This window comes from Somniosus microcephalus, unplaced genomic scaffold (assembly GCF_052327205.1).
Source record: "Somniosus microcephalus isolate GS21.2 unplaced genomic scaffold, FLI_Smic_1.0 unresolved_chr2, whole genome shotgun sequence".
Classification (NCBI taxonomy): Eukaryota; Metazoa; Chordata; class Chondrichthyes; order Squaliformes; family Somniosidae; genus Somniosus; species Somniosus microcephalus.
Window position 1 is genome coordinate 41,791,896 of NW_028225180.1, and position 72,089 is coordinate 41,863,984.

The window sequence follows — 72,089 nt, forward strand, 5'->3', positions numbered from 1 at the left end:
CGGTCGGCTTACTCACGCTTCTGGCCGTTGGAAATGCCGGCATGAACAGCGCATGCGGGGAACACCGGCATTTCCAGACCTCGAGCGCATGCGACTGCACAGGCAGCACTTGTGCAGTGAACTTCGTGGATTTCATTCATGAAATCCGTGAGGGTAAGTCCTTAGAAGTTACACGTGAAAAAAGCAAGTGTAAAGATGTTCATTGGCTGCGGAGGAAGATATATTTTATCGTGGAGCTTTTGAAATGCAATATTTTTGTTTGGGAAAGGGAGGGAAGTTATTTGAAGAAATTTTAAGTAAGTTTTAAAGTTTAAATTTTTTTTTAAAAGGGTTTTCAGAACGGTAGGTAGAAGGAGCAATTGTGGCTGTGTGAATGGAATGTGAGAATGAGTTATGTATGTATGTCCACATATATTCCTTTACGTATATGTATGTATGTTTTATATTCCTTTACTAATGTGTATGAATGTATGTTTTTAATTATGATTTTCCAATAAGTTACTTTCTCTGAAAGTCATAATTAAATAATACATTCATACACATAAATAAAGGAATATATACATAACATGCAAAGGCATATATACAGACATACATACTTTCAGAAGCTCAACGATAAGAAATATCTTCCTCCGCAGCCTGTGGAGCAACTGTACCCATGCTTTTTTCATGTGTAAGTTGTAATGACTGGACCTCACTGAAAGCATTAATGAAAGCGGCGAATTATACTGCGCACGCGCTGCCTGTGCAGTCACACGCGTTCTGCCTCTGAACCCCTTCGTTCAGAGGACAGGAAATGCCGGTTTTCCCCACATGCACTGTGAATGCTGAAAACCGGCATTTCATCCGGCCAGATGCGTAAGTAACCCGACCGTACTAGCGCATTTGGAAGGGAATTACTGGGCCAACATTTTACATGTCAATAAAATAAAAAATTTAACAATTGCACGACTTGACCCCTCGCATCTGAGACTGAGGGCCCAAGGAGGTGCATTGCACAAGAGGTCATCATCGTACGTATCCTCACACTGTTCCCTTTGGGGAACTGTATGAAGTGGTGGAAGGATTTATGGCCATGATTAACGCTCATTCCGTGACCGTAACCATCTTTGAACCAGCCATTAGGGTGGTTAGTCCTATGGCGGGAGGGTTTTATGGGCTCCCACAACCCATCTGAGGGGGGGGGCCACCAAAACCCATGGACGCAAGTATCCCGCTGGATGTCCACCCAGAATTTAAAGTTGGAGCTCCGACTCCACTTGCCGGGACTGTCTGGAGTGGGGTTCAAAACCTTACTCCTTCTGGCCCAGCAGCGGGGATGCTTACTGCTATGCAAAAGGCCCACTCTGCACAAAAGGTGACACCCATACGTTTCCTGCACCTTTTCCCTCCCCGTGACTGGAGCCCTATGCTGCCATTTCATGTTGCTAATTGGATTGGGCCTTTGTCATAGCGGTAGGATCCCCGCCGCTGGGCCAGATCAGGGTAGGGTTTCGAACCCCGCTCCAGACAGTCCCGGCAAGTGGAGTCGGAGCTTCGGCTCTAAATTCTGGGTTGACATCTGGTGGGATATTTGTGTCCGTGGGTGTGGGTGGCCCCCCTCCTTGTATAGCTTGTGGGAGCCCATAAAACCCTCCCGCCATAGGACTAGCCGCACTAATGGCTGGTTCAAAGATGGTTACGGTCACGGAATGAGCGTTAATCATGGCCATAAATCCTTCCACCACTTCATACAGTTCCCCAAAGGGAACAGTGTGAAGACACGTATGACGACGACATTGCTAAATAAATAAATGGAATTAAAAAAATTCTTTTAGGGCTTTTAAAAGTCTTCAAATTGTTTTAATTCTCTTTAAAACTACTTCAGATTACTCAAAATAATGTAAACATTTTAAAAAGTTTATAAAAGTTACCAAAATCTTCAAAAAACTTCCAAAAACCTCTTTAAACTGCTGCTTTGCATGTAAAAATCCTTCGCAGCTTGACAGAAACATTGGGGGCGTGTCCAGTGAAACTGAGACCTCAAGGGGCGTGTCTCACTTACACTGCACGCTCCTGGCTTCGCGCTGGCTGCACTCCTGGGCGGCGTGACGTCATACACTGCCCGGGAATGTGCTTTCTATTTCTGCAAGTTCAGGCGTCCCAGAAGCTGATCGGCACGAGCGCGGGGTAAGTGCAAATATGGGGCGTGCACGCGCTGCAAACCCCGTTCTGGAATTTCTGGGCCAATATACAGGCTTATAAAGCCCGAGTGGCCATTACCAGCATTACAGTACACAGGGGGCTCTTAAAGGCATATACACGACAACAACCACATCAGTGTTCTAAAACCAGTTTGTTCCCTAAAAACGAGAATGGGCGTCAGTGCCAGACTGTAGGGGTTATCGTGCCTCTCAACGAGTGGGGCCATATGAGCAATAATTGGAGGGGAAATTATGGGCAATAATAGATTAAGCTGCGTCTACACTATCCCATCAAGCATACGCAGTTCAGGCACAGCACGAGATACATGCAGAGTAAAACTACCTGCAATGTCCCATCAAAAACTCTCAGGTTAGGTACAGCATGTGTTACATACAGTGTACAACACATTCATACAGCCGATCAAAGGCGCCTATGTCAGGTCCAGCACAGGGTAGATACAGAGTAAATCTCCCTCCAAACGGTCCCATCAAAGACTCCCAGGTCAGGAACAGTATGTGTCACATACAAAGTAAGGCTCCCTCGAGAGTGTTCCATCCAACGTGCACAGGGCAGTTACAACATGGGTTAAAATAAGAGTAAAGCCCTCTCAATAATGTCACATCATACACTCCCAGGACAGGTAGACAGGAGTTGGATACATTGCAAATCTCAGTGTATTATCGATCATCAAGCACAGTGGACTCAGAAACAGCATGAGGCCAATGCAGCGTACAGCTCCTGTGACTCTGTCCAATGAAGCTCACCATCACACGTACAGCATGGTATGAATACAGGACAGAAGCCTCCGAACTTGTAATCATCACGCACTCCCAGGTGAGGTATGGACTAGATTTACATACCAGTGAATCCACCATCAAATTACTGCATCAGAGGCCGAGCCTCCTGCCAGAAATTAAGCGGCTCCCTAAAGCTTGTCAGTTTCTCACGTTGAAAAAATCCTGTACTGGTGGGATTCTCAGCCTTTCTAATCATCGATGAAACTTCCTGTTTTATGCCGTCTTATTCAATGGGAGTCTGGGTCACACCAGGTCTGTTCTGTGAAACTAATTCCAGTTAGTTCATAAAATCAGCGTCATTTCTTTTTATTATGGGCCCGCACCACAGAAAATACTCCTGACCACGCAGAAGGGCATGAGATCCCCGTTGGAGAGACCACAATGGGTCTGGTGTGGGGAATGAAACCACGTTGTACTGGGAGTCTCTCTGAATCTGTTGCTGAGGCCGATGTGCTTCCTTTGGCCGATACTACAATGGAACTAGTCTGGGGAATGAAACCATGTTGTACTGGAAGTCTCACTGAGCCTGTTGCCGAGGCCCATCTGCTGCCTTTTGCCGATACTACAATGCCATTCCAGCACAGTGTTCCAATTTGAAAATGACACCCCGGGAGATGCTGGGTAGATTCAGATTATTGCAGAATGACTGGAACCAAGTGAACTCAGAAAGTCCACCAGTGGGTGAAAGCCCTTTGCTCCGGGCTGCGAAAGCCAAACATTCCCCTGTTGGAATCACTGGCCATGGCAGGAGTGGCTCGGCTTTGCTCAGAGTGGCCACAGATCATTGAATTCAGCAAAGATGGTCTGAGACCCATTGATGCTGGGGCTGAATTTCCATCAATCGACACTGGACCTCAAGATCGCATTCAGTTGTGGACAGACTCCAAGAGTGGTGCCCATGGGTCGGGGATTTCTGGGACCATCCCTTTGTATCCAGAATGGTCTGTTGGGAATGTTTCCTCTCTTTAAAGAGCTGTGAAAGAATCCTTCAGTACCTTGAATTCAATACATGGTCTGTGGGATCTAAAGCCCGATCCCCTGCTGGGATTCAAAGCATCGTCCCATAGCAGCAGTCGCAACCATCAAGGCCTTACTCACAGTTTTATTCCTGAGCCCTTAGCCCCATAGGTTTAACTCTATGAACAATAATTTTTAATGAGTAGTATTTCTCTATTTGGAGTTCTAGCTTCTACTCACTCCCCTAGTTTACCGGGAGTTCATGATCAGATGTCCCCACATTTCTTTGCAATGTTAGTTATTTTCCCCATCCGGTGATCCCCTGGCCTGCAGCAGCGGTCGTGGTCTGTGATTATCAAGCTTTGTGTTCCAGCTGAGTGTAATGTTTGAATTCATATCTTTCGAGAAATTGATTGTAAATTATATTTAACACAGCTAACATCTGATGCCGCTCCCGAGATCCAACTCGCCAATAAACCAATGAGATTAAATGTAACATTTCATCAATTGCTCCCTGGGGCCGCTGTCGAATATCATCAAATTGGCTCGGTGCATCATCTGGTCCCAGCCTTATGGCGGGATACTTTCATCGCTCCACACTGCAATAAAATGTGTGTTTGGATGTATGTAAGGGAATGCGCTTCATTATTGACTATCAAAATGCACAAGTTAGAGAACCATCCAAGATTTCGCTTTAAGTGTCTTTTATCTGTAACTGCACCTTCCTTGCGAGGTACTCCGGCTTGACCCAGACCGCGCAGTTAGAGTGTGAATGCAGGCTCAGTCTAGCGTCAGGGGTGATAGCGATTGAACTGACAACCGGGAGAGATGTATGATGGTCGGCTGATCCAATGTCGCCGGTTTTACATTATCGCACAAAGTTAATATCATCCTATATCAGTGCCTGGATGTCTGTATTGGTGGGGATCGCTCTCCGTGTCCATTCCCGACACTGACACGGAGCGAACCTCCTCCCCCCCACCTTGACAACAACTGACAGAAATATGCTGGAAGGATAGTGATTCTCAATCCCTCTATACTGAGTGTAGAATGATGCATTTCTTTTGAACAAAATGTCGACAACGCTCTCCTTTATAAAAATAATAGGAAGACATCAGAACATTTCCCCACAATAAGCTGAGATATTTACATGAGTGTCCCCGTTACTGACCGCTTGTCCCCTTTTCTCACAGCGAACCCACTGACAATGGTTATTTAGTCCTCCTCATGACTATGATTCGACAGACAGCTAAACCCACATCACCAAACAGGAGGCGTTGATACTTTTTTATCCAGTTAAATGACGCAGGGTGAAACAACAGAGAGAACAAGAAATTACAACATCAAATAAGACTGATTGGTATCACAATCACAATCTGAATACACAAAATATACCTAGGATAGTAGAATGAAACGTTACTACCATAACTCAACGGTTCTATTACAATTTGAGGTAAGTATGATACAACAATCAAAAGTCAAACAAATGAATGCCAGGGGAAAGAGTAGTAGATAGCTACCACGGATCTCCACAAAGTGCAATCTATTAACTCATCTGGCCACAAATATGAAAAAATGGTGACATAGATCAAACGTAAAGCACATCTGATAAAAGGCTACTTACAGACAATGCCAACCAAGGGGGAAACTGAGAAGGATGGCGTTAGATACTGTAGACATCACCAGCCATGAATTCTGGCTCCCTCGTGGTTCTGTTTTACATTCACTTTCTAATAATGTCACCTGACATAAATCAACAATAAGGAGGAAAGTAGCAACAAACAATACCAAAATCTCATAGGAGACATAACACTCCCCGTCTGGTATCTCTAAGACGCCACATAATAAAGAAAATACAACTTATCAGGGAGCAACTGTCTGGTCTTCCTTGGAGAGAAGAAGCAGAATCTCTGTGATTGGCCTGTAGAAGAGCTTTTTCCCATCACCGCTTGGGATCTTGACCTCTGCCTTTCAAAATCTACCACCTTTGCTGGGGAAAACCTTTGAGATGATCCCCATCGGCCATTCACTTCTTTTGTTCTGACTGTCCATCATTAATACTATGTTCCCCGTCTGGACATTGGTCTTTGATGATTGCCATTTGCTACGTGCTTGGAGAGTTGACAGGTACTCGCGTCGCCAACGGCTCCAGAAGGTGTTGGCCAGACTCTGTACCTGCTTCCACTGACGTCTGTAGAGGTCCTTGCTGCCAAACTCTCCTGGAGGTGTAGGAATGGCTTCTTCTTTCTGAGTGAGGAGGGTGGCAGGCGTCAGGATGAATGAGAACTCTGCATCTGATGATGGAGGGAATGAGTGGTCCTGCATTGATGATGGCTACCACTTCAGCCATGAATGTTGTGAGGACTTCATGAGTGAGTCTGGACGATCCATGTCCAGAAGCACTGCATCCAATATGCGGCGTGTGATGCCGATCATTCGTTCCCATGAACACCCCATACGTGAGGAATGTGGCGGATTTAAGATCCAGGTGCAACCTTGATCTGCGAGGTATCTCTTAACTGTGTTGTCATCGTTAGAAGAAGGAATGTCGAGCTCCTTGCAGGCTCCGATGAAGTTGGTACCACAGTCAGATCTAAGCTGCTTGGCAGGTCCACGTATGTAGAAGAATGACACTTCTGTGAATTTCTGCTGGGGACGACACAGGAATTCAGGTTCTATAAGCCATGTGGTATCCCTTAAGCGAGCTGCAGTGACAGATCTGGTGGTTTGATCGGCTGGATTCAGGAGAGTAGGCACGTAATGCCATTGTTCAGGTTGTGTTGACCTTCTGATGCATTGGACTCTGTTATTGACGTACACATAAAAACTTCTAGTCTGGTTGCATATGTAGCCCAGCACCAGCTTACTGTTTGTGTAGTACTGGATAGAGTCAGGTTTGAGATCAATCTCGGAGCTGATCAGTTCTGCCATCTCTAAAGCCAGAACGGCAGCACAGAGCTCCAGTCGTGGAATGCTGTGTTCGGGACGTGGTGTTAACCTTACCTTGCCGAGGATGAAGCCTACTTCACAATCTCCATTGGGGTTTGTGAGCTTGAGGTAGGCAACTGCAGCTATGGCATCATTTGAAGCATCAGAACAGACACTTATTTATTTGTATAGAGCTTCAGAGGGAGAGACGAGAGTATAGGGTCTTGGAATTTGAAGCTTTCTGAGGTCTTGGAGAGAGTTTCTCCATGTGTGCCAAGATCCCCCCTTTTCTCGAGGTAGTGGTGAATCCCAATCGGTCGTGTCTGCCGTGAGGTCTCTAAGCAGAGCTCTTCCTTGGATGATTACTGGTGCCACAAAACCAAGATGGTCGAACAGGCCATTCACCGTAGGAAGGACACCATGACGAGTGAAGGGCTTTTCGCTGTCTTCAACTTGGAAGGTAAAGGTATCCGTATTCAGCTCCCAACTGAGTCCAAGGCTGCGCTGTAGAGGCGGTAAGTCAACTCCAAGGTCCAGGTACTTTAGGTCATTGGCGTGGTCTTCTGAGGCAAAGGCTTTCTGCATGAATGAAATGAAGTGGTCCGTTGTGTCCGGCTTTCTTTCCAGCATGCAGCGGAGAGAGATGAGTCGATTGAGTGCTTCTCCTCGATTGCTGGAAGCCGTCGTCTTGGAGTTCTGAACGGTAGAGGAGCGACCCAGCTATTGCTACTATCCATGAAGACCTCTTCATCCATGTTCTTTATAAAGAGTTTGTCCTGAATGGAAGGAGCTAACTTGTCATCGTCACTCGTCCCTTTGAAGACTGCCTGACCAAGATGATCCTCTTGCTTTCCGTGTTCTGGTTGCTCAGTAGGATCATCAGAGAGAGAGCTGGGAACCTGTAAGCCGTAGCTTTCTTTCACTTGAAAGCTGTTGGGGCACGGATCAAAGAGTGAGAGGCGACCATCCTCCAGCACATTTGTAAGGAATGTGTTCACCTTGGCAGGTTTTTGGGGGTTTCCCAGAAAAACATCACCGATGATGACCCACCCTAGGTCAAGTCTCTGAGCATAAGGTGAGTCGTGTGGACCATTTATCTGTTCACGTACCTTGTGGATTTTCAATGTCTCTGCCTGGAAGAAGCAGGATGGGAACTTGAGGGTCCAACGGTGGAATCTGGTAAGCCACAGGTTTGAGATGAGCATGATGAAGAGCTGCTTCAGGTGTAGGCATCTCTGACCTGTTATTAGGCACCTGGTTACACTCGATTAGTTTGGGCAGAGGCAGACTCGTCTTTCCATCAAGAGTCTCCACTACAAAACCACCCGCCCTCCTTCCTGATTTCTCCACTAGGCCGGCACAAGTTTTCAGTGAATATGGGGAGCTGTTTCCTTCTATGTTAAAGTGGTCAAAAAACTGAGACTTGGCGAGTGATCTGTTACTCTGATCATCCAGCATGGCGTATATCTTTATGGCTTTCTCTTGCTGTCCTTCAGGGTAGACCGTCACAAGACAGATTTTGGAACAGGATTTGCTGCCGATGTGTGCTCCGCAGACCTTGGTGCAATGTGAGGCTACTTCAGGTGTCAGAATGTCTTCCTCTTCCTCCCCGCCATGCTCTGCTGTGGCGGTAGAGGCCGTTGAGACCCAGGGGACTGGACCTGGGTGGAGTGATGTGTTGTGCCTTTGCTATTGCATTCTGCACATTTGACGGCCGTGTTACAGACCCGTGCCAGGTGAGTTGAAGAAGAGCAGCATTTGTAACAGATGGCACGTTCCTTTAAGAACGATTTGCGATCCTCCAAATCCCGTTCTCTGAAGCTCCAACAGCTTCTGAGCGGGTGCGGCTTGTTGCAAATGGGGCATTGCTTGACGGGGTCGTCCGTTTTCCCATCAGCGTCATCGCTGGAGGAGGTGGTGGACAGTGACATTTCAGTTTTATGAACTGACATTGGAGTTCTCTGGCTGGACCTTGTAGCAGGCTGTGCTGTCTTCGGGCTTTGAGTGGAGAAGAAGAAGCTTGGGTCGTTTCTTGTTTTAGCCTGCTGGCAGATAAACTTGGCAAAAAAGGAGAAAAGTGGGAAGGGAACGTTGTGATCTTCCTTATACTTTGATCCCTGAGTTATCCATTTTTCCTGCAAGTTGAATGGTAACTTTTCAACAATGGGATTTATCCCACGTGCCGTGTCAAGGTACAGAAGACCTGGCAGACTTCCTTCAGTTTTCGCTGAGTCAATTTCCATTAGGACGTCACCTAACTCTCTGACCTTCAGGTTGTCTCGATTGAGGATCTTGGGAAAGTTCTCCAGCTTCTTAAACAGTGCATTCTCAACCACCTCCGGGGAGCCATAGCTCTCGTCCTGACGATCCCATGTCATCTTGAACCCCCTTTCCGGGTGATTAATGTGCACAGCTCGAAGTCTCCTGGCGTGCTCACAGGATTCCTTACCCAGCCATTTAGCAGGTAGGTCGATTTCTTCGCTTGCTGACAGGTCTAATCCTCTTATGTTGTTCCGAAAGGTGGACCTCCATGCTCTGTAGTCTTCAGGTTGGCCTTTGAACTGTAGCAGCCCGGTGATGACGAGTTCACGACGTGCGAAGAACCTCACGAAATCTGACATGCCTCGGGTCTGTTCGTAGTGAGGTAGAGCAGCTGGACTGTGATAGGTCTGCAGATGTTGTGAACGATAATGATGGGTTAGCCTTTGGTCTTCTGGTTGGAACTTGTGTTCGCCCTCTTCCACAGTGTTTTTGTTGAGCTCACAACGGCACTGAGATGCATGGCCAGGCTCTTCCTGTTCGTGTATTAACTCTGGAACAGGCTCCATGTCGGGCATTGAAGAGTTAACAGCTTGTGACCTAGAGTGGCTTTGTATGTATTCTGATTTGCGTTGCACTGGACCTTGATGAGGGAGATGAAGGTTAAGTTTTCTGCCTGTTGCTTCACCTTCAACAGCTGCTTCAAGGGCTTCTGCCTCCGCTAGAGCTGCTGCTGCCTCTTTTTCCATATCCAATACGGCTAATCTTGCTTCAATACGTGCCTTTTCCATTTTTTTGTCCATTTCCTTTGGAGCAAAGGACATCTTTGCTTTGGCTGCTTCGGCCTTGGTTCTGGCCATCGCTGCTGCTGCACCAGTAACACACCTACTTAAATGCCTGGAGGAGCCAGAACAGTGAGATCTGGTCTCCTCTGCTTGTTTCAATGGTGACTGTTCCTCCATTCCAGCTTGTGGGACTGGTGTCTGGAATGTGTGGCTCGGGAGATGCATTGACTCATGTTGGTGTTATGTATGTACCCAGGATGATAACGTAGAGTATCTGTACCTTTAGTAGGTTCGCCCATGGGAAAGGTGTATTTTCACTATTCTGTCCTCCTCATGCCTATGATTCGACAGACAGCTAAACCCTCATCACCAAACAGGAGGCGTTGATAATTTTTTATCCAGTTTAATGAAACAGGGTGAAACTACAGAGAGAACAAGAAATTTCTACATCAAATAAGGCTGATTGGTATCACAATCACAATCTGAATGCAGAAATAAACCTAGGATAGTAGAATGAAACGTTACTGCTATAACTCAACGGTTCTATTACAATGTGAGGTAAGTATGATACAACAATCAAAAGTCTAACACTTGAATGCCAGGGGAAAGAGTAGTAGCTAGCTACCACGGAGCTCCACAAAGTGCAATATATTAACTCATCTGGCCACAAATATCAAAAAATGGTGACATAGATCAAACGTAAAGCACATCTGATAAAAAGCTACATACAGACAATGCCAACCATGGGGGGAAACTGAGAAGGATGGCGTTAGATACTGTAGACATCACCAGCCATGAATTCTGGCTCACTCGTGGTTCTGTTTTACTTTGACTTTCTAATAATGTCACCTGACATAAATCAACAATAAGGAGGTAAGTAGTAAAACACTAGGGGGAGATAAAAACACAATAGCAATGTCTCAGAGGAGACATAACAATGGTGATTCTCTCCAGATGACCCTGCGACCTTTCCAAATGTATCTCTGTCTACATGGTGACCATGGCAACAGCTGATCTACTGGTAATGATCCTCAATGTAATTGTTTATCACATTTGCACAAGTCACTTACCACGTTCCTTCCTGTCCTACACTGCCATATTTAAGATCATTATTTACATCAATTCTACCAGCCTGGATATGTCGGTGTGGTTTAAAATCTGGTTCATATTTGGCCGATTTCTAGCCTAATGTTGTCAGACGTTCAAAACAAGTTATTGCAGAACGAAAATTGTGTCTGTCGGCATAACAATTGTCTCTGTCCTGATAAATTTACAAAGCATTCCACATTTAATTGTCTATAAACCTGTTCGAATATTCCACAATATTCATTGGGGTTTTTACCCCGGACTGGACTATTTTCCATCGCCTGCAGGTGTCGTGTTCTCCTGGCTACAAGTTATTTTAACGATTTGGATTCCTTTAGTTTTGATATTACTCTTTAATTGTTTGACAATCAGACATATTTTACTGGCCAGTAGAGACCGCAGATGCCTCAAGAGTCACAGCAGTGAGAATCAGAGGGCTCCAGAGATGGAGAGCCAGAGCAAGTCCATCAATTTACTGTTCAGTGTATCAGGCAGTTTAATGTTGCTGCGGCTGATTCTGCCGGAAGTTTTTAACTGACAAACCCCGCTCATCGGCCACCCGATTATGCATCTCCTGCTCACATAGCCAAAGAATGCGGGGTTATGCTCATGTATTAGAGTTCCTGTACAAACACGTGTATTTATGCAGCTACACAAACTAAATTCATGGAAGAGCTGAAGAAGATGGTGAAATCTCCTTGAACATTTATTCTGATTTTGGTTAAATTAATGTAACATTAAAGCTTAGCTTCCTTTCCTAACTAGAGTTATATTACAACCCGTGTTCCATTTTGGAATGACCGTCTTTCTGTTAGGCCGAAGGACAATTTTTGTTGTCAAAATGAGCAGGAATCAGTGTGCATTTCTTTCAATTTATGCCGGGTGTTTGATGTCTGCTGCTTTCTCAGTGTGAACATTATCGATTCCCGCTTAAAATGCGCCCATCCCCCTCAAAATTCAAACTGATTTCATATAAATGCAAGTTGTTTTTGTAGTCTAATTGATAAGAGATTGTTTGCAGAGGTCAGTCAATAAAATCATTATCAACAATAACATAACTCACAAATGAGGCTGGTTAATATTGCCATAAAAAAGCTAACAAAGCTGTAGTGCTTATTTCTGGAGGAATAGAGTTGCAAAGTAGTTACATTGGCCCAGTAATTCGGGTCCCAATGCGTGAGTACGGTCGGGGTACTCAGGCGTGGGCCCTATGGAAGTGCCGGTTTTCAGGATGCACAGCGCATGCACTGCAAACCGGTATTTCCTGTCCTCTTAACCAAGGGGTTAAGAGGCAGAACGTGTGCGAAGTTTCAGGCAGTGCGTGCGCACTGAATTTCGGCATTTTAATGAATGGATTTAGTGAGTGTAAGTCCCAACATTTTACACATAAAAAAAGGATGAGTGAAGCCACCAAAAAGCTTCGGAGGAAGAACTATTTCATCAGTGGAGCTTCTGAATGGCACATTTTTGTTTGGGAAACGGAGGGAAGTTATTTTAAGAAAGGCTGAGGAAAGTTTTAAACTTTATTTTTTTTTTAAACGGTTTTTCAGTACTGTAGGTAGAAGGAGCGATTGTGGCTGTGTGCAAGCCGTAATTGAATTTGTTGAGTTTATTAATTGTGAAAATGACAGTTTAAAAAAGAATAAAATGGTTACAAAATGAACTTGTCATCAGTAATATATCTTATTTTTAGTAAGTATGTATGCATGATTGCATGTATGTCTGTATATATTCCTTGAAGGATGTGCATTTATGTATGTATTCCTTCAAGTACGTGGATGAATGTATTTATGTAATCTTGACTTTCTGCAAATGTAAGTTATTGGAAAAGGATCTCGGCCTGTGATATTCATCAGGCGGGTCGGATGTGTTCGCAAGCCATTAAAGCATGCTTCCTGGCATAGGCTGAGTTGATGTTATAGGCACTCAGTTTATTAAAATAACTGTAACAACTATTTCCATTTACTCCGTACAGGTACGTCTGTGTAAAGAGGAGTCTTTTGAGCGAGGAACATGCCCTCTTATAGAAATGTTGCCGTGTTGCTCTGTGTGGATTTGCTTCAAAGAAATCGGAATGCCAGGGAGCAACGTAGAAGATTGAGGAACCATAACCGTTTCGTGATCAGATGGAAGAAATACCCACCACACAGAATTTACAGGGAGTGGCGATCATTTGAAATGCTGTCCGAGGAGTTGTGTATCAGGAGGCTGCGCTTCAGTAAAGAGGCAATTGGCCGACTATGTGACATGTTGAAGGCAGACCTGGAACCACGCTCGAAGAACCGTACTGCCTTGTCAGTGATCATGAAGGTAACCAATGCATTGAACTTTTTTGCAAGTGGATCATTTCAAGCAGGCACCGGTGACATAAGCAACATCTCCAAGAATGCTGCGAGGGTCTGCATTCACCAGGTCACAGAAGCCATTTGCCGTAGGATTTCAGATTGCATTAAGGGTGACTTGTCCACTTGACATCAAAAGGAGATGGCCTTAGCATTTCATCGCATTTCTTGATTCCCCAAAGTGATTGGGGCCGTCGATGGAACCCATATTGCATTGAAGGCACCAATGGATGCACCTGTGACATACATAAACAGGAAGGGGTATCATTCATCGAATGTAATGATATTATGTGATGCGCAACTCAGGATCCTAAACGTGAATGCAGGGCACCGGGGAAGTAATCATGATTCCTTCATCCTCCGTAACTCTAAATTGTATGATTCGCGCAGCAATTTGCCTACAGGTTCCGCAAGGATGTTGGGCGACAAGGGCTACCCGCTAAGAACATGGTTGATGACCCCCTACCGCAATACCAATAATCAGTCTCAGGAGAGATACAACCATGCAAATGTGTCCACACGTCAAGTGGCGGAGAGGACAATAGGACTTCTGAAATCATGCTTCCGGTGCCTGGATAGGTCAGGGGTTGTTGTATCCGTGTGTTAATAGAGACACGGAAGGCAGGAGTTGGTTTCACAGGCGTTTACTGAACAACGTCTGGAGGTGAACTAACAGATACAAGACAATATACAGGATTATATAACCCGAGTGGCCACTAGCGGCATAACAGTACACAGGGGGCTCTTAAAGGCACATACACCACAATTCCTCCCCTTTTAGACAACCAGTACAAAATATTTTAAGTAATCATTAATTAACATGATACAAGAACAATAATCTACACATTTGCTGCAGTTAATCAATTATAAGTCAGTCTCTCTGGAGGCTTCCTGACTCGGTCCAGATAACGCCTCCATGGTGTAGTAGTTTCTAGTGGTGTAGTAGGTTCTTTTGGCAAGGCTGATTTGGCTTGAATGCCAGTGTCGGGTTCATCTGGTTCCAGTATCACCGGATCAGAGGTAGGTACTATGGGTATCTCTACTTCATCATTAGGTGTATAGAGTGGTGGTGTAGGTTGTCCCTTTTCGGATGACTCTATGATCTGGTCAGCATGGCGCCTGATTATGCTTTCTCCAATGTCCACGGTATACATCAGTGGTCCTAGTCGTGTGCAAATAGTCCCAGGCTGCCATTTCTCGGTACGGTAGTCCCGGGCCAAAATTTGTTGTCCTTTCTGGAAGGTTCTAGTTGGCCTTTCATTCATGCCTTGAAATTGCCGGTTCTCCACGTCCCTTCTGATGTTTGGCTTGATCAAATCCAGCTTGCATCTTAGGCTTCTATTGAAGAACATCATGGCCGGTGTTTGGTTTGTAACCACATGTGTTGCATTCCTGTATGGAAACAAGAAGTTATCTACCTTATGCTGAAGTTTTATGTCTTCATTACCCATGGCCTTTATGGCCTTCTTGAAGGTCTGGACAAACCTTTCAGCCAATCCATTGGGGGTGGGATGGTATGGGGCAGACGTGAAGTGTTTAACCCCACTGTTATTTAAGAACTTCCGGAATTCTTCGGACACAAATTGCGGTCCATTATCGGAACAGATCTGTTCAGGCAGCCCATTCCTGGCAAATATGGTCCTTTATACTGTGATGGTTTATTCCGTGGTGGTGGAGGACATCTTTATTACCTCTGGTCACTTGGAGTGTGCATCAACCGCGATTAAGGACTTTGAGTCCATAAATGGACCAGCAAAGTCGATGTGTACCCTTTGCCATGGAGATGAGGGCCACACCCACGGATGTAGAGGAGCTTGTGGTGGGGTGTTTTGGACCTTCTCGCATCCTAGGCAGCTCTTGGTCATTTCTTCGATTTCTCCTACGATACCTGGCCACCAAACAAACGCTCTGGCTAGGTTCTTCATTTTCACTCCACCCTGATGCCCCTCGTGAAGCTCCTTTAGCACTTTATCCTGGAGATTGGGTGGAATCACCACTCTGGATCCACACATCAAGGTTCCTCGCCACACTGACAGATGTTCTCTTCTTTGCGAGAATGCTGGCAACAGTGGTTCACCATCCCTTCACCATTAAATCGTGCACTCGTGAAAGAGTCGGGTCATTTCTCGTTTCCTTTTCAAAGGCAGAATTTGTTACTGGTAGACATTCCACTATGGTTGAGTGGAACATCTCCACTGGGTCTACTGTAGGTGCCTCTTCTACCGTTGGCAACGGTAGGCACGATAAACCGTCAGCATTCCCATGCTGTTTTGATCCTTTGTATTCGATGTCATATTGGTGTGCCCGTAGGAATAGGGACCACCTCTGTAGCCTTTGTGCTGTCATAATGGGAACACACTTTTTAGGGTTGAATATGGAGACGAGGGGTTGATGGTCAGTCACCAAGGTACATTTTTGTCCGTGTAGGTAATGGTTGAATTTCTTCACTCCCCATACCAGGCTGAGTGCGTCCCTGTCGATCTGGGCATAGTTACGCTCAGCTGAGTTCAATGAGCGTGACGCAAAAGCTATCGGCCGCTCCGAGCCATCAGGGAATCTATGCGATAATACCGCTCCTATGTCATAAGGGGATGCATCGCACGCCAGTCTGATTGACAGTGATGGGTTGTAATGAGCCAAATCTTCCTTGGACGTGATCAAGCCTTTGCATTTATGAAAGGCACGTTTACAGTCTTCGCTCCATTTCCAAATTACTCCCGTTTGTAGCAGTTCGTTAAGAGGGTGCAGAAGATTTGACAAGTTCAGTAAAAATTTATGATAGTAATTTATCAATCCCAGGAACGACCTTAATTTTGAGACATTTTCAGGTGCTGGGGCTTTTATGACCGCTTCAATTTTTTCAGGTGACTTATGCAACCCTTCTTCGTTAATTATGTGGCTACAATATGATATTTGTATCTGGAAAAATTCGCACTTGGGGCGATTTGCTCGTAGGCCCCGTTCTCTCAGCCTAGTGAGCACCTGTTCCAAATTGGCAAGGTGCTCGTTGTCGTTTTCTCCTGTTACAAGGATGTCGTCCAGGTAGCATTGAGTCCCCGGAATCCCTTGGAGGACTTGCTCCATAGCTCTTTGCCAGATAGCTGGAGCTGATGCTACTCCGAAAACCAGTCGATTGTACTGGTACAGGCCTTTGTGTGCATTTATCGTGAGTTAATTTTTGGAGGCCTTTCAACCTCCATCTGTAGATATGCCTGTGCCAAGTCAATTTTGGTGAAACGTTTCCCTCCGGATAGTGAGGCGAAAATACCTTCTATCCTCGGAAGAGGATACTGTACCGTGTGAAGGACCGGGCTTACAGTCACCTTGAAGTCCGCACAGATGCAAATTTTTCTCTGTTCTTCAGATTTATCATTATTCAACATTTTCTTCATGACCGGGACGATGGGTGTTGCCCACTCGCTCCAATCTATCTTGGATAATACGCCTGCCTTCTCCAAATTCTCCAGCTCTGCCTCGACTGCAGGACGAATTGCGTATGGCACTGGCCTTGCCTTTAAAAAACTTGGGAATTTCCGCATCTTCCACTTTTATTGAGGCGGTGATGCCTTTCAAGTTTCCTAGTTTCTGTTGAAAAACTTCTTTGGCGTTGGCCAAGATGTCTTTTAATCGTTCAGGTATGACGTCATCATCATTTGTTTTCTTACAGGTCACCATCAGTGCCTGAATGGCGTGCCAGTCTAAACGTATTTTCCTGATCCATTCACGTCCCAACAGCGGTGGACCACCATCTTGCAGAACGTATAAATACAACTTTTATTTCCTTGCCGTTGCATACAACAGGCACCCTTATTTTCCCTTTTGGGTATACTTTCTGCTCCGTATATGTTTTCAAGATAATGGATGTGTCTTTCAAAGGTATATGCGGAAATAGCCGTTCGTAATCCCGTCGACTTATGACGGTCAGAGCTGCTCCTGCATCTTGCTCCATTTTAACTAGGGACACCACAATCTTGATGGTAACCCTAATGGTCTGGTAACCTTCTTTGGCAATTACATTATTTAATTTGAGACAGCTTAGTCTCTTGTTTCCGGAGTCGCTATCACTCCTCTGGTCTTCGGAGCTACTGTCCATCATCATTTGTACCTTTCTGTACTTTTCCTTATTGATATATTTCCTGTCCGTGGATTTTTTGTGTCCAGATCGGCATACACGTGCAATTTGTCCAATCTTTCCACATTGCCTACAGGCTTTGTCCTTGAACCAGCGGTCCCTTCTGGTCATGGGTGGATCTGCCGCAGCGATATCATCTCTCGAAACCCTGTGTCATTTCATGGGTGCCGAAGTCCTGTGTCTTTTGCTGTATCTCTGCAGCTCCTCTTGCTGCTGCTTCGTATGATACAGCCATACTGAAAGCCTTGTCCAGTGTTAAATCTTTCTCAGAAAGTAGCCTTTTCTGTGTTCCTTCATTTAGGAGACCGCAGACGAATTTGTCTCGAAGAGAATCTGCCAGTCCTGCCCCGAATTGGCAGTGCTTTGATAGCTTCCTTAATTCGGTGAGGTAATCAGCGTTACATTCATTCTTGTGCTGATTCCTCTTGAAGAATTTGAATCATTCCGCTATCAGCAGCGGTGTTGGGTTTAAGTGTTCCTGTAGGGTATCAACAATCTCCTTAAAATTCTTGTCCTTTGCTTTGGCTGGAGTGATTAAGTTTCGTAACAGCCCGTATGTCCTTGCGCCCATTAGATTTAGAAGTACTGATGCCTTTTTATCATTTTCTCTTCCATTTGCTGTGCAATATACCTCCACTCTTTCCACATATGTGGTCCAATCCTCTATATCATTATCGAAAGCATTAATATTGCCAGTCTTAGGCATCCTGAAAAAAAATGGCGTCTTCTGCGCTTTCCTTTCTTCCCTGCAGAAAAAAAATGGCGCTTCCCGCGCTTTCCCGCTGCTGCTGCTGCTGACAACGCTGTTTTCCGCGATTTTTATTTAGAGGTGGAGACTCGTTCCCACCGGATTCTCTGGGACTATTCCCTCCCTCTGCTTGGTCCGAACGCCGATCTGCTTTGCAGCACCAGCCATCTCCCGAGTGCTCCCCCCCTCTGTCTCTGTTTGCCTCCGCCTTCGCTGCTCGGCCCCGCTGCAGAGCCAGCTGATGGAGCCCCAGCCCGCCGCCCAGGAAGGATTATTGCAGTACCTGCCACCAGCTCGGCTAGCTGGTGAAACCACAGTTTTTTTTCTTGTTTCTTTTTTCTTGCTTTTCTTCGACTTTCGCCTGAGGAATTGATCTCCTTGAGGTGCTGCCGAATTGCAGGTAAGTCCGTTTCCAATTCGTCGCCACTGTTGTATCCGTGTGTTAAAAGAGACACAGAAGGCAGGAGTTGGTTTCACAAGTGTTTACTGACCAAAGTCTAGAGGTGAACTAACAGATACAAGACAATATACAGGCTTATATAGCCCTCGTGGCCACTACCGGCATTACAGTACACAGGGGACTTTTACAGGCACATACACCACAGGGGGTACCTTGCAGTACTCTCACCAGAAAGTGGCAAAGATTGTGCTGGTCTGTTGTGCTTTGCACAACCTTGCCCTGCAGGAAGGACTGACCCTTAACACTGAAGAGCAGCTGCCTGTTGAAATTGAGGATGAAGGCGATGGCAATGTGCATGTTGTCAGGCCTCATGGGGAGGAGCCAACTGCCGCAGAAAATAAGGCTGCTCGGGAACTGCTGGTAGCCACCACCTTCATGCGGTAGTTACGCCCTGTACCTACCCCTCCCCCCGCTAAGCAAACACAGAAGCAGACACATATTAGAGTGAAACAGTGACCTTTTATTGCATCATCAAACAATTCTCAGCTTCAGTTTCGATGTATAAAGTGAATAACTTGTAAATGTTAAGTAGCGCTCCACTACTTTTAAAACATGTGTGAACAGGAACAGTGCAGAAAAAATATTGGAAACAGATCGTATTTACTTATCTTTCTTTCTTCGTGCAAGTACGTTAACAGTTTTGAAATTACTTTTTAAACAGGTTTAAGTCATTTGTTCTGTAAACAGGTTTAAGTCATTTGTTCTGGTTTTTTAGTGAAATTACAAAATTGAAGATGGTAACAACCTATTTTAACGTTTTCAAACATGTGCAAAATGTAAAATGTAAAAAAAAATGTGTAAACATTTTACAGTAATTATTTTTACTTTCTTACTGCAACACAGACATTCAAGGTGGAAACTAACTATTTTCTACTTTTGTAACAGTTGTCAAAATGTTTGAAATAAAATAAATGTTGAAATTGTTTTAACATTGATTACTGGGTGTACTGCTGAAACGACAAGGTTACATATCCTTTCATTCAGAAATAAACATTTGAATTTAAATATGTAAGAAAACATTTAACATTTCAATAAAATGAAAAATATAACAATATAACTGTTTGGCCACTGGCCTCTGTGAGCTCGGGTTGAAGGAGGCGGAGTGAGCTGAAGGTGACACCCTAACGTTTCATGCACCTTTTCAATCCCCGTGACTGGAGCCCTCCGGAGCTACTTGCTAGGCCCCTGTGAGACTTTTCCTGCTCTTCAGCAGCTGCCTCATGAAAGGGTTGTTGCTGGTGCAAGTCTACGTTTCCCTGCATCATGACTGGCGCAGCTGCTGGCTCCTGGGACCAAAGTGGCTCTGCACTGTGACCTGGGAAGGGCCCTTCTGCTGGAGTCAGCGTAATGGCAGTAGTTACAGGTTCATGTGAATTAGCTAGGGAAACCATATTCTCATTAGCGCCGCCAACTGCAATGTCACCTGATTAAGTGAATTCTCATTAAGCGCCACCAACTGCAATCTCACCTGATTAAGTGAATTCTCATTAAGCACCACCAACTGAGATGATATCTGATTTAGTGTAATGCCAAGATTATCGATTCCCTGCCTGATAGAGTCTCTAGAGTCTACATCCTTCTCAGTAAGAGAGCTCAGCAATTGACTGAAACCTGCAATATGTTGCTCCTCATCTTGTAGGTGCTGTTGCACTGAATGTCTTTCTGCTCCTCCCACCTGCACTGAAGTGTCAATATGGTGTCTGTCTGTGGAGCTACAGTCAGCAGTGACTGGCACAGAGCCACAGGGGCCAGGAGATGGTGAGATAATGGGCAGCGACACAGGGTCCATACACTCCTGCTGCACTTGCTGACATAGGACAGGTTCCTCCTGTTCCTCAACCACCTCAGTAACTGCTGCCACTGCATCAGAAACAACTTCCCCAATGCCCTCTGTGGCCGCTGACTCCACGCACTGCTCATCCCGTGTGTGAGAGGTACTCTGTCCAGCTGTGGGAAGGAAGCAGAAAACATTTGCAAAGGTAAAACACGATATGCCGAATCACAGATATTCAGCACACACCTAACCTTGTTTAACATATAGCTGGCCAGGCCAAATCACGTTGAGGGTCAGCAATGTCTGTTTGAGATTCTTCTGCGGGGCGATTGCTAGCAAATCCGTACATCTGCTGGACCCGTTCCTCATGTTCCATCAAAACACTCAGCATGGCAACACCACCGCCTGTGCGTGTGAGTTCCCTGGAGTTGTGAGCACTTTTACTCTGAAATTGCAGCAGAAAAAAGAGAATCACACAGCTGCATTTCTGACATGGACAGCAAAGGCTTTGAAGACTGGGTTGGGTGTTTCTTTAAATCTTTGATTGAAGTTTTACAGCTCAAAGCACGGGAATCAAGATAAGAGAACAGTAGGTAACCCTGAGCTGGCCCCAAAGCCAGAAAGTTTTATTGTTACCTCAGGTGACTTTACCAAGAAGTAACTTGACTGAAGTGAATGCATTGAAAGCCTTTTGAAACCTGGTTAACTTAAATTCTAAGCAATGTTACAGTACACTTTAGTAATAACTGTACAAACCCTGACAGATCACAACAAGTCACTGAATTTCTTGAGACATTGTTCCGCTGTACATGGAATGGTGTTGGTCACGCTGACAGCTTGTGCAACTTCCGACCACGCTGTCATCTGACATTTTCGCGGTGCCCTCGACTGCTCATTCCCCATGATGTGCAGGTGCTTTGCCTGCACCTCGTTGAGGAGATTCCTGAGGTCATCCTCAGTGAAGTTCTGAGATCTTTTAATCACGTGAAATGTGCTCATTCAACCAATTAACTGAAAAGAATGAAAAAAATGTTTTCAAGTCTTTATAAACTGCTTGAATAGCTTCAATTCTCTTTAAAACTATCTCAGAGTCATCAAAATCATTTAAACGTTTTTTAAATGTTATAAAAGTTAACAAAACATTCATAAAAATACAGATAACCTAATTGCACTGCTGCTCTGTAAGTACAAGTCCTCTCCAGCTGCTTGGAAAGATTGGGGGCGTGTTCTATGGAAATTAGACCTTAAGGGGCGTGTCTCAGTTGCACTCCCGGCTCGAGGCTTCGCGTTGGCTGCACTCCTGGTTGGCGTGATGCAAGACACTGCCGGGGAGCCATCATCTGAGAAAAGGAAATCCACGCGTCCCGGGAGCTGAAAGGCAGGCGCGCCGGGCAAGTGCACATCGGGGGCTTGCACGCGCGGCAAGTCCCTGATCCTAATTTCTGGCCCTTTATGCTAAACTCGTATCGAACCTTGTTTTGACCACACTTGGAGTTTTGTGCACATTTCTGGTCCCCATATTAAAAACAAGGACATAAAGACAATGGAAGATGTGTAAGTAACGATTTCCTTGGATGATACGAGAACTGAGAGAGTATACATATCAGGAATGTTTGGACAGGCTAGGGGGCTTTTCCCTAGGAGTGAAAAGGCTGAGGTGTGAACTGATAGTGTTCTTTAAGGTTATGAAAGGGCTTAATTCGTAGACGTAGGGAAAATGTTTCCACTTGCAGAGGAGAACAGATCTATCGCCCATAAATAGAAGAGTCACTAATAAATCCTGCAGGGAGTTCAGGAGAAACTTCTTTACCCGGTGAGTGGTGAGAACTTGGAACTCGCTGCCACATGAAATAGTTGAAGCAAATAACATAGATGTCCAAAGGGGAAACTGGATAGGCACAGATGGGAGAAAGGGGTAGAAGGAAATGTTGATGTGGTTAGAAGAAGAGGGGTGGAAGTAGGCTCGTGGGGAGCATAAACACCAGCATGGACTTGTTGGGCCTAATGTCCCATTTCTGTGCTGTAAATACTACGTAATAATCTGAGAGAACAGTCATGACTGAGCGTCAGCAGTGGAGTAGACCATGTGGGTGTCAGCATTAACTGCCTCACACCGCGGGTACTGGAATGAGATGCTCAGTTTAATTTACAGATATAGTTTCTTTTAATGTAGAAACCATGTGTTACAATGGTGGTTATTTGTAATTCTGTAATCTCAGTGTGAATGTTACAGGCGCTGGTCTCCCCATCAGACTCCGCCCCCCATTGTCTCCGGGGCCAATAGAACGGGGCCCTGTCTCCTGAGCAGTATCGATTGATGGAGACAATAGGAACTTGACTCGTCAATGTGTCATTAGACGTCTTTGTTCACAGATATTAATTGAAAATCTCAACCGGCCAACACAATTGTATACTACAACAGGAGAAAACCAAACAGTCGCAGGTTGCGTTTACAATCTACCTTAACATTTAATTCAAATCAATACACCTCCCCCGGTCTCAAGATCACTTCAGTCTATTTTTATTCATCCATCTATCGTTATTGATAAATAATAAGTAAAATAATTCTCTTCATAGGAAGTTGAATAGTAACTTTAATATAATGATATAATAAAGAATTGTATGAATTCCCACGTAGCGGGAGAGAGAGCAATGTATAAAACGAGCTGTTTGTAATGAGTATGACATTTTTAAAAGCCTAAGCTAATGAGCTCAGAACCGTAAACTTTTGAGCTGATGAACTCTATTTAAGGCATGAGTCAGACAGCAGTCCGGGATTTTAATTCCATTTGTCAGCGATGCATCTGAACCCAGCTCCAATCCGGGGAAGGCGATGTGTCATCAACCACAACATCTAATTTCAACAAGTAAAATAGACAGCAAATGCATGAACAAGTTAACCATTGGTGTTCAGGAAAGACAGCGAAGGAAAGTAATGAGGTGGGGTGGTGGTATTGATTAAGGAGAATATTAAAGTGCTGGAGAGAGGATGTCCTGGAAGGGTCAACGACAGGCTCTATTTGGTTAGAGTTAAGAAACAGTAGAGGTGCCATTACAGTACTAGGTGTATTCTATAGGCCATCAACCAGTAGGAACGATATAGAGGGGCACATTTGCAGGAAAATTACAGAGAGCTACAACAACTATATAATAGTGCTAATGGGGACTTCAATTATCCTAACATAGACTGCGATAGTAATATTGTAAAGAGGGTGAGGGATTTCGGAAGTGTGCTCTTTCTTAATCAGCACGCTTCTGGCTCAATGAACAAGGAGGCATTGCTACATCTGGTTCTGGGGAATGAGGTGGGTCAGGTGGAGCAATTGTCATTAGGAGCATATATAGGGAAAAGTGGTCATAGTATCATAAGGTTTAGATTAGATATGGAAAAGGACAGGGAGCAATCTAGAGTGAAAATGCTTAATTGGTGGAAGACCAGTTTCATTGGGTTGAGAATGGCTCTGGTAAATTGGAATCAAAGATTGGCAGGCCAAACTGTAATTGAACAATGGGCTGCATTTAAATAAAAGATGGTTCGGATATAGTCGAGGAACAGTCCCACGAGAGGGAGATGTAGGGTAATTAAATCAGACCTCCATGGATGATGAAAGAGATAGTGAGTAAGATGAAGTGGAGAAAGTGTGCGCATGTGAGATGTTAGGTGAAGATTACAAGTGATAATCAGGCTGAATGTAGAAAGTTCAGAGGGAAAGTTAAAAAGTAAATCAGAACGGACAAGAGAGAGTGTGAGAAAGACTGGCGGCTAACATTAGAAGGAATAAAAATTCTTCTATATGCATATAAATAGTAAAGGGGTCGTATGTTGAGCGGTGGGGGCGATGAGAGACCAAAAACTAGATCTACGCATGGAGACAGAGGGCGTGGCTGATGTATTAAATGAGTACTTTGCATCTGTCTTTACCAAGGAAGAAGTAGCTGCCAAAGTAATCGTGAAAGAGGAGGTAGTTGAGATACTGGATGGGATAAAACAAAATTGTTCAAGTGAAGGTGCTAGAATGGCTGGCTGTACTTAAAGTAGATATGTCTCCATGACCGGATGGGATGCATCCTAGGATGCTGAGAGAAATAATGGTGGAAATTGCGGAGCTACTGGCCATAATCTTCCAATCCTCCATAGATACGGGGGTGGTGCCAGAGGACTGGAGAATTCAAATGTTACACCTTTGTTCAAGGAAGGGTGTAAGGATAAATCAAGCAACTACAGCCCAGTCAGTTTAACCTCGGTAGTGGGGAAGATTTAGGAAACGATAATCTGGGACAAACTCAACGGGACAAGTGTGGATTAATTAAGTAAAGCCAGCACGGATTTGTTAAAAGCAAATCGTGTTTAACTAACTTGAATGAGTTTTTTGATGAGGTAACAGAGAGGGTTGATGAGGGCAATGTAGTTGATGTGGTGTACATGGACTTCTAAAAGGCTTTTGATACGGTACAATACAATAGGCTTGTCAACAAAGTTGAAGCCCATGGAATAAAAGGGACAGGGACAGCATGCATATGAAATCGGCTAAGTGACAGGAAATTGGGAGTAGTGGCGAACGGTTGTTTTTCGGACTGGAGGAAGTTACACAGTGGTGTTCCCCAGGGGTCGGTTCTAAGATCACTGTTTTCCTTGATATATATTAATTACTTGAATTTGTGTATGCAGGGCACAAGGTCAAAATTTGCAGGTGAAACAAAACCTGGAAGTGTAGTCAACAATGAGGAGGATAGTCATATAATTCAAGTGGAGAGCAGGCAAGCTGGTGGAATGGATGGACGAGTAGCAGATGGAAATTTAATGCAGCAAAGTATGAAGTGGTACATGTTGGTAGGAACAACGAGGAGAGGCAATATAAACTAAAGGGTACAATTCCAAAGGGCTGCAATATCCTGGGGTTATATGTGCTCAAATCATTGAAGGTGGCAGGACAGGTTGAGAATGCGATTAAAAAAGTATTCGGGATCTCGGGCTTCATAAATAGAGGCATAGAGCAGAAAAACAAGGAAGGCATGATGAAACTTTATAAAACACTGGTCTGAGCACGACTGGAGTATTGTGTTCAATTCCTGGCACCACTCTTTAGGAAGGCTGCGAAGGTCTTAGAGAACGTTCACAGAAGATTTACAAGAATGGTTCCAGCGATGAGAGACGTCATTTACATGGATAAACCGGAGAGAAAGTTGAGAGAAGGTTTAACATAGGTGTTCAAAATCACGAGGGTCCTAGACAGAGTAGATAGAGAGTAACTGTTCTCATTATTGGAAGGGTCGAGAACCAGAGGACAAACATTTAAGGTGATTGGCAGAAGAACCAACGGCCACATGCGGAAAAACTTTTTTATGCAGTGAGTGGTTAGGATCTGGAATGCGTTGCCTGAAATGGTGGTCGAGGCAGATTCAATCGTGGCTTTAAAAAGGACTCAGATAAGTACGTGAAGGAAAAAAAAACTGCAGGGCCAGGGGGTAAGTGCGAGGGAGTGGGTCTAGCTGAAGTGCTCTTGCAGCGAGGAAGCACGGGATCGACGGTCGAAATGGCCTCCTACTGCACTGTAACCAATCTATGATACGATGATTCTGTGATTCAACAGCTTAATCCCAGTTTGCAGGGAAAGTTCATCAGTTTCTAGGAAGAGGGGATATCCCCAGACCAGAAAGACACACAGGGGAGTATGGAGCAGCTGAGGGAGGGAGGAGGCGAACCCAGTCAAGGAATACACACAGGGAGTTTGGAGCAGGGGAGGGAGGGACAGGATGTCCACAGGTTTGGAATACACTCAGGGGGTTTGGAGCAGTTGAGGGAGGGAGGTGAAATCCCCAGGTAAGGAATACACACAGGAGGATTTGGAGCAAGTGAGGGAGGGAGTAGAGTGGATGGGGAAGGAGTCCGTCACGCATCAGAATTGCTCCTTCCAGCCCTGTCCTTGTGGTTTGTTGTGAGCTGTGATCTGTTTCACTGGGTGATGTTATTTGGCCATCCCTGTGTATGGCCTGTGCGTGGGATCAGTGTTTAGGATTATATCAAACTGCAGTAATATTCACAACAAATATTACGGTTTCAAATAAAAAAACAGGTCCCTGGAACGTTCCTGAACAAATCAGTCCGTCACTGGACAGCATTAGTCCGGATTAACATGAGAATGAGCAGAAAGACACGGCATACAGGAGCGATATAGCAACCTGTCAAAGGCTCAGGGTAGTAGCTGCAGCCTGCAGTATTAAACTGCTCACATGGTTGGGTGAGTCCCAGTGTGGAGTATGTCTCAGTTAGTGGTTCTTTGGGTGGTGTGGTATCTGGGTGGTGTGGTATTGGGTGGGTTTGTCTCTGGGTGGGTTGCATCTCAATTGGTTGGACCCTGGGTAAGTTGATCATTGGGTGGGGTAATATTTGGGTTGGTGGGTCGCAGGGTGGTTTGTGTATCGACTGGTGGGTAGCTGGGTGGTTGGGATTCTGTGTGGGCTGGTGTTTGGATGGGTGTGGTCAAGGTTGGGGCCCCAAGTGTGGATGAGCCCCAATTAAAACCAGCCCCCTCTCTGGAGGAAAATCCTCTCAGTCTTGTTTCTCCTGTGTGTCGTCAACTTCTTTCTTGTCTCTCAATCATTTATTCTTCAGTTCCTCTGGTTCATCACTGGCATTGGATGGTAAATTGTGTTGCTAAGAGATTGTCCGTATAACTGAGTGAGAGAGAGGGAGCCTTGACCCGTGCTGTTTCTTTACTAATTGTACTGTGTTTCAATCAATTTATTTTTGCCATCTAGTGCTGATTATTTTGCAAAATGCATCGAAAAGATTTAGGGACTTAAAATTTGGGCAAGAGGGCTATTGGACAAGAGCTTCCTGCAGAGGAGACTAACAGAGGGCTTCTCCAGCAGGGACGGGCCAAGATCTCCTCCAGAGGCGACTGACTGAGACATTTCCAGCGGGGACTGACCGAGGCCTCCTTCAGAGTGGAAACACCGAGGCCTCCTGCAGAGGGGACTGACCGAGGTTGCCTCCAGATGGGGCTGACCGAGAACCCCCTCCAGATGGGACTGACCGAGATCTCCTGCAGAGGGAGCTGACCGAGACCTCCACCAGAGGGGACTGACCGAGACCTCCTCCAGAGGGGGCTGACCGAGACCTCCACCAGAGCAGACTGACCGAGACCTCCGCCAGAGGGGACTGACTGAGACCTCCTCCAGAGGGGACTGACCGAGACCTCGTCCAGAGGGGACTGACTGAGACCTCCTCTAGAGGGGACTGACCGAGACCTCCTCCAAAGGTGACTGACCGAGTCCTCCTCCAGAGGGGACTGACCACGACTTCCTCCAGAGGGGACTGAGCGAGACCTCTTCCAGAGGGGTTTGACCGAGATGTCCTCCAGAGGGGACTGACCGAGTCCTCGATGAGAGGGGATTGACCGAGACCTCCTGCAGAGTGGACTGACCGAGACCTCCTCCAGAGTGGACTGACTGAGACCTCCACCAGAGGGGACTTACCAAATCCTCGACGAGAGGGGAGTGACTGAGGCCTCCTCCAGAGCGGATTGAACATAGAAACATAGAAACATAGAAGATAGGAGCAGGAGTAGGACATTCGGCCCTTCGAGCCTGCTCCGCCATTCAACGAGATCATGGCTGATCATCCAAACCCTAGCACCCGGTCCCTACACTAACAACCATACCACCCAAGCCCTATCCCCGTAACCCCGTAACCCCACGTACTTAACCCCCCTAACACTAAGGGCCAATTTTTATCATGGCCAATCAACCTAACCCGCACATCTTTGGACTTTGAATGAGGCCACTCCACAGTTTGTAGTAAATGGATCCACCTGAGTTGTGGCTGTTTATTACCTGGGGTTTAATTTCCTCTCTGGGACCTGGTTTTGTTATCTCGGATTAACAAGTTGCTGTTGGATTGTGGCCCTTGTGTTTTGAAGAGGTTAAAGATTGGAGTTAAAGTAGCCAGGCCTGCAATGTGACAAAAATATGTTAACTCGGTGCGTGATGAACAGGGGCTGAACGTAAATTAAAATTGGAAACGTGAACCCCGTGGACGGACATTTCAAAATAATGCTTGTGCTTCGGAATGATGAGACAAATTTGAAGGGACATGGAGGTCATTTGAGTGGTTTTGGTAGAGTAAATAGGGAGCAACTATTTCCAGGTCAGCAGGAAGGGTAACTAAAGGATACAGGCTTAAAATAATTGGCAAAAGAACCAGAGCAGAGATGAGTAGGATTTTTTTCTGCAGCGAGTTGTTTTGATCTGGAAAGCACTGCCTGAAAGTGTGGTGGATGCAGATTGTACTTGCATCCTTGCAAAGACAAAATTTGCAGGGCTATGGGAGAGAGATTGGGACTAATTGGATCGCTCTTTCAAAGAGCCGGCACAGGCAGGATTGGCCGAATTGGCTGTATGATTCTATGATTTGTTGCAGATTGATGGGGGCCATTTTGCTGCAGGATGATGTTGACCATTTTGGGACTGGTTCATGGTGGCCATTTCCCTTTGCCTGTGGGGTGCCATTCTTAGAGTCCCAGCTGCGCTCTTTTGCTGAGACTCAGTCTCAACATCTTGAGTAAATTTTATATCCAGCCTCCCGAGTAAGACCACCCGCTTCAATAGACCGACAGGTCGCATCTACAGTGTATTTTGGAGAAGGTGGGATATACTTTGGAGGAACCCTAATTTAATATATTGTTACAATGAAACCAGTTTTTTGAATGTAACGAGGAGACCAGGCGCGAGCTGAAGTCAGCGGTGGATTTTTATTAACAAAACACAGGAACAACAACAATAACTTGTATTTATATAGCGGCTTTAATGTATTGAAACGTCTCAAGACAATTACCAGAAAAAAATTGATTCTGAGCCATATAAAGCGATTTTAAGACAGATGTCCTAAAGCTTTGTTAAAGATGTAGGTTTTAAGAAGCGTTTAAAGGAGGAGGAGAGAGAGGTAGATCTGCGAAGAGATTCTGGAGGGAATTCCAGAATTTAGGACCCTGGCAGCTGAAATCATGGCGCCAATGTGGACTGATTAAAATCGAGGATGTGCAACAGTTCAGAGGAGTGGAGAGATCTCGGAGGGTTGTAGGGACAGTTGTTATAGAGCCCGACTCCACATTGCGAGAGACACTCACTGTACAAATGGATACTTTTTACAGAGTTCGACTCCTCACTGGGGGAGACACCCAGGAATACTGAGTGCAATTGTCAGTGTCCCACTGCAGCCCAGACGGAGCCCCACCCTGGGTCCATCCTGTCTGTGAATTTCCCCAGTGCCACACTGCGGAACATTCAGCCCCGGATATCCTGCAGAAGCAGCGCTGTGTGGCCGAGAGGCTGAGTCTCGTGACCCTGTGGCTGACGCTCTGGCATTACAATGGGAGGTGGCGTGCGCTGAACTCCAGCTGGAAACCGTTAAAGGGGCCGATAGGATTTAAACCCGGAGCATGACCGCTTAAAGGGGAGGGGCAGAAGACCCGCCCAAAATGGTCATATATTGAGAGCAGTGATGGTCATCAATTGAAATGTTCACACTTCCACTCTCAGTCTGCGTTTGGATCCCCGCAGTGACTCGAGGTGTCTCTCTCCATGGGAACTGAACTCATTTCTCCACAGCATGCAACAGTTTAAAGATTGAACAGGAAATAAACATATTACTCAACAGTGTAAATCACATGCAGTCTGCGGTTAATATTTCAATAATTACAGACAAATATTACCCATAAAATTGACTGAATCCCATCTATAATTTATTTTTTGCAATAAACATTAACAGAAACACTCACACAATATGCTCCAGACTTTTGCAGGTCAGTAAGAGGCGGCGGACAGCGGGGACAGATTCGTCTGTGAAGGAGTTTGATCTCAGCTGCGGAATGATCAGTGACCGGCTTGGACTCAGGGCGGAGGTGAGATCCTTGACACAGGAATCTGTGAGACCGATATCACCCAGGCTGGGGATCAGAGAGAGAAATAACATGAATCAAATTAAATACCTTGTATTTATTCATAACAAAATTACTGATAATAATAAATATCTAACATTTCAGACATCCACTTACTATAAACACAATCTCACACATTTTAGTAGTTACTTCAGTTGCTGTATTTTACAGTCTGGGTTACTCAGAGCCGCAGACAGTAGCTTCACTCCAGAATCTCCCAATTTATTATGGTTCAGGTCCAGCTTGGTCAATGAACGGTTTGTACTGAGAGCGCAGGCGAAATCCTCGGCACAAGAACCTGTGAGACCGATATTATCCAGCCTGTTAATCAGAGCGAGAATAACAGGAATCAGACTAAATCCCCAACATTTAATACAAACACTATTACTGAAGCTAATAATAATATACAGTGTTCAGGCATGCAATTATTATATACGCAATCTCACAGTCTGGTACTTACCCCAGTTCCTGTATTTTACAGTCCTGGTTCCTCAGAGCCGCAGACAGAAGTTTCACTCCTGAATCTCCAAAATGCTTCTTGTTCAGGTTCAGAACGTACTGAGAGCGAAAGTGAGATGCTCGATACAAAAATCGGTGAAAACGTTATTATCCAGCCTGTGATCAGAGAGAAAAATTAACAGGAATCAGGGTTTATTAATAACTCTATTAAAGATACTAATAATAATGCACAGTGTCAGGCATTCAGTTATTAGAAACACAATCTCACACGGTCTGGAACTTACCCCAGTTCCTGTATATTATGCTCCGCGTTCCTCAGAACCGCAGACAGTAGTTTCACTCCTGAATCTCCCAGTGACAGGATCGGACAAAGTCAACATGGATTTACAAAAGGTAAATCATGCTTGAATAATCAACTGGAATTTTTTGAGTATGTAACTGGTAAAATAGATAAAGGAGAACCAGTGGATGTGGTGTATTTGGACTTTCAGAAGACTTTCGATAAGGTCCCACATCAGAGATTAGCGTGCAAAATTAAGGCACATGGGATTGGGGGCAAGGTATTGACTTGGATAGAGAACTGGTTGGCGGACAGAAAGCAAAGAGTTGGAATAAACGGGTCATTTTCTGAGTGGCAGGCAGTGACTAGTGGGGTACCGCAAGGATCGGTCCTAGGACCCCAGCTGTTCACAATATATATTAATGATCTGGACGAGGGAATTGGATGTAATATCTCCAAATTTGCAGACGACACAAAGCTGGGTGGGAGGGTGAGCTTTGAGGAGGATGTCGTGAAACTCCAGCACGATTTGGACATGCTGGGTGATTAGGCAGAAACATGGCAAATGCACTATAATGTGGATAAATGTGAGGATATCCACTTTGGTGGCAAAAAAAAAAGGCAGACTATTATTTGAATGGCAGTAGATTGGGAGAAGGAGAAGTGCAAAGAGACCTGGGTGTTATTTTGCACCAGCCGCTGAAGGTAAGCATGCAGGTGCAGCAGGCGGTTAAGAAGGCAAATGGTATTTTGGCATTCGGAGCAAGGGGGTTCGAGTACAAGAAGAAGGATGTCTTGCTGCAGTTGTACAGGGCATTGGTGAGACCGCACCTTGAGTGTTGTGTGCAGTTTTGGTCACCTTTCCTGAGGAAGGACGTTCTTGCCATGGATGGAGTGCAGTGAAGATTCACCAGGCTGATACCTGGAATGGCAGGAATGATGTACGAGGAGAGATTGTGTCGATTGGGCTTATACCCACTGGAGTTTAGAAGTTTGAGAGGGGCTCTCATCGTAACCTATAAAATTCTGTTATGTCTGGACAGACTAAATGCAGAAAGGATGTTTCTGATGGCCGAGGACTCCAGAACCTGGGGTCATCGCCTAAGGATAAGGGTTAAGCCATTTAGGACTGAAATGAGGAGGAATTTCTTCACCCAGAGAGTGGTGAACCTGTGGAATTCTCTGCCACAGAGGGCGGTGGAGGCCAGTTCATTAAATATATTCACAGAAGAGTTGGATATATTTCTTGAGGCTAAAGGGATCAAGGGATATGGGGAGAAGGCAGGGACAGGGATTTGGATGATCAGCCATGATCTCATTGAATGCCGGAGCAGGCTCGAAGGGCCGAATGGCCTACTCCTGCTCCTATCTTCTCTGTTTCTATGTTTACTCAGTTTCAGAACCGTCAGTGACTGGTTTGTGCTGAGAGCGGAGGCGAGATCCTCGGCACAATAATCTGTGAGACACACATCAACCAACCTGGGGATCAGAGAGAGAAATAACAGGACTCAGAGTAAATGCACTGTGTTTATTAATAACCACATTACTGATCCTAATAATAATTTACAGTGACAGACATCCAGTTATTATAAACACATTCTCACACTGTCTCTTACTTACTCCAGTTCCTGTATTTTACCGTCCTGGTTCCTGAGAGCCACAGACAGTAGCTTCAATCCTGAATCTCCCAGTTTACTAAAACTCAGGTTCAGAATCGTCAGTGACCAGTTTGTATTGAGAGCGGAGGTGAGATCCCCGGCACAAGAGGCTGTAAGACCGATACCCCATAGACGGAGGATCAGAGAGAGAAATAACAGGAATCAGAGTAAATCCCCAATGTTTATTAATAACACTACTACTGATACTAATACTAATGTACAGTGACAGACATCCAGTTATTATAAACACAATCTCGCACAGTCTGGTACTTACTCCAGTTCCTGTATTTTACAGTCCGGGTTCCTCAGAGCTGCAGACAGCAGCTTCACTCCTGAATCTCCCAGTTTATTTTCATTCAGTCTAAACACAGAGCGGGAGAAACAAACTGCATGAAACCCTGGATCTGATATATTTTTCTCTCTCGGATATCAGAGCAATCACTGAAATTTCATCAGGAAATTAACAACCCGGTTTTCCTGTTAATGACAATGAATTTCAATCTGTCCAACTGCCCATATATTCAGGGACTGTCAGTAAATGTATTTATTAAATAAAGTGCTGTCTCTGTGAAGCCTTTAACTGTCCCTCAGTCCGGTTTCATTCCCTGATGATCAGAATTAGCCTCCTGGAACTCAGTGACCAGCACCGTCATGTTTGGGGAAAATTGATTCATTTCTGCTGCTCCTTAAATACCGGAGTTTATGGGAAAGGGCCGATGTTCACAGAATTAAATGATAATGCGGTGATTCCCTATACTTTAGTCTCGAGTATTATTATTACTCTGTATAATATCTCGGGGTGAGTTATATTGTGAAAGGGCACTAATTGCTGCCTTAAAATTCGCCCCCAGGATTTTATGTAAGAAGGAGAGTTTATTCTGTCCCGTTACAAGTTTTAAATGTCACTCAGCTCCTAGCTTATAGGGGAGTGGAGCCTCTCACTTCATTCCCCAATACACAGGCTCTATATTTATTTCAGGTGTAACTGGCCCGACAGCTCTGGGGAATATTCGGAGTTCCCTCCCCGAGTGGGGCCCCACATCAAGGGGGCGGATTATGGGGAATTCCCAGGTTCACTGCCCCCGGTTTACCCAGGAGCCGCCCAATGTGTGCGAGGCCCCACCACTGGCCTCTGGGGCTCATACCCCACAACATGTTAGATTGGAACCATTTTACCGGCAGATTTAATATCCTGAATGTCATTCTTTTCTTAATATTCAGGATGCGAATATCTGTAAATATTAACAGCTGAAAGAATTCTCGTTTCTCAAATATTCCCAATCCAGGAAAACTCCTCGACGACAAGACAGCTCCTAGACTATACTGGATTAAACATGTAACTGTTAGTTGCTTAAATTTGGGTTTTTGTCCTGTTTCTGGTTAAAATAGTGGATGTGCCGGCTTCTATTTTACATTTGCATTCAGGCGTCCAACATTTTCAATAAGACTTATTGTAATTATATTGTCAGAATCTCAGTGACCTGTGTTTGCTGATCCGATAAAGACTGTAAAATCCCTACATGTTCACAAGGATCCATTTTGATTTAACATTATTAGAGACTTACTAAATGATCCTGTTAATAAAAGTCATTTTTGTGTTGTACCTGCTTCTCTCAGGTTTAACTGAACTGTTTGTTTCCCTTCAATATGGAGCAACAACATAATCCGTGACTGTTCCAAAATTCACCCAACAGTTAGAGACAAATTAACAGTTACCTCAACACCCAGCATTTGTGCAGTACGGGTCCCAGCCGCTGGAGACCTTCACACTGAATGGAGCACTTCTCCAGATCAAGGTGTTTCAATGCATCACAAAGTCCAATTGCATGAGACAGGACCGCAAAGTCAATCGGGGTCAATGTCAAGCCATTAAATGTAAGTGTCCCCACAGATCCTACTGTGGCCCGAGCCAGTGCTGTATTCTGAGACTCAAACAGGTAGTGCAATGTGTTCAGGAGGTTCCCTTTACCAGCTTCACTTTCCGTGTTCCCAATCTGGCCTTCAATCTTTTCCTTCACCCAATGAATCACTCGGCAGGTGGTTTGATGAAGAAATGGACCCAGAAACTCCTCCAGGGATCGAGCTGCCTGTGGGGATGAAAGACCAGCAACAAAACGGTGACATATCTCAAATCACCCATCTTGCTTCCTGTGGGCTTCACTGAGCAGCTTCCGGATGTCCCGGGGACCTGGAGTAAGGAATTGTGCGAGTGCGGCTACAAAATCTTGGATGGTGAGGTGCGGGAATGTGTACACCACGCTCTGGACAGAAAAATCTCTTTCCAAAAATTCCATCATGAACCCAGACAGGAACTGGGGAGGTTGCAGATTGCAATTGATCAAATCTCCATTTCTAAACACGATCTCCTTCTCAGTGACTGCTGTGAAGGCCATCTCATGCATCATCAGTAACACATCTGGAGGGCTTTCAATGTCTCGGCCGTGGTTTTTCAGAATTTTGTAAATATAGTAGGAATATAGTTGGTTGATTGTCGTGGGAACTCGCTGCTGTTTCCTGTCTTTTTGTGTAAAGAAGGGACCCAGTGCCAGGCCGAGGATCCAGCAGTAGGAAGGGTTGTAGCACATGGTATACAGGATCTCGTTCTCCTCCACGTGTTTAAAAACAGCTGTTGCCACCGTCTGATCTTCAAAAAACTTGTTGAAATATTCCTTCCGCTTTTCACCTGCAAATCCCAGAATTTCAGCCCAGACATTGATCTCAGCCTTTTCCAATAAATGTAATGCAGTGGGGCGGCTGGTCATTATCACTGAACATCCTTGGAGCAGCTTGAGCTGTATTAAACTGTACACAATGTCAGACACTTCACACCAGTCTTAGGGATCTGTGCTCATGTGCTGTGTTTCTGTATTACTTCGATTGTCAGCAAAATCGATCCTGTCCTTGAATTCATCCAGACCATCGAATATGAACAGCAAACCCTCTGGGTTCCTCCAGACCTCTCACAGAATATTTCCAAAGTAAGGATACAGATCCAGAATCAGATTCCTCGGGTTTAGTCTACGGTTAATAGCGTTCAAATCCCGGAATTTAAAGCTGAAATCAAATTGAAAGTGTGAGTATATTTTCCCAGTGGCCCAGAATCTTTTGTAACATTGTTGTTTTTCCAATCCCCGGGACAACGCTCACTGCTGCTGGACTCCCAGATTTGGATTTTCTCGGCGAAAAACTGCTCTGGAGCAATTGATCAGATCGGATTTTCCCCAGTTGTCTCCTGAGATATTTCTCACTCCACTCTTCATGGGCGCAGCCTCTTGCCAGCAGTTCATGTTCTACAAGTGTCCGATCTCGAACTGTCGAAATGACCTTTAGATCAGCATATCGATTAACCAGCTGGAAAATATTAACCTTCTCCTTTATTAGGATATAGTGTTCACTCTCAGTGTTTCAGTTTGTATCCGGAGTGTTTCCTTGTGTTTCTGTTGAATAAATTTGAAATAAAACAGCCAGAACTTTATTCCTAATGTTAATTGATTTGACATAAAAGCAACTGCTTAATCCGATTTCACTTTTCAGTAAACTGTTGCGAAATTTAATTAACATCTTCAGTAGAGGTGTGCATAGAAAATAAACTCAGCTAATTGAAGCTGCGTTAGAAAATGAACAATGGCCAATAAAAGTTTTATTAGAAAATAACCAGGGATGATGGAGTTCAGTTATGTGGAGGGTCTCGAAACACCGGAGCTGTTCTACTTAAAGCAAAGAAGGTTAAGAGGAGATTTGATAGGTGTTCGAAATAAGGTAGTTTTTTGATAGATTAACTTAGGAGAAACTGTTTCCAGTGGCAGAAGTGTCGGTAACCAGAGGACACAGTTTGAAAGTGATTGATAAAAGAATCAGAGGCGACAATTGTTTTATGCAGTGAGTTATGATAATGTGCAATGCACTGCAAGAAAGGGTAGTGGTAACAGGTTCAAAACTAACATTCAAAAGGGAATTATATGACTACTCTAAGGGGAATATACTGTAAGGAATTAGCACAAGCTAGCGGGTTGGGGTTATTTGTCTCTGGCCAGTCAGAAGCCTCTGAGCTTCTCCAGGGAACCCCGTGCGGTTTCGAAGCGCTCCCCTATTCATGGTTGTGACCGCCGGACTTATTTGGTAGTGAGGTAGACAGAAAAACGTAACTCGTGGTTTGGGTGCAAAACAGATCAGTATTTATTGAAACAAAAGAAAGAAACAATTTAAAATAAACGATATAACACACGTATGCCTGGTATAGCCCTTTTGCTTAACACAGTACAATTAGTGTCCACTAGAGCGCTCCCTGCACAGTGCAACACTTCTTTAAATACAGTACTTTAAAAACAGCTACACCGTGTCTACTGGAGCACTTCGCTTCTCAGTGCAACACACCTTTAGTAAATATACAGCACTTATAAATACAGCTACTCAGTGTCCACTGAAGCACTTTTCTGCTCAGTGCAACACTCCTTTATTTAAATACAGCACCTTAAAAACAGCTACGCAGTGTTTACCACAGCACTTCTCTGCTAGGTGCAACACCTTTAATACAGTTTTAAATACAGTACTTTAAAAACAGCTACACAATGTTTACCACAGCACTTCTCTGCTACATGCAATACCTCTTTGAATGCAGTTTTAAATATAGAAACACCTTGCTCACTATAGCACCTATGCTTAGTGGCTTTTACTTAAAACAGCACTTTAGTACAGCTACTCTCAGTGTTCAGTACAGCCTTATCTGCTAGTGCAAGAGTGTAACTTAAATAGAGGAGGAGAGAACGGACACAATGAGGGAAGATCGACTAAAATCACAGTTCAAACAAAATTCCCACTTAATCCCCACTCCTATACGTATTCTAAGTTGCCTTGTAAAAGGCTAGAAAAACATATGCTCACCAATGAAAACGCAATCCCCGTGCCCTGCGATCTTTGATCTTCACTGCCCCGAAGTGAATACACCCCAGTATTTTAAATGGAAACTGCTGGTGTTTCACTTCTTCAGGCAGGCTCCCACGTTGCAGCGAGCATGGAGGCGAGGCCAGAGAGTGAGATGGCTTCTGAGAAGCTATCTTTTATACCCCCAATTTGGGGCCGAAATGGTCCGCCCAGATCTGGATGTATCTGGGCTAAACAAAAGGGATCCAACCTGCCCCATGGTCTTGTAATGGGTTTGGATGTATCACCCATTCGTTTAAACTGTTTCCAGTTTAAATGTGTCCTCATTGTCTGTGATGGCTTTGAATAAAGTTGCAGTTTAAATGTATCCTTTGAATAAAGCTGCCGTGGTTTCAACTATTTCCTTGATTGCTTGAGTACATAGACTTGAAGGTTTTGTAAACAGAAAGTCATTGTCCTTGTGATCAGACTGAAACCAGTCTCAAGTGGTTAATCCTTTGTGTAGCAGTTTCTGTAAACACATCGATTGTCTTTGCAGGGAGGGGGGAACTCCCCTTTGATTGGCAGTTTTGACTGATCCATTGAAACCTTCTCACAGACACAGGCTGCACTTTCCAAGCCCTTTTGTCTTTGGCCATGCGGTCTGACGGCCATTTTGATCCCTGGAATATTAAAAGCATATCACCCAGGGATCCTTTAATCAAAATTAATCTTCGGAGTTGTAGGAAATTTTGAAATTATTGCATAAATCCTACAGTCCACCCTTGGATACTAAAACTTGCTTATTGTATCCTTGCCAAAAATGAGCAATAATTTCTGACCCCTGACAAACAACCTTCACTTATACTTAACCAATTTTTTCTTTGCTCCCCCGACGCATCCATCTCCCCTGCCCAGAGAGAATCATAGTACGGCAGGCATCTATTGACAGAAAACCCAAAATTAATTAAATAATCAAAGCATGGAGGGGGCCCTTTGCCCCCGCACCGCTTATTATCACAATAAGTCAAGCATGGAGGGTGTACGACGCCCCTGCACCGCTTGTAACATACTTTTAACATCTTTAACGGGATTGTCACCCAGCCAACATAACTGCAAAAATACAGATGGAAGACAACGAGCTTCCTTTTCTTTTTATTACAATGAGGCACTTTATTAAATGGTACTGTACTTCAGCCAGAAATGTATTTTAAATATTCATGGAACTGCAGGCACAACAATTCCTAGGCATATGCAATCCATTCACTTAACTCCAAACAACAGTACGAATTCTGTAAATTGTGTTTTCAGCAACAGTTTAAATGTTGACGGCATCCGCCTCCCGTGGTCCCCTTTACTTCGCGAGCTGGGAGTGATTTCTTCCTCGGGCCTCACGACACACTGGTACTCGGTGCCTTCTGGAACTCTGAAAAAGAAAAGAAAACATTTTGCCAGGCCCCCTGGCTCAGGGAAGTGTAATCAGGTCCCGTGACCTTGATCCACAATACAATTCTGGAATCGTACCACACTGAAAATTTATACACTATTATTAATTTCAATATAAAAACAAAACTTAACACGTTCTAGTTTAATAACACTTTCTACCTTAAATTGCAATATAAAATTAAAATTAACACGTTCTATCTTAAACTTATACACATATTACCTGACCAAAACTATATATAAGCACCGCCCATCTCTGGGCGGCCAGCTTAATCCCTGGTTGGGCTGCCACAGACTGCTCACTGTGGCATAGCTGGACTGATTCCAGCTTCTAGTCCCTCGCAGCTTATGGCTGCTAGTTGGGGACCTCTGCTCTTTGGCCTCTCCCTGACTCGGGAGACCACCCTACTCCACTGAAAAGTGGGTGACCCTTCTTTCTTGTGCTGGTGTACCCAAAGAGATCTCCTAGGGTGTGTCGACGGTGGGGCTACCCTGGCGAGCAGGCCCTCAGCTCAGGTCACACTCCCTGCTGGCTGGGGATCTCCTCCTTTGGGTCCCTCCCTTCCAAAACCTGGGCTAGGGACAGGCAATCCCTTGCCACTGGCTGCCGGTGGCTGAGAGCCGTCACCTTCAGGTCTAAAACCTGGTTCAGGCTCCTCCCCGGAGTCCCACAAGAGAGGGGGAATCGCTTGGGCCAAGTGCTGGGGAGCTTTATTAATCCCAGCTGCCTGTTCCCCTGCCCCCTGCTTAGACAAACCGCATTGTTTGATATAACTGGCTGCCTGCCAGTAATTTTGTTCAAAATAATGAATAGTTCCTCCCCTAACGCAAGCCACAGTGCTTGCCTGTGCAGCCTGTGAACTTGGACCTGCTGTTGGCTGGGGATTACTATTCTCAGTTTCACTCCCAGCTGCCTGTTTCCCTGTGGGTCCCATTAAGCTAAATGGGACCTTGTTAGACTGGGGTAAGTGGGTCAGGTCCTCCGAGTGGGCCACCGTGCTGGAGGCTCCAGTCTCCACAGAATATCTCCCCTGCACCATCTCCTCCCACACCTTAACATAGGGCCTGCTCCCTTCAACATTTTCACGTGGATGCAGGTCAACAGGTTGCGCTGGCTCTAGTCCTATTGGGGCGGCAGAGGGGGCTGAGGATACTACAGCACCGGTGGTAGCTGCTATTTTCCCCCAGTTGGTCAGAATAGACCACACTGCCTCCAGTAGTGACTCGACTGAGGCGGGGTAAATTCCTGTCTCTACCCTTTGGACTGGGCTGTGGAAGTCTTTCCCTTGCTATCCTTCGAAGGATTTTTACAGTCTTTTCTCCAGTGACCATCTTTCCCACACCCATAGCAATTTAACCTAGCCTGAGAGGGTCGGCTCCCCTCCTGGTGCCACTCTTTCTTACTCTGGCTCCCAGGTTTAACCTCATGGGATCTTCCCTTGGGTTGGGGAGCATTGATACCCGTCATGTTCCTGAAGGCTACTGTGAGCCGGCGAATCACCGGTTCTTCAGTGGTCTGGTGGTTTCGGGGGTCAAACCAAGCCATGACCTGGGCTTGGATCTGGGGTAGGGTGTTCATCATGAGACACCAGAGCCAGTGAGTCAATTGGACTGGGTCCAGTGCTGCCCGCCCTGGCATTCCCGGGCATGTTCTCCATTAGGCTGGCCACAGCCTGTTTGATAACGCCTGCGGCGACTCCCCTGGGGGCTGCACTGTTCTTTCCACCCGAGCGAACGGGCTACCATCATTGAGTCCCATGGCCGCCAATACCTCATTCTTAAGACCCTCATAATCCCTCTGCCCCCTTTTGCGCTCGCCAGATAGGGACTGGAGGAGATCACCTGCCAGGGAAAACAGCAGCATTTTTGCTTGATCTGCCTCATTGCAGTCATTTGCACAAGCTGCCTGCTCTATCTCCCTGAAGTGCAGAGAGGGTTCTCCCTTTTTAGTGAGCTTGGGGACGTGGCTATGCATGTCCCTGAGCTTGTGGGTGCCATACGGCACCAGAAACTGATTCTGGATATCCCCTGGGTCATCTTCATCAACGGGCGGACCGTACATCCGTTGTCAGAGGGGGTACAGTGCTCCTGGTCCCGGCCCATCTAGCGGGGCCTGCTGTGCTTCCTCTACCTTCCCATCCTCCACCCGCCTTTGCTGCCAGAGGTCCCGAAAGCTCGGACCCGTGGGTGGAGGACGTGGGACCTCTGACTCCCTGACCAACCTTTCCCTGGGTGTTGCCAGTGGGGCGGTTTTACTTGGGTTGCCAGTAAAATCCGGCTGACCTGCCTTCGGGCTGATCAGACATATCATCACCTTTGCACTTTTTAAAGCTATATTCAAGCTTTCGCTCTCTGCTCTACAGGGGCCATGATCTGCTTCCTCAAACCCTTGCTCGCAGGCCAGCTTATATGCTTCCTTTACCTCCCTAAACTTCTCCTCCTGCTCTCTTATTTCTTGTATGAGGCGAGCATTCTCCTCCCGCACCCTCATCTCATTGTTCTTGGCCTCTGCCACTAGGCACTTCAGGTACTCTGACTCGTACCTCGCGTGGCATTTGCCCTCACTAAACTTAAATACCAGGTGCTCTACCTTGGCCTGGTATCCCTCAACCTCCCTTTCCCTATCCCAACTCTCTGCCCTGGCTTCCCTAAGCCTGCGGGTGACTTCCCCAAGCCTGCAGGAAGCTAACCACAGACAGAGTAGTGGGATAAAAAGGAAACCAGTAACTGCTGCTCTTTCCAGACCCAAACCATTGTCTGCCACATCGCACAACGTTGCCGATTGTCAGGTCACAGTCGCCATTTTGTAAGGAATTAACACACGCTAGCGGGGTTGGGGTTATTTGTATCTGGCCAGTCAGAAGCCTCTGAGCTGCTCAGGGACCCCCGTGCAGTTTCGAAGTGCTCCCCTATTGCTGGTTCTGACCGCCGTACTTATTCGGTAGTGATGTAGACAGAAAAACGTGACTCGTGGTTTGGGTGCAAAACAGATCAGTATTTATTGAAGCAAAAGAAAGAAACAACTTTAAATAAAAGATGCAACACCCCTATGCCTGGTACAGCACTTTTGCTTAACGCAGTACACTGAGTGTCCAGTAGAGCACTCCTTGCTCACTGCAACACTCCTTTAAATACAGTACTTTAAAAACAGCTACACAGTGTCTGCTGGAGCACTTCTCTGCTCAGTGCAGAACTCCATTTGTAAAAATACATTAATTTTAAATACAGCTACTCAGTGTCCACTGAAGCAATTCTCTGCTCAGTGCAACCCTCCTTTATTTAAATACAGCACTGTAGGAATGGAGGTTCCTAACCGAATAATGAAGTTCGACTCAGTGAAACAAAATAACAAAGTTTATTAAACACACAACTTAACTGGTAACACTACAGGAGAAGATGTACACAGGTCTGTGCAGCCCCCCAGCACCTCAAAGACTGCTGCAAAGTGCTGGAAGCTGACTTCGTGACGTCATCACGTTCTCCGCGCCAACTGGTGGTCACGTGAACGGCGTCATGACGCCATCATGCGGAAATGCAAGAAAGTACATACAGTTTAAACGTGCAGTCCACAGCTGCACTACACGGTAGTTAAAGGGATGATTATTAATTGCCCTGAGTCTCTTAGTAGCTCCACCACAGGCACCCCCCAGAATTCTCTTTAACAGACAGTGTCAAATGAACAGGAGGTTTGACGATCATGCCCAAACGACTCTGAACTTCAGGCAGTGGAATTTTGGGAGACGAGCCGGTGCTTGGCTGATTTTGAAGTGGCGCATCCGGGGTGGAGGAAACAGTAGCAGAAGGTGTGGGCCAGGATGAGGCAGAAGCAGGCAGTTCAATGGTGGTATGTTGCATAACTGGTCTGGCAGTCAACGGTGGTCGTCCACGGCGAGGTGGCTGGGCGGCAACAATTGGTTCACTCCAGTCTAGATGGGCTGGTTTAAGTTGGTTGATAGAGATGGTATCGGACTTGCCTCCCACTTCGACCGTGAAAAAGTTTTCTCCCGATGAGATGACATGAAACGGTCCAGCATAAGGTGGTTTGAGTGTATCTCTATTAGCGTCCTGCCAAATCAAAACGTAATCGGAACTCATAAGTTCTGCCAGAACATGAGACCTCTGTAGGCTGTGACGCGAGTTTGGAACAGGAAGGAAATTCTTTGCCATCTTGTGATGCTGAAGGAGCTGCTGAGCAGGTGACCACGGTTCTGTATGCGGAGGGAGGAAGTCCCCTGGTACTCGAAGTGCTTGACCGTAGACTAACTCAGCCGATGAAGCCTGGAGGTCATCCTTGAGGACTGTGCGGAGGCCTAGCATCACCCAGGGGAGTGTGTCCACCCAGTTGGGACCACACAAGCTGGCATGGAGGGATGCCTTAAGAGACCGATGAAACCTCTCGCGTAGACCATTTGCTTGCGGATGGTAAGCGGTGGTAGAGTGCAGCTTGGTACACAAGTCCTGTGCAACTGCGTTCCACAACTCTGATGCGAATTGTGGACTTCGGTCAGAGCAGATGTCAGATGGCACCCCAAACCGGGCCACCCACGATGAAATAAACACCCTGGATACGTCCGCTGCAGTGGTAGCAACCAAGGGAATCGCCTCTGCCCACCTGGTAGTGCGGTCCAATATTTTCAGGAGATGCATGAAACCCCGCGAAGCGGGGAGGTGACCCACTAAGTCCACATGTGCGTGATCAAAACGGCGTTCTGGCACTGGGAAGATGGCCACTGGAGTCTTAACATGACGATGGACCTTTGATTTTTGACAGTCCATGCAATTGTTTGTCCAGTCCCGAACGTCCGAATGCATTCCCTTCCAAACAATTTTGCGGGACATGAGCCGTTGTGAAGCTCGCATCCCCGGGTGTGATAAGACGTGTATTACCTGAAAAATCTTCTTACGCCATTCGACTGGCACAATGGGCCGGGGCACTCCCATCGAAGTGTCACACAAGAGCATGGTACCTGCTTATTGGAACATAACATCGGCTACCTGCAAACTAGAAGGCATATTCCAATACGCCTGAACTTCGGGATCTGCCAGTTGTTCTTCCGCCAACCCGACAAAATCAATTTCCAGGTGAACTGCCTGGACTGGGGCACGTGAAAGGCAATCAGCCACGAGATTATCTTTGCCGGACACATGTCGAAATCCATCGTAATTTCAGATATTAATGTAAGGTGGTGCTGTTGCCAAGCTGACCACGGCTCTGCCGTTGTTGCCATTGCGAAAGTGAGCGGTTTATGGTCCACGAATGGAGTGAACAGGCGCCCTTCTGGGAGAAAACAGAAATGCCGGATAGCCAAAAACAGTGCCAGCAACTCCCTGTCAAAAGTGCAATATTTTCGCTCGTTCTTGCGCAGTTGGCGGCTAAAAAATAACAACGGCTGCCAAGTCCCGTCGACCCATTGTTCTTGAACCACCCCAATGCGTAATCGGAGGCATCGGTAGTAAGAGCGATGGTCGCGCCCGGGAGTGGGTGTGCAAGTATAGTTGCGCCTGGTCCATCTGCGGTGTCCAAATAATAACATCTTTGCCCGACTTCCCTTTGAGTGCTTCGTACAGCAGCTGCATCAACTGGGCTGCCTTGTGGACAAAACGATGATAAAAATTTACCATCCCCAGGAACTCTCGAAGAGATTTGAATGTGTGAGACCGTGGGAATGCCGTAACTGCCTCTACCTTGGTGGCCAGTGTGTCAGCGTCTTCTGAGGTAATCCTATGCCCCAGAATGTCAATGCTGGTTAACCCAAATTGGCATTTGGCTAGGTTTATGATGAGGCCATGTTGGCTGAGACGGGCAAAGAGTGTACGCAAATGGGCCATATGGTCCTTCGTATCCTTACTAGCGATGAGAATGTCATCCAAGTAAACGAAAATGAAGGGAAGGTGCTGTAACACAGAGTCCATGAGTCGCTGAAAGGCCTGAGCTGCATTTATCAATCTGAACGGCATTCGGAGGAATTCAAAAAGGCCAAGTGATGTGATGATCGCCGTTTTGGGGACGTCTTGAGGGTGCATAGGAACTTGGTGATATCCACGGACGAGATCTACTTTGGAAAATACTGAGTTGCCAGCCAGATGGGCCGAAAAATCTTGTATATGCGGTATTGGATACCTATCCGACATAGTGGCTTCATTAAGGAGTCTGTAATCCCCGCAAGGCCTCCATCCGCCATCTGGTTTTAGGGGCAATGTGTAGTGGGGAGGACCAAGGACTATCGGAGCATCGGACAATCCCAAGGCGCTCCATGGCCTGAAACTCTGCCTTTGCAGCTGCAAGCTTTCCGGGTTCCAATCTTCGTGCCCGAGCGTAAACAGGCGACCTCGTCGTGGTGATGTGATGCAGCACACCGTGCCTCACGACTGCTGCCGAAAATGTAGGCCTGGTGAGCTCTGGGAACTCGCCGAGTAGGCGCATAAACCCTTCCTGCAATGGAACCACACAGTCGACTGACCAGGAGACAGCGGTGCTGCGGTGGCAAGGCACCGCATGGAAAGTGGATGCATTAATGAGTCGACAATGTCGAACATCGACCAGAAAGCCATTGGCACAGAAAAAAAATCAGCCCCCAGGAGGGCCTGTGATACTTTAGCCGTTATAAACTCCCACACAAAACGCTGACCTCCGGGAGCTAAATTAACTGTCCGTTTACCGAACGTGCGAATGGCCGCACCATTGGCTGCCTCGAGGGAAGGACCGTGACTGCCGGATTGCAGTTCCAGCTTTGAAACTGGCAAAATACTGCACTGAGAACCAGTGTCACACAGGAATCGTCGCCCTGTCATGGAATCCGTAATGTAGAAGGGTTTTCCCGCTGAACCGACTGCCATGGCGAACTGGGTGTGTTTTTCAAACCCTGTCGTACTCATCGCAGCTCACGGGCCGGTTGGAGATTTTATTTCAGCGAAACTGCAGGGAGGACGGCAGCGTCGAGCCTTGGCACCAAAACGGGTGTGGTACATACACCAGCCTGCTGAAGGAGGGCTGGACTTTGCTCGCATAGGGGAAAGGCGCCTCGTGGCTGCACAACTCTGCTGTGCCACTGTAAAAATCTTGTCTGCCTCTAAAGCGAGCTCGGCACAGTCCGTAATCACAGAACTGGCCAAGGCTGCCTGAACTGGTTCAGGTAGCTGGCAGAGGAAGAGTTTTCGAAACAAAAAACACTGAGGCTCCGAACCCAAAAGCATGAGCATCTGGCTCATCACATCCGATGGTTTTGAGTCCCCAAGGCCGGGCATAGCAATAAGCCTGCATGCACGCTCCGACTTATTTAAACCAAACACCTGTAGCAAATGAGTTTTTAGAGCTTCATACTTGCCCTCTGCCGGTGGATTGCCAAGGAGGCTAATGACCCGCGAGGCCGTGGCACTGTCAAGAGTGGAGACCACGTAATAATAACGGGGCAAAACCACTGTAATCTCCCAGAGTGCGAACTGGGCTTCTGCCTGGAAAAAACATGCTGCTGGTTGCTGTTCCCAGAACTGCGGCAATTTAAGGGTGACGGCGTTCGTATTCATTATAAATATCTCAATGTAAGTTGTCCAACGAGATCGGGGTCACCAATGTAGGAATGGAGGTTCCTATCCGAATAATGATGTTCGACTCAGTGAAACAAAATAACAAATTTTATTAAACAAACAACTTAACTGGTAACACTACAGGAGAGGATATCTGTGGAGACCCCCAGCACCTCAAATACTGCTGCAAAGTACTGGAAGCTGACGAAATGACGTCAACGCGTTCTCCGCGCCAACTGGTGGTCACGTGATCGGCGTCATGACGTCATCACGCGGAAATGCAAGGAAGTACATACAGCTTAAAGGTGCAGTCCACTGCTGCACTACACGGTAGTTAAAGGGATGATTACTAATTGCCCTGAGCCTCTTAGTGGCTCCGCCGCAGCGCCTTAAAAACAGCTACACAGTGTTTACCACAGCAATTCTCTGCTAGGAGCAACACCGCTTTTTAATACAGTTTTATATACAGTACTTTAAAAATAGCTACACAGTGTTTACCACAGCACTTCTCTGCTAGGGGCAACAGCCCTTTTTAATACAGTTTTAAATATAGAAACACCTTACTCACTGCATCACCTTTGCTTTGTGGCTTTTACTTAAAACAGCACTTTAGCACAGCTACTCTCAATGTTCACTATAGCCTTATCTGCTATTGCAACACTGTTACTTAAATAGGGGAGGAGAGACCGGACACAACGAGGGAAGACCGACTAAAATCACAGATCAAACAAAATTCCCACTTAATTCCCAAACCTATACCTATTCTAAGTTGCCTTGTAAACGGCCAGAAAAACATATGCTTACCAATAAAAACGCTTTCGCCGTGCCCTGCGATCTTTGATCTTCATTGCCCCAAAATAAAAACACCCCAGTATTTTAAAAGGAAACTGCTGGTGTTTCACTTCTTCAGGTAGGCTCCCACGTTGTAGGGAGCACGGAGGCGAGGCCAGTGAGCGAGATGGCTTCTGAGAAGCTTTTTTTATACCCCCGATTTGGGGCCGAAATTTTCCCGCACAGATCCGGATGTATCTGGGCTAAACAAAAGGGATTCAAACTGCCCCAGTCTCTTGTAATGGGTTTGGATGAAACAACCATTCGTTTAAACTGTTTCCAGTTTAAATGTATCCTCATTGTCTGTGATGGCTTTGCATTAAGTTGCAGTTTAAATGTGTCCTTTGAATAAAGCTGCCGTGGTTTCAACTATTTCCATGATTGCTTGAGTAAATAGCCTTGAACGTATTGAAAACAGAAAGTCTCTGTCCTTGTGGTCAGACTGAAACCAGTCTCAAGTGGTTAATCCTTTGTGTAGCAGTTTCTGTAAACACATCGATTGTCTCTGCAGGGAGGGGGGAACTCCCCTTTGATTGCCAGTTTTGACTGCTCCATTGAACCCTTCTCACAGACACAGGCTGCCCCTTCCAAGTGCTTTTGTCCTCGGCCATGCAGTCTGACGGCCATTTTGATCCCTGGAATTTTAAAAGCATATCACCCAGGGATTCTTTCATCAAAATTAATCTTCGGAGCTGCAGGAAATTTTGAAATTGTTGCGAAAATCCTACAATACTGGGCTATGTGGAAAGAGTAGGGGTCTGGATCTCTTTGGGGAGTTCAGCAAAGAGCTGGCAGAGGCATGATGAGCCAAATGTCCTCTTTCTCTGCTGTATCATACTATGATATTACTATAACAAATTCTACTATTAATGTATCAGACTGTGTGCCGGTTATCTGGGTTACTGTGTTCACTGGGAGAGGGGCAGACTGTGATTGGACAGTAGTTCCACCGTTACTGTATTAGAGCGTTTGCAGGTTATATTGGATATTGTGTGAAGTTCTCGTCAGCTGACCACAGGAAGCCTGTTGTTACTACATTGAAGTTACTGAAGAGAATTAGAAATATGTCTATAAGTGGCAGGAATTAAGACAGAGGAAATGGCGTGAGAGTTGGATATGTATTGTTTGTGGGATGAGATATAGGATGTTGACCTATTGATGGAAACATTGAACGGAATGCATTAAACTAATGAAGGAAAGAGACTCACAGACTATAAGTATTTAATAATGGATCAACTAAAACTTTGAAGTGAGGATTGAGAAGGGAAATCAGGGTGACATTTTTCATCCGAAAGTAACAGAGTGGGGTTTATTTACCAGGGAAGGACATGGAAGGGGCAGTCTCAGTGGGGTCCAGAGATCATTGAACTTGTTCATGTGGATATACTGAGAGGAGCAGTAGGTGGGTTGCATAAGGAGATAAGAAATAGGAGCACGAGTTGGCTATTCGGCCCCTTGAGACGGCTCCACAGTTCAATAAGATCATGGCTGATATGATCTTGGCATCAACTCCACTTTCCTGCCTGATCCCCATAATCCTTGACCCTCCTGTAGCTCATATAACTGTTTATCGCAGCCTTCAATATATTCACTAACTCAGCCTCCACAGCTCTCTGGGGTAGAGAATTCCAAAGGTTCACGACCCTCTGAGAGAAGAAATTCCTTCTCATGTCCGTCTTAAATGGGCGACCCATTATCCTGAAACTATGTACCCTAGCTATGGTTATCACACGAGAGGAAACATCCTCTGAGGATCTATCCTGTCAAGCCCCCTCAGAATCTAATATTTTACAATAAGATCACCGCTCATTCTTCTAAACTCCAATGAGTATAGGCCCAATCTGCACAACCTATTCTCAAAGACAACCCTTTCATCTCTGGAGTCAACACAGTGAACCTTCGCTGAACACCTGTCAATGCAAGTGTATCTCTCTTTAAATAAGGTGACCAAAACAGTACGCAGCACTCCAGGTGTTGTCTCACCAACGCCCTTCCCTAGTTTTAAAATCCACCCCCCTAGCAAGAAAGGCTAACATTCCATTTGCCTACCTAATTACTTGCTGCATCTGCATGCTAACCTTTTGTGTCTCATGTACGAGGACACCCAAATCATTCTGCACTGCAACATCCTGTAGCCTCTTTCCATTTAATTAATATATTGATTTTCTATTCTTCCTTCCAAAGTGGATAACCTCACATTCTCCACATTATACTCCATCTGCCACATTCATGCCCACTCATTAACCTATCTATATCCCTGTGCTGAATCTTTGTGTCCTCCTCACAACTTGCTTTCCCACCTATATTTGTATCGTCAACAAATTTGGCTACACAACACTCGGCCGCTTCATCCAAGTCATTAATATAGACTATAAATAGTTTAAGCCCACCACTGATCCCTGCGGCACCCCACTAGTTACAGTTTGCCAACCTGAAAATAATCAATTTATCCCGACTCTCGGTTTCCTGTTAGTTATCCAATATTCTATCCATGCTAATATATTACACCCAACAGAGTGAGCACTTATCTTGTGCAGCAATCTTTTATGCGGCACCTTATCGAATGCCTTTTTGAATTCCAAATACAATCATCTACTGGTTCCACTTGAACCACCCTGCTCGTTACATCCTCCAAGAACTCTAATAAATTTGTGAAACATGATTTCGCTTTCATGAAACCATGTTGACTCTGCTTGATTATATTATGATTTTCTAAATGTCGTGCTACTATTCGCTTTATAATGGATCCCAGCGTTTTCCCAATGACAGATGTCAAGCTAACCGGCCTAAAATTTCCTGTTTCTGTCTCCCTCCTTTCCTGAATAGGGGCATTACATTTGCCATTTACAATCCGCTGGTAACTTTCCAGAATAAAATGAATTTTGGAGTTTCACAACCAATGCATCCATTATCACTGCAGCCACCTCTTTTAAGACCCAAAGATGCAGGCCATCAGGTCTATGGGGCTTGACAGCCTTTAGTCCCGTTAGTTTGTCTCGCACATTTTCTCTGGTTATAGTGATTGTTTTGAAGTTCCTCCCTCCCTTTTGCCCCTTGATTATGTACTATGATTGGGATGCTTTTAGTGTCTTCTACAGTGAAGACTGATACAAAATATGTGTTCAAAGTCGCTACCATTTCCTTGTTTCCCATTATTAATTTCCCAGTCTCCTCCTCTAAGGGACGAACGTATAGTTTAGCTACTCTCTTCCTTTTATATACTTGTAGAAGCTCTTATTGTTTGTTTATACATTTCTTGCTAGCTTAGTCTCATAATCTATTTTCTTCCTCTTTACAATTTTTTTTGTCATCTTTTGCAGGTTTCTGTAAAATTCCCAATCATCTGGCCAAGCACCATTCTTCGCAACACTGCACGCGTTTTCTTTCATTTTGATACCATACTTAACTTCCTTAGTTAGCCACGGATGGCTCATCTGTCTGGTAGAGTCTTTGTTTCTTAATGGAATATATATTTGTTGAGCGTTATGAATTATCTCTTTAAATGTCTCCCACTGCCTATCGACCGTTTTACCAATTAATCTATGTTCCAAATCCACTTTTGTCAATTTTTATCTTCATTCCTTTGTAATTGCCTTTATTCAACTTTCTCACCCTCAAAGTGAACGTGAAATTCTATCATGTTATGATCCTTTACTATGAGATCATTAATTAAGCCTCTCTCATTACACTTTACCAGATTTAAAACACCTTGTTCCCTGGTCGGCTCCACGATGTACTGTTCTAAGAAACCGCCGCGAATACAATCTATGAACTCATCCTCAAGGCTACCGTTGACAATTTGACTTGTCCCATTGATATGAAGATTGAATTCACCCATGATTATTGCAGTACCTTTCTTACAAGCCCCCATTATTTATTGAATTATACTCTGTCCTACAGTGTAGCTACTGTTAGGGTGCCTATAGAGTACACCAAACAGTGACATTTTTCCCTTTCTATTCGTTATTTCCACCCAAACTGACTCTACATCTTGATCTTCTGAGCCAAGATCATTTCTCACCATTGTGCTGATCTCATCCTTTATTAGCAGAGCTGCCCCATTTCCTTTTCCTTTCTGCCTATCCTTCCTGCTGTGTGCCCTGGACTCACAGGAAAATGACAGTGCCTTGACCTAGATATGTTACGTTAAGTGTGCTCCTCCAGCTCTATCCTATAAACTGTCAGAAAAGTGGTGGCGAGTTATGGAATTATGTATTGGAGGACCCCAAACAATAGTTCCAATGTAGCGCAGAATATAAATCAGGATATTAGAGGTTCATGTAACAGTGGTAATACAGTAATCATGGGGGAATTTAATCTTCATACGGACTAGGTTGAGCCAAATTTGCAGTAGCACTGTGGAGCACGAGTTCATTGAATGTCTACAAGATAGTTTTCTTGAACAATATGTTGAGGAATCAACTTGAGAACCGGATATTTTAAATCGAGTATTGTGCAATAAGAAGGGTTTAATTAATAACATTGTAGTAAAGGGGTCTTTAGGGAAGAGAGACCAAAATATGATTATAATTTTATATTGAACTTGAAGGTGATTTAGTTAAGTCCGAAACTTGGGTCTTAATCTAATCAAAGGAAACCGCATAGGTATGAGAGGCGAGCTGGCACAAGCAGATTGGGAAATTACTTTAAAAGGTATGACGGTAGACAAGCAATGCCGAGTATTTAAAGAATTAATACATAATTTACAAAAAATATAAATTCCGCCTGTACCTATTGCCGAAAACCATAATCTGTGTGCCCTAGTCCTTGTACCATCAAATAGTGGGAACAGCCTATCTCTGCCTAGCCTATCCAAATCCGTCATAATCATGTACACCTCTATCAAATCACCCCTCAACATCCTTTGCTCTGATGAAAACAAAACCTGCTTCTCCAACTTGTCCTTGTATCAGAGATCCACCATCCCCGGAAACATTCTGGTAAAATCTCCTTAGCACCCTCGCAAGGACCTTCACAACCTTCCTAAAGGGTGGTGAGCAGAACTGGACGCAATACTCTAGTTGTGGCCTAACCAGTGCTTTATAAAGATTCAACATAACTTCTCTACTTTTGTACTCAGTACATCTATTTACGAAGCCCACGATTGCATAAGCTTTGTTAACCACTCTCTCATTATATCCTGCCACCTTCAAGGACATTTGCACGTTAACTCCCTGGACCCGCTGTCCCTGCACACTCTTTCAAACTGTGACATTAAGTGTGTATCCTTCTGACAAAATGCATCACCTCACACTTCTCCGTATTAAATTCCGTCTGCCACTTATCATAGAGTCAGAAAGTCATAGCGTTATGCAGCACAGTAACAGGCCCTTCGGCCCATCGTGTCCACGCCGTCCATCAAGCCCTGTCTATTCTAATCCCATTATCCAGCACCTGGTCCGTAGCCTTGTATGCTATGGCGTTTCAAGTGCTCATCTAAAAGCGTCTTGATTGTTGTGAGGGTTCCTGCCTCTACCATCCTTTCAGGCAGTGAGTTTCAGATTGGAACCACACTCTTGTTGAAAAAGTTTTCCCTCAAATCCCCTCAGAACCTCCTGTCCCTTACTTTGAAACTTTGCCCCTTGGTTATTGACCCCTCTACTAAGGGTAGAAGTTCATTTCTATCTTCCCTATCTTTGCCCCACATAATTATGTACACCTCAATCAGGTCCCCCTTTAGCATGTTCTACTCTAAGGAAAACAAGCCCAGCCTGTTCAGTATCTCTTCATAGCTGATGCCCTCCAGCCCAGGTTACATCCTGGTGAATCTCCTCTTCACCCTCTCCAGTGCAATCACATCCGTCCTATAGTGTGGTGACCGGAACTGCGCACAGTAGTCCAGCTGTGGCCTAAGTAGCATTTTGAACAGCTCCATCATAATCTCCCTGCTTTTATATTCTATGCCTCGGCTAATGAAGGCAAGTAGCCCATATGCCTTTTTAACCACCTTATCTAACTGTCCTGCTGCCTTCAGTGATCTATGTACATGCACACCAAAGGCCCTATGATCCGCTGTCCTTCCTAGGGTCCTGCAATTCATTGTATATTCCCTTGCCTTGTTAGTCCTCCCAAAATGCATCACCTCACACTTTTCAGGGCTAAATTCCATTTGCCACCAATCTGCCCATCTAACCATCCCGTCTATATCGTCCTGTAGACCGAGGAATCACTCTTCGCTAATTACTGCACCACAAATTTTCGTGTCATCTTCTAACCTACTGATCATATCTCCTACATTCATATCTAAATCATAAATGTACAATACAAACAGCAAAACACTCAGCACCGATCCCTGCGGTACACCACTGCACAGAGGCTTCCAGTCTCAAAAACAACATTCGACCATCACCCTCTGCCTCCTGCCACGAAGCCAATTTTGGATCCAATGTGCCATATTGCCCTGGATCCCATGGGCTCTTATCTATTTGACCAGTCTACCATGTGGGACTTTGTCGAAATCCTTACTGAAGTCCATGTAGACTATTTCAAATGCACTGCTCTCATACACACACCTAGTCACCCCCACGAAAGATTCAACCAAATTGGTCAGACATGATCTCCCCCTTAAAAAGCCATGCTGAATATCCCTGATTAAACCCTGCCTATCCAAGTGGAGATTAATTCTGCCCCTCAGAATTTTTTCTGATCATTTCCCTACCACAGATTTTAGGCTCACTGGCCTCTAATTCCCTGTTTTAACCCTACTAACCTTCTTGAACAATGGTACTACGTTAGCTGTTCTCCAGCCCTCTGGCTCCGCCCCTGTGGACAGAGAGGTTCTGAAAATTTGTGTCAGAGCTCCTGCAATCGCCTCACTTGCCTCACACAGCAGCGTGAGATACAAAACATCATGTCCTGCAGATTTAGCCAATTTTAAGCCCATTAGAATCGCTAGTACCTTCTCCCTCTCAATACTAATTTGTTCAAGTATATCACAAACCCGCTGCCTGATTTCTATGCCTACATCGTCCTTTTCGGTAGTGAGCACAGATGCAAATTATTCATTTAAAACCTCACCTACGTCTTCCGGCTCTACACACAGATTGCAACTTTGATCCCTGGATGCTCTTTAACAATTCCGCACCCTCTAAGCCTTTCACACTCTGACTATCCCAGTTAATATTGGGGAAGTTGAAGTCCTGTACTATTATTACCCTGTTACTCTTTGGTTACCTTTTGCCCTCAATATAATTATATACTTATAAAACTCCTTGGGATTTTCCTTTATTTTGCCCGCCAATGTCTTTTCTCTTTTCCTGCCCCCTCCTCGCTCTCCTAATTCCTTTTTTAAGTAACACCCTGCACTTTCTATACTCCTCTGGGGCTTCTATTGTTTTAATCCTTTGTATCTGCCAAAAGCCTCCATTTATTCCTAATCCATTCTTGTATATCCCTTGCCATCCAGTGTTTGCTGGATTTGTTGGTACCACCCTTCACCTATACAGGGACATGTTGGCTTTGTATTCTCTCTATTTCCTTTCTGAATATCTTCCACTGCTCTGATATGGATTTTCCTACAAGTAGCTGATCCCAGTCCACTTTGGTCAGATCTTGCCTTATCATATTAAAATCGGCCTTCCCCCAATTTAGACCCTTTATCTCCGGTCGTTCTTTGTCCTTTTCCATGACTACCTTAAATCTCACCGAATAATGGCCACGCGCTTTTCTACCACTTGCCCGGCTACATTCCCTAGAATTAGGTATAGTACCGCCCCCTCTTCTGTAGGACTTTCTACATGCTGGCTCAAAAAGCTCTCCTGGATGCACTTTAAGAATTCAGCACCCTCTAAGCCTTTCACACTCTGAATATCCCAGTTAATATTGGGGAATTTGAAATCCCGTACATTTATTACCCTATTATTTCTACACTTATCTGAGATTCACCTACATATCTCCTCCTCTATCTCCCCCTGACTGTTTGGGGGCATACAGTACACTCGCAACAAAATGCTTGGCCCTTCTTGTTTTTAAGTTCCACCCATATGGCCTCATTAGAGGGACCTGCTAAGATCCCATCCCTCCTTACCGCCGTAATTGACACCTTGATTGACATTGCGAACCCCTCTCGTCTTTTACAGCCCCCTCTGTCTCGCCTGAAGATTCTGTACCCCGGAATATTGAGCTGCCAGTCCTGCCCCTCCTTCAACCATGTATCTGTGATAGCAACAATATCATACTCCCATGTGTTCATCTTCTTTGACTCTAGTAGGCCTCACCACAACTCTTACTACACGATTAATGTTTACATGCTGGTAGTAGATTTTTGGGATTCCTTTTATTTTAACCGCCATTCTACTCTCATATTCTCTCTTTGCCAATCACATTTTCAGCTTCACATCCCCTCTCAACATATTGTATTTGGTCTGGTTCTCCCTTGAAAAATTCTCATTACATGCATCATATAACCACTTTTTTTGTTTCATCCTCTTCTCTATCACCCTCGTCATCCAAAGAGCCCTTGCTTCGGTTCCCTTACTATTCCCTCTTGCTGGAATATACCTCGCCTGTACGTGGATCATCTCCTCCCTAACGATCACCTTTTGCTCCATTACAGCTTTTCCTGTCAGTCTTTGTTTCAATTTTACCCTTCTAGATCCTTTCGCATCCCATTGAAGTTAGCCCTATTCTAGTTTAGAAGTTCAACTCTAGATTGTTCATTGCTCCTCTCCATTGCAAATCTAAATCTTAATACAGTGATCCCTCGTACCCAAGTGTTCTCCGACAGACAATGGCTCGACCTGGCCCACCTCATTCCTCAGCACCAGATCGACTAATGCCTCCTTCCTAGTTGGGCCAAGAACATACTGGTAAAGCGAATTCTCCTGATCACATTTCTGAAATTCCTCTCCTTCCTTTCGCTTTACCCTAGCATTATCCCAATCGACATTTCGATGATTAAATCCCCCAATATCAGCACTCTATATATTTTGCTGATCTACCTATATCTCGCTATTTGCAGGCCGATAGAATACCCCCAATATCGTGCTCATATGCTTTTTGCTCCTCAACTCTAAGCAAATGGATTCTGTCCGTGTACCCGCAAGAACATTCTCGCTTTCCAAAGCACAACATATTCCTTAACCAGCACTGCCACCCCACCTCCCTTTTTCCTTCCCTCTCTATTTTGAACACCTTGTACCCTTATATATTAAGTGCCCAGCTCTCTCCGTTTTTAAGCCACGTTTCTGTTGTTGCCATAACATCAAACGACTAATTGTGCTTGTAGCTCACCAACCTTTCTCACCACGCTTTGTGCGTTTAAGTACATTCATAAATCAATTTTTAATTTTTCGTCTTCTTTCTATGTTTGCTCCGATCTAATATGGTTCTACAAACGCCTATAGTACTACTTTCTCTAGTACTATCCAAAACACTCACACTTTTATGCAACAAAATACTTTTTCTACTCCTATATGCTGCCGCCCATCCCCTGCCAAGCCAGCTTAAACCTTCCCCAACAGCACTAACAACCTCCCCGTGAGAAAATTGGTCCCGGCCCTGTTCAGGTGTAACCCGTCCAGCTTGTACAGTTCCCACCTTCCCCAGTAACAGTCCCAATGCCTCAGGAATCTAAAGCCCTCCCTCCAGCAACATCTCTCCAGCTTTGCATTGATCTGCTCTGTACTCCTATTCCTGTACTCACTAGCACTTGGCACCAGGAGTAATCTGGAGATTACTAACTTTGAGGTGCTGCTTTTTAATCTCTCTCCTAGCTCCCTAAAATCTGCCTGCAGGACCTCATCCCTCTTTCTGCTTATGTTGTTTGCACCAATATGGGCAATGACATCTGGCTGGTCACCCTCCCTGCTCAGAGTGTCCTGCAGCCGCTCAATGACATCCTTAACCCTGGCACCAGGGAGGCAACAAAACATCCTGGAGTCACTTCTGCGGCTGCAGAAACGCCTGTCTGCTCCACAAACTATCGAATCCCCTACCGCTATTGCTCTTCCAGTATTTTTCCTCACCCCCTCTGCTGCTGAGCCACCGGTGGTGCCCTGTACCTGACCCTGGCTACACTCCACAGAGGAACCATCGCCCCCACCAGTATTCAGAACAGAATACTGGTTGGAGAAAGCGATGAAGTCCAGGTCCTCCTCCTCTGTCAGGTGGTTACCCATTCACTCTCAGCCTGCATACTCTAAAACTGCGGGGTGACAGCATCTAGAAACGTGCTATCCACGTGATTCTGAGCCTCGCAGATGCACTGCTGTGACTCCAGCCGCCACTCAAGCTCCGAAAACCGGAGCGCGAGTTACAGTAACTAGCAAAATTTCCCCCACATTTGGTCATCTAGGCTACTTGAAGTGTCCAGTACTTCTCACATGGCACAAGATGTGCACTCCACTGAACTGAGCTGCCCTGCCTCTCTTCAATAGACTTAGAACTAACCCAGCAGAAATAAACTTAAAACATAGAACACACTCCCCAGCTACTTACCATCAGCAATTTCCCTCTATTTAATAGGCCATTAACAAACTTAGCAGAAATAAACTTATAGGCCCCGAAATTCGGGTCCCAATGCGTGAGTACGCACGGGGTACTCATCCGTGGACCCGATGCACAGCGCATGCGCGGGAAACCGGCACTTCCGTTCCTCTGAACGAAGGGGTTCAGAGGTCAAACGCGCGTGCAGGGGAGGCTGCGCGTGCGCTTTGAACTTATTATTTAATTGCAGGTTTTCACGCGAGGCTTAAGGCCTGCTTTTTACAAGGTAAGTGGTCAATTAATTAAAATTAAAACTTTTTTCCACAGGTTTATTATTTTTAAATAATTTAAAGTAAGGTAAGTTTATTTTTAGCCCCGTTTTTTTATAAAATTAATATTTTCAAAAATTTTAATTATTGTTGAAAATAATTTTTTAATGTTATTAATAGTTTATTTAAAAAGTGTGATCTTTTATTAAATTTATTTGAAGGTTAAATACTGTTTTGGGGCTGGAGTATTCATAAGTTTGACAGGTCTTTCTGTCAATCATATGAATGGGCTTTTCCCTCCTCTGATTGGCTGCCCATGCTCACGTGATCCCAGGGGACGCATCGCACTAACTACGCCACTGGATCACGCAAGAACAGCGTGCCTGGAGCTGGACCAGGCCACAGAGAGGAAAGCTACGCAGGCCCAGGCCTCAACTGCCAGCACGCAAGGTAACTGTAGGTTGGGGGCTTGCACCTGCGGGAAGCCCCCCACACGAATTTCTGTGTCATAAACTTAAAAAAATACACTTACCAGCTACTCGCCATTCAGCTCCTTCCCTTGTGTGATGTCACTTTTTCAAATACTGCGTCCGTTGATTTGTTGCCACTCATTTTAACTGCTCCACCATCGCAGTGCTCCCTACAGGTCCGCTCCTTCTGGTCTCAGGCTCCGGCCACTCAGCACTGCTCCTTTTAACTGCTCCACCATCGCGGTGCTCCCTCCATGTCCGCTCCTTCCGGTCTCAGGCTCCTGCCACTCAGGGCTGTTCCTTTTAACTGCTCCACTCTCGCTGTGCTCCCTCCAGTTCCACTCCTAGTGCTCTCAGGCTCCTTCCACTCTGCACTGCTCCTTTTAACTGCTCCGCCATTGCAGTGCTCCCTCCAGGTCGGCTCCTTCCGGTCTAATGCTCCTTCCACTCGGGATTGCTCCTTTTAACTGCTCCGCTCTCACTGTGCTCCCACCAGGTCCACTCCTTCCAGTCTCAGGCTCCTGCCACTCAGCACTGCTCCTTTTAACTGCTCCGCTCTCGCTGTGCTCCAACCAGGTCCGCTCCTTCTGGTCTCAGGCTCCTGCCACTCGGCACAGCTCCTTTTAACTGCTCCACTCTCGCTGTGCTCCCACCAGGTCTGCTCCTTCCAGTTTCCGGCTCCTGTCACTCGGGACAGCTCCATTTAACTGATCCGCTCTCGCTGTGCTACTACCAAGACCACTCCATCTTGTATCAGCCTCCTGTGCTCGGGATTGCTCCTTTTAACTGCTCCACTCCCGCTGTGCACCCACCAGGTCAGGTCCTTCTGGTGGTGGTGTCCAACAGCGTTCGGTTCTAGGAATGAGATGGATGTGGGTGTACAGGGCACAATTTCAAAATTTGCAGACGATACAATACTTGGAAGGATAGTGAACAGTGAGAAGGATAATGATAGACTTCAAGAAGACATAGACATTCTGGCGGAATGGACGGATACGTAGCAGATGAATTTTAACGCAGAAATGTGTGAAGTTTTACAAATTGGTAGACAGAAAGAAGAGAGGAAATATAAACTAAAGGGTGCAATCCTAAAGGGTGTGCATGAACAGAGTGACCTAGGGGCATATGTGCACAAATCATTGAAGAAGGCAGGGCAGGTTGACGAAGCAGTTAAAACAGTTTACGGGATCCTGGGCTCCATGAGTAGAATTATAGAGTTCAAAAGTGTGGAAATTATCATAGAATCATAGAAATTTACAGAACAGAAGAAGGCTATTTCGGACCATCGTCTCTGCGCCGGCCAACAAGCAGCTATGCAGCCTAATCACACTGCCCAGCACTTTAGCCATAGCCCTACAGGTTACAGCATCTCAAATGAAAATCCAGGATCTTTTAAATTGTGGTTAGGGTTCCTGCCTCTACCAGTCTTTCAGGCAGTGAGTTCCAGACACCCACAGCCCTCTGGGTGAAGAAATTTCCCCTCAAATCCCCTCTAAACCTTCCACCACTTACTTTGAATCTGTGCCCCTTCATTTCTGTCCCATCTGCAAAGGGAAATAGGTCATTTTTATTCATTTTATCTGGGCCCCTCATAACTTAATACACCTCAATAGGGTCCAGCTTCAGCCTCCTCACTTCCAAAGAAAACAAACCCAGCCTATCTAGTCTTTCCTCATTACTAAGATTATCTACACCGAGCAACATCCTTTTAAATCTCCTCTGTACCTTCTCTAGTGTAATCACATCTTTCCTGTAATGTGGTGACCAGAACTGCATGCAGTAATCTAACTTAGGCCTAACTAGTGTTTTATACAGTTGAAGCAGAACCCCCCCCTCCTCTTATACTCTATGCCATGGCTAATAAGGGCAAGCATTCCGTATGCATTCTTAACCACCTTGTCTGCCTGGCCTGCTACCTTCAGGGGTCTGTGGACATGCACTGCAAGGTTCCTTTGTTCCTCTACACTACTCAGTGTCCTACCATTTAATGTGTATTCCCTTTCATTTTTAGACCTCCCCAAATACATTACTTCACACTTCTCCGGATTCAAATCCAGTTGCCACTGTTCTGCCCACCTGTTCAATTTAATGATATCGTCCCACAGTCCACAGGTTCCTTCTTCAGTGTCAACCTCACAGCCGATTTTAGTATCATCTGCAAACTTCTTAATCATACCCACTATACACAACTCTAGATCATTGATATATACCACAAAAAGCAAGGGACCTATACTGAGCCCTGCAGAACCCCACTGGAAACAGCTTTCCAGTCAAAAACACCTATCAAACATTATCCTCTGCTTCCTGCCTCCGAGCCAGTTTTGAATCCAACTTGACACTTTGTCCTGGATCACATGGGCTTTTAACTTCGTGACCAGTCTGCCATGTGAAACCTTATCAAAAGCCTTGCTAAAGTCCATATGCACTACATCAAACGCACTACGTGCATCTACCCACCTGTTTACCTCCAAAAAAATTCAATCAAGTTTATCAGACACGATCTTCCCTTAACAAATCCATGCTGACTATCCTTGATTAATCCGTGTCTTTCTAAATGAAGATTTATCCTGTTGTTCAGAATTCTTTCCAATAATTTTCCCACCACCGAGGTAAGGCTGACTGGCCTGTAATTAATCGGTCTATCCTTTTCTCCCTTTTTAAACAAGTGTACAACTTTAGCAGTCCTCCAGTCTTCCAGCACCACACCTGAAGTCAGAGAGGATTGGAAAATGATGGTCAGAGCCTCTGCTATTTACTCTTTTGCTTCACTTAACAGCCTGGGATACATTACATTCGGGCTTGTGGATTTATCCACTTTTAAATCTGTTAACCACTTAATACTTCCTCTCTCACTATGTGTATTTCATCTAATATTTCACACCGTTCCCCCCCTGAGAGCAATGTCTGCCCCACCCCTCTCCTTTGTGAAAGCCAACGCAAAGTATTCATTATGAACCCTGCCGACGTCTCCCGCCTCCAAACACAGATTACCCTCATGATCTCTAATAGGCCCTACCCATTATTTAATTACCGTCTCACTCTTAATATATTTATACAAAACATCTTTGGTTTTCCTTGATTTTCCTTGCTAAGAATTGTTCCTGCTCTCTCTTTGCTTTCCTAATATCCTTTTTAATTGCACCATGCACTTCCTGTTCTCCTCTGAAGATTCTGGCTATTTAGCCCTCGTTATTGGTCAAACGCCTCCCTTTTTTCTTTATCCTATCCTGTATGTCATTAGAAATCCAGGGCGCTCTTATTTTTAATCCCACCTTTTTTCTTTCAGGGCACTTATTTGGCCTGAACCATCCAGATCTCCTGCTTGAATGCTTCCCACTGCTCTGACACTGATTTACATTCAAGTAGCTGTTTCCAGTCCAACATGGCTAAATCCCTTCTGAGCTTAGCAAAATTTGCTTTTCCCCAATTTAGAATTTTTATTCCTGATCTACCCTTGTCCTTGTCGAGAACTAGCAGACAAAGATTTAAGGTGATTGGCAGAAGAACCAGAGGCAAAATGAGGAACATATTTTTTACTCAGCGAGTACTTAACATCTGGAATGCACTTCCTGAAAGGGTGCTGGAGGCAGACTCAATCCCGGCTTTCAAATGGGAGTTGGATAAATAATTGCAGGAAAATAATTGCAGTGCTACGGGGAAAGAACGGGACAGTGAGACTAGCTGAATGCCGAGAGCAGGTACAGACACGATGGGCCGAGTGGCCTTCTTTTGTGCTGTAACCATTCTATGATTCTACAGACCTGGCAAGATCGTGATTTACGATAAAACCCCAAGACAATACTTATGGTGAGTAGGACGTTATTGGCGAGCTTCCTAATGGCAGTGAAAGGGATAATATTAATATACCTACTGTCAGAATTTTACTTTATTTCAGATATCATTCTAGACTGAATGGAATATCTAACAGTAGCAAATATTTAATTTCCGAATTTTGCATTATAGAAAACTAAGTCCAAAATTAACCTTATACTTTTGGTAGATCAGTTGAAATGAAATTTGAACGATTTCTGCTCTAAAATTACATTAACTAAAAAACAAGAAAATGCTGGAAATACTCATCAGGTCAAGCAGCATCTGTAGAGAGAGAAACAGAGTTAACGTTTCAGGATGATGACCCTTCGTCAGGTAAGCAGTGCTTAAGAGCATGCCAGGAACAGCACCAGGTGTAGCTAAAAATGAGGTGCTAACCCGGGGAAGCTACAACACAGATCTACATGCATGCAATAAAGTGGAAGCAGCATGCAGTAGACAGGGCTGAGCGATCCCACAATCAACGGATCAGATCCAAGCTCTGCAGTCCTACCACATCCAGCGTGACTGGTGGTGGTCCAATAAACAACTGGAGGAGGAGGCTCCCTGAATATCCCCATCTTCATAGTTGGTGGAGCAAAAGACAAGGCTGAAGCGTTTGCAACCATCTTCAGCCAGAAGTATGGAGTGGATGATACAAATCGGCCTGCTACTGAGGCCCCCACCATCACAGAAGCCAGTCTTCAGCCAAATCGACTCACTGCACGTGATATCAACAAACGACTGATCTCACTGGATACAGCAAAGGCTATGGACCCCGACAACATCCCAGCTATTATGCTGAAGATGTGTGCTAGAGAACTAGCCGCGCATCTAGCCAAGCTGTTCCAGTACAGCTACAACACTTGCATCTCTGCAACAATGTGAAATACTGCTCAGATATGTCCTTTCCACAGAATTCAGGACAAATCCAATCCGGCCAATTACCGCCCCATCAGCCTACTGTCAATCTTCAGCAAAGTGCTGGAACGTGTCATTGACAGTAGTATTACATGGCTCTTACTCACCAATAACCACCTCACGGATGCCCAGTTTGGGTTCCACCAAGATTTCTCAGCTCCCGAACTCATTACAGCCTTCGTCTAAACATGGACAAAAGAGCTAAATTCCAGAGGTGAGGTGAAAGTGAATGCCCTTGACATCAAGGCAGCATTTCATCGAGTGTGGCACAAGGTGCCTGGGAAAACAAGTCAGTGTGAATCGGGGGATAAATACCCACTGGCTGGAGTAATACCAAGCACAAAGGACAATGGTTGTGCTGGCTGATGTTCAATCAGCACAGCCCCAGGACATCACTTCTGCAGTTCCTCGTGGCAGTGACCTATGCCCAACCATCTTCAGCTAATTCATCAATGACCTTCCCTCCAACAAAAGGTCAGAAATGGGGATGTTCGCTGATGAGTGCACAGTTTTCAGTGGCATTCACAACTCCTCAGATATTGAAACAGTCCATGCCCACATGCAACAAGACTTAGACAACGTTCAGGCTTGGGCTGATAAGTGGCAGGTAACATTTGCGCCAAACAATTACCAGACAATGACTTTCTCCAACAACTGAGAGTCTAACTACCTCCCCTTGACATTCAACAGCATTACCATCGCGGAAACCCCCACAATCAACATCCTGGGGGGCAGCAATGACGAGAAACCTAACGGGACCAACCACCTAAATACTGTGGCAACAAGAGCAGGTCAGGGTTTGGGTATTCTGTGGTGAGTGTCTCACCTCCTGATAACCCAAACCCTTTTAACCATCTACAAGGCACAAGAAAGGTGTTTGATGGAAGGCTCTCCACGAGCCTGGATGAGTACACCTCCAACAACACTCAAAGGGCTCGATACCATCCAGGACAAAGCAGCCCACTTGATTGGCATCCCATCCATCACCTTCAACCGTCATTCCCTCCACCATCAGTGTACCGTGGCTGCAGTGTGTACCATCTACAAGATGCACTGCCGCAACTCGCCAAGGATTTTTCGACAGCAACTCCCAAACCTCTTCAACCTAGAAGGACAAGAGCAGCAGGTGCATGGGAACACCACCGCCTGCAAGTTCCCCTCCAAGTCACACACCATCCTGACTTAGAAAAAATCGCCAATTCTTCATCGTCGCTGTTCAAAATCTTGGAATTCCCTATCTGTCATCACTGAGCGAGAACCTTCACCGCATGGACTGCAAAGGTTCAAGCAGGCTGCTCACCACCATCATCTCGAGGGCAATTAGGGATGGGCAATAAATGCTGGCCCTGCCAGTTGCGACAACATCCCAGAAACGAAAAAAAATCAATAAACTTTAACTCTGTTTCTCTCTCTACAGATGCTGCCCGACCGTTTGAATATTTCCAGCATTTTCTGTTTTTATTTTAGATTTCCAGCATCGGCAGTATTTTGCTTTTGTGTTACACTGAGTGAAATGGGCGACAGTTCTATTTCTAATTCCAATCAGTGATATGACAGGATTGTTATAAAAACAATTTTAATGAATATATGCATAAAGCTGCTGCAAAATATTTCGTAATTTCTGAAGCAGATGTAATGTGAGCATGAATAGGGTCAGGAAAATTACCTTTGGCCAAATGATTCTCTCTCTTTTACAGAGATGATCCCATCTACCCTTTCTCTTAGAGTATACACAGACATATCTTTAATTGTATGTAGACCCCGCTTATATTGCACCTTTAGTGTACTTCCCCAGTAACTGGTCCCTCGCTATATTTAGTCTTTGGGTGAACACATATCCCTGATTTCACTTCTTACTTCTGACTTTCAATTTTCTCCGTTATTAATTGTTTGGTAATTGTGAAACCGTTTCCTGCACTAATGCTGTAAATTCAATTAAAACATTTTAATACCTCAGTCTCATGTCCAAACACAATATATCTTAACCCCCTCATCCAAAACTCCAGTTAACTTAAATCAACTGTCTGATTCCCCTCATCCATAATAGTAGTAAACTTTACCTGTGATCGGGTAATGATAGCAGAGCAGGCAATACCCGAGTTAACCTGCATGAACCCTGAAACAAAAACAATTTAAGTCTCGTCTAGTCACAATCTGCCCCTCTCTCTGCACACAATAAAGCCGAGAATCTGCCCGAGTCCTGATACAATAACAGTCGAACTTATGTTAAGTGAAGGAAAAGTTAAGGAGGTAATCGGGGACTCAGGGCCGAGGAATCTGGCTGCACGGCCGCCAATGTTGGAGGGATGGTAATTCGGGGTGCACAAGAGCCCAGAATTGGAGGTGCACAGAGATCTCTGTTGGTTGTAAAGCTGGAGAAGGTTACAGAAATAGGGTGCTGACAAGACATTGAGTGATTTGAAAACAAGATTGAGAGTATTTAAATCGAAGAGTTTCTGGACTGTGAGGCAATATAGTTTACTGAGCACAGGGATGATGGGTGAACGAGATTGGTGCGAATGAGGATACGAGCAGCAGGATTTTAGATGAGCTCAAGTTTATAGAGTTTGCAATATTGTAGGATTACAATAGAGCCTTGGAATAGTCCAGACTGGAGGTAACAATAGCTTTGTTGAGGGTTTGAGCAGCAGATGAGCTGGGGCGTACAGAGGTGATATTATGAAGGTGGCCTTCGTGGTGGAGGGGATATGGGCTGGGAAGCTCAGATTATGGTCAAAAAGACACATTCACAGTCTGCACCTCTTTCACTGAGCAAAGTACCCCAGATAATCTGCGCAAGATCTGATAAAATTACAGTGGATCTCCTGTATATTTGCAGTCTGCTCCTCTCCCATTGCACAGAATACACCAACATATAGAATGATAAAACACATAAGACGAGTATTTGCTCCATCTTGCCTGTGCCAGATCTCTAGTAGAGCTATTCAATTAGGCCCACTCCTCTGCTCTTTCCCCATAGACCTGCAATTATTTTCCCTTCAAGTATTTATCCAATTCACTTTTAAAAGTAATTATTAAATCTGCTTCAACCACTGTTTCAGGCAATTAATTCCAGATCACAATAAAATCGCTGCGTAAACAAATTAGTCACCTCGCCTCTGCTTCTTTTGCAAATCACCTTAAATGTGTGTCCTCTAGTTACCGTACCTTCTGCCACTGGAAACCGTTTCACTTATGTACTCGATGAAAACAGTTCACCATGCCTTTTCCACAGATTTGTGATACATCGTATAAATTATACACACTCTCCATCTATTAGAAACATTGTGATCTCCTGGGAGAAGCAGAAAACCAGGTAAAAACCCAAACCAATTATGGGTGGGGGATATCTGGGAATTTCTTCTCCTAGGCATTTGGACATGTTCCAGCAGATCACTGTTGCATTACATTTCCCGCAGTATCTATCTGTTGTAAGAGGTGATGTCCAACTCAGCTAGAGAGAGGTCCAGATCTACGTAGAAGGAATTCAGCGAATCAGCATCCACCATTCGAGACGCCAGCGTTCCACTATTCTATGCACTGTTCATAGATTTAGCATTAGAACTACCACTGTTTTATATCCAGAATCATGATTGATGTTTTAATGAGATCATAGGGAAACTATCACCTTCATTGAAATGTCCAAATTCCGTAAATAGAAAAATCAAGTGAGCATTTGAAGTATTTCTGAGCCAACATTATCTTTCAACCACATTTCTCATTCACTTGATTGAATATTATCTCCACGCCTCCTGTGAAGCTGTGAAATAAATCGTTTAAAAGCTTACTGAATTGCAAAGTGCTAGTTCCAATTTGTGTTCATGAAAATACAACTAATATTGAAAAGAAATTTTTGTCTGTTCTAATTAAAGATGTTCAACAGAAACATAAGGAAATACTACGGGTACAAACTGAAACTCTGAGAATGAACACTATCCTAATAAAGGAGAAGGTTAAGAATTTCCAGCTGGTTGATCGATACACTGAGCTAATGATCATTTCTACTATTCGAGATACAAAACTTGTAGAACATGAACTGCTGGCAAGAGGCCGAGATCATGAAGAGTGGAGAGAGAAACACGTCCGAAGAGAGCTTGAAAAAATCCGAACTGATCAATTGTTCAAGAGCAATTTTTCCCAGAGACGCAGATTGCTCCAGAAAATGAATCATTTCTTCCAGCGATCCAAATCTGGGAACTCAGCAGCAGTGAGTGAAGTACAGGGGAGTTCAGCAGCAGTGAGCGGAGTCCCAGGGTTTGGAAAAACAACAATGTACAAAAGATTGTTCATGACTGGGCCACTGGGAAAATATACCAACACTTTCAATTTGTTTTCAGTTTCAAATTCCGGGATTTGAATGCTGTTAACTGTAGAAGAAACCTGAGGATTCTGATACTGGACCTGTATCCCTACTTTTGCAATAGTCTGAGAGAGCTGTGGAAGAACCCAGAGGGGTTGCTGTATTTATTTGATGGTTTGGATGAATTCAAGGACGGGATCGATTTTGCTGACAATCAGAGATATACAAAACCTCAGCACATGTGCACAGACCCTGAAGACTGGTGTGAAGTGTCTGACATTGTGTTGTGGCAAAGCCACCAACGGACTGCTGTATAAATGTATAACTGCCTTTAACAGAGTGCTACAGCACCTATGTTTGTTTACTGTATGTAAATAGCCGTTCTGGATAAGCCCCAGAATCAGCGCGATGACGTCATCACGTTGGTCATGTGACGCCCCGAACGGCGGGAAACGTGATGACGTCATGAAATCAGAGAGTTGGAGGTTCCCAACTCAGACCTCGTGAAACCAGCACCAGAAAAGAACTGTTGATTATTTCTCCTGCATGCAATTGTTTGTTCTCTCGTTTCTATTAAACTTTTTTTTATTATCAGACTGACTCGACTTCAGTGCTTCAGTTAGGGATCTGACGATTCCTACATTGGTGACCCCGAGACTTTGCGGATGATTTTCATGGAGGACGCGCAGAAGAAAACGATGGATGTTAATGCAGCGACTTTGAAGCTCCCTCAAATTTGGGAACAACAGGCGGCCTCCTGGTTTGTCCAAGCGAAAGCTCAGTTCCAGCTTCGGAACATCCTGCTGGATCAGACCAGATATCTTTACGTGGTCTCCGCACTGGACAGCTTGACGGCTGCACGGATCATCAGTCTGCTGGAGACAACGCCCATGGATAACAAGTATGATATGCTTAAGGCACGACGTATGCAGGTTTCCGGCCTCACGAAAGCGGAGCACACGCGACATTTACTCACACTGCCCGGGTTAGGCGACGCTAAGCGGTCTAAGTTGATGAGCCAGATGCTCACGCACCTTGGGTCTGAGCCACAGTGTTTTCTGTTTTGGGAACTGTTCGTGAGCCAGCTCCCCGAACAGGTGCAAGCAGCCCTCGCCAGGTCGGATGCTCTGGATGGTGTAGCGCTCGCGGCCGAAGCTGACACCATTTATGCGGTGATGCAGCAGTACTGTGCCACCTCGAAGCGTCCCACCCTGAAGAATCCCACCTCGGCGCCTCCACCGACCGGCCTCTGCTACTACCACGCCCGTTTCGGTCCAAAAGCCAGATGCTGCCGACACCCATGCAGTTTCACGCCAACTGCACCGAGGAAGCAGCAGCACCGAATGCGTGAATGGAAGAACGAACCCGAGGTCATTTCGCGCCTACGATGGCAGTTGGTGATTCTGGGAATATCAGAGTCGTTCGGACAGGCTTGTCTGACCTCCTCTGCGATTGACTTTTGAGGTTAAAGACACTTCTGTGGGGGCGCATGTGGCAAAGCCACCAACGGGCTCCTGTATAAATGTATAACTGCCTTTAACAGAGTGCTACACCACCTATGTTTGTTTACTGAATGTAAATAGCCGTTCTGGATAAGCACCAGAATCAGCGCGATGACGTCATTACGTTGGTCACGTGATGCTCCGAACGGCGGGAAACTTGATGACGTCATGACGTCAGAGAGTGGGAGTTTCCCAACTCAGACCTCATGAAGCCAGCACCAGATAGATCTGTTGATTATTTCTCCTGCATGCAATTGTTTGTTCTCTAGTTTCTATTAAACTTTGTTTTATTATCGGACTGACTCGAGCTCAGTGCTTCAGTTAGGGATCTGACGATTCCTACAGTGCACTGTTTAATACAGCACAAGCTGCTCCCAGGATGTTCAGTGCTAGTGACCAGCCGCCCCGCTGCATTACATTTATTGGAAAATGTAGAGCTCAGTGTCTGGGCTGAAATCCTGGGATTTGTTGGTGAAGAACGGAAGGATTATTTCAACAAGTTTTTTAAAGATCAGATGGTGGCAGCAGCTGTTTTCAAACACGTGGAGGAGAACGAGATCCTGCACACCATGTGCTACAACCATTCCTACTGCTGGATCCTCGGCCTGTCAATGGGCCCCTTCTTTACAGTAAGAGACAGGAAACAGCAGAGCGTTCCCAAGACCATCACCCAACTATATTCCTATTACATCTACAATATTCTGAAAAACCATCACCGAGAGATTGAAAGCCCCCGGGATGTCTTGCTGAATCTTGGTAAACTGGCCTTCACAGGAGTCTCTGAGAAGAAGGTTGTGTTTAGAAATGACGATTTGATCAAATACAATCTGCAACCTTCCCAGTTCCTGTCTTGGTTTAAGATGGAACTTTTGGAGAGAGATGATTCTGCCCAGAGTGTGGTGTACACATTCCCGTACCTTACCATCCAAGATTTTGTAGCTGCACTCGCACAATTCCTGACTCCAGATCCCGGGGGCATCCGGAAAATCCTCATTGAAGCCCACAGCAAAGAAGATGGGCGATTTGAGATATTTCTCCGTTTTGTTGCTGGTCTCTCCTCCTCACAGTCAGCTCGGCACCTGGAGGAGTTTCTGGGTCCATTTCTTCATTAAACCACCTGCCGAGTGATTGACTGATTAAAGGAGAAATTTGAAGGACGGATTGGAAATACAGCGAGAGCGACTGGTAAAAGGGACTTCCTGAAAACTTTGCACTTCCTGTTTGAGTCTCAGAATACAGCACTAACTCGGGCCACAGTGGGATCTGTGGAAAGACTTACATTTAATGGCTTGTGACTGACCCCGATTGACCATGGCATTCCTGCCTCATGTCATTGGAGGCTGTGATACAATAAGACACCTCAATCTAGTGAGCTGCTACAGTCAGTGTGAAGGACTCCAGCGGCTGGGACCCGTACTGCACAAATGCTGGGTGTTGAGGTAACTGTTTATTTGTCTCGAACTGTTGGGCGAACTGTAGAATAGTCACGGATGGTGTTGTTTCTCCGTAATGAAGGGTAACAAACATTTCAGTTAAACCAGATTCAATACAAATATGACCAATAATAAGAGGATCGATTGGTGATTCCCTGAGGACGGGAAAATCTAGAACTGATCCTCATGGACAGCTAGGGATTTTGAAGTCATGTCGGATAAGCAAATACAAGTCACTGAAATGGTCTAATAATTTAATTACAATGGCCCGGATTTTCCGATCGCAGGCCTCCCGCATGTGGAGGCTTGTGATCTGGAAAAATCTACACTCTTACCTGAGGGCTCTCGGGATGCACACACTTCCGATCCTGGGCCTCTCCAAACTCCAAGTGCGCAGGGCCCCCATATCCCAGAGACGCAGACAGTTCGGAGCGACCCTGGGATCACGTGGGCCATGGGGAGCCAATCAAAGAAGGGAATCTCCTTTCATACACTAGAAAGGAAGAACTGTCAAATATATGAATGGAGATCACCACAAAACATTGTAAAATTTATATACACTATTTTTAAAAATCACATTTTAAAATGACTTGAAATTGCAATAAGTTAAATATTTTAAACAAAAAATTAATTAAAGTTTTGAACGGGGCTAAAAATAAACTTACCTTTTTTTAAAAGTATTTTTAAACGATAAATCAGTGAAAACTTTTTAAAAAACTTTTTACCACTATTATCCTCGTATAAGCAGGCCTTGCACCTGCCTTTACCAGGCATAAGAATTGTAAGAGTTCTCTGCAGGTGGAGGGTCTCCAATGCGCCCACAGAGGCTCTTCTGCAGGGCAGATGGATCTGTCAAGATCATTCTTGACAGATCGGAAATGCCAGAATTCAGCGCATGTGCTGTGCATGCCTGAAACCGGCATTTGCGAGGACCCGACGGGTGGCTACACAGAACGTACCCACCCGTAGGGTTTGGAATATCTGTGCCTTCAAATCATATTTAATATGCCTGGAAAGCAGAATGTAAAAAAATATGATCCAGCAGTAAATATAAAATTAATTTAAAATGTTTTCCACATCTACCATTTCAACTAGAAACAGGACAGAAACCCGAGTATAAATCACAAACAGTTCGATATTTACCCCAATACCGTGCAGACTGTGTCTTCCCGAGTGAAAAGTTTCCGGGATTGGAAGATCTGTGGTATTGTGAATTAATTCAAGTTCTTAAATCTGCCCGTTAAAAGGTTCCAAACTAACGTGTTGTGGGGTATTAGCCCCAGAGTTCTGATACACACCGGCCAGCGGTGGGGCCTCGCACAGAGCGGGCAGTTCCTGGATAAACCGGGGTCAGTGAACCCGGGATTTTCCCATATTCACACCCCTGTGTGTGAGGCCTCGCTTGCGGAGGGAACTTCGGAAAATGCCCCAAAAACTGTCGGGACAGTTACACCTGAAATAAATGTAAAGCCTGTTTAATGGGGAACAAGTGAGAGACCCCCCTGCCATATAAACTA

The 72,089-nt window shown here is 45.2% G+C and overlaps 1 pseudogene; it reads right to left on the reverse strand.

Moving 5' to 3' along the window:
• Positions 1 to 29,971: 29,971 nt before the first annotated feature.
• On the reverse strand, positions 29,972 to 35,081 carry LOC147092568 (NACHT, LRR and PYD domains-containing protein 3-like; annotated as a pseudogene).
• Positions 35,082 to 72,089: the final 37,008 nt, after the last annotated feature.